The 60,948-nt window shown below is 43.1% G+C and overlaps 2 protein-coding genes across 6 annotated transcripts; both read right to left on the reverse strand.

The window, feature by feature from the left end:
- Positions 1 to 22,441: 22,441 nt before the first annotated feature.
- LOC120022442 (CCR4-NOT transcription complex subunit 3-like) lies at positions 22,442 to 38,604 on the reverse strand. Of its 5 annotated transcripts, none has more exons than XM_038966342.1 (18): positions 38,469 to 38,604; positions 35,461 to 35,527; positions 34,752 to 34,819; positions 34,072 to 34,146; positions 33,621 to 33,710; positions 30,329 to 30,457; positions 29,683 to 29,778; positions 28,134 to 28,347; positions 27,505 to 27,677; positions 27,104 to 27,160; positions 25,992 to 26,952; positions 25,673 to 25,778; positions 25,408 to 25,549; positions 25,139 to 25,235; positions 24,588 to 24,780; positions 24,225 to 24,357; positions 23,904 to 24,029; positions 22,442 to 23,656 (listed from the first exon to the last, which is right to left on the reverse strand). In XM_038966342.1, exons 2-18 carry the CDS (start codon positions 35,483 to 35,485, stop codon positions 23,558 to 23,560), a joined length of 2,784 nt encoding a protein of 927 aa, XP_038822270.1. In that variant the 5' UTR covers positions 35,486 to 35,527; positions 38,469 to 38,604; the 3' UTR covers positions 22,442 to 23,557. The 5 variants fall into 5 exon arrangements, with proteins under 5 accessions (XP_038822270.1, XP_038822269.1, XP_038822271.1 ...); XM_038966341.1 differs by having other exon boundaries at positions 28,134 to 28,353; XM_038966343.1 differs by lacking the exon at positions 34,072 to 34,146 and having other exon boundaries at positions 28,134 to 28,353.
- Positions 38,605 to 42,442: 3,838 nt separating this feature from the next.
- On the reverse strand, positions 42,443 to 54,935 carry LOC120022349 (splicing factor U2AF 65 kDa subunit-like). The gene is made up of 11 exons (XM_038966242.1): positions 54,887 to 54,935; positions 54,075 to 54,210; positions 53,347 to 53,453; positions 46,484 to 46,638; positions 46,132 to 46,248; positions 45,802 to 45,940; positions 45,620 to 45,699; positions 45,327 to 45,449; positions 43,756 to 43,846; positions 43,037 to 43,284; positions 42,443 to 42,653 (listed from the first exon to the last, which is right to left on the reverse strand). Exons 1-11 carry the CDS (start codon positions 54,933 to 54,935, stop codon positions 42,519 to 42,521), a joined length of 1,380 nt encoding a protein of 459 aa, XP_038822170.1. The 3' UTR covers positions 42,443 to 42,518.
- Between the last annotated feature and the right edge of the window lie 6,013 nt (positions 54,936 to 60,948).

Consider the following 60,948-nt stretch of genomic DNA (forward strand, 5'->3'; position numbering starts at 1 on the left):
AATTATAGCCTGTTTGGAAATGACTGACAATTAAAATATTTTCTACACACATCTGGAACAACTGTCCGCTACAGCCATGTGCTTCAGTGTCACAATACGTTTCCATAGTATCTAAGTTAACATTCTCTTGAAAAAAACGTTACTAATGAGGAATTTGTCCTCAGCGGTGGAAATGACACCTCTACCAAAGGACAGGTATATTTTGTGTAAAAAACAATATAAAGGGCATACTCACAATAAATATTGATATGGACTTTATTTCATTGACTCTTTCTCTAGTAGATAACACTATACAATGTGTAATTATTCATGTTTCTCACAGAAAAACAGTAAAATCTCAAAAGTCTAGGTCAGGGACAAGGGAAAAACAGTGAAATTGAAGTATAAAATGCATCTGAAAAGTAGCTAAAACACAGTGGTGGAAAAAGTACTCAAACGTCATACTTGAGGAAAAGTCTAAAAGTTTTTGTTTTTAAATATACTTAAGTATCAAAAGTAAATGCAACTGCTAAAATATACTTAAGTATCAAAAGTAAAAGTATAAATAATTTCAAAATCCTTATATTAAGCAAAGCAGACGGCACATTTGATTTGTTTTAAATAGCCAGGGGCTATTTAAAACAACACATACAGTGCCTTTGGAAAGTATTCAAACCACTTGACTTAATTTTTTTGTTACGTTACAGCCTTATTCTAAAATGGATTAAATAAAATATTTTCCTCATCAATCTACACACAATACCCCATAATGAAAAAGCGAAAACAGTTTTTTTGCATTTTTTAACAAATGTTTTAAAATAAAAAACTGAAATAACTTATTTACATAAGTATTCAGACCCTGAAATTGAACTCAGGTGCATCCTGTTTCCATTGATCATCCTTGAGATGTTTCTAAAACTTTATTGGAGTCCACCTGTGGTAAATTCAATTGATTGGACATGATTTTGAAAGGCACACACATGTCTATTTAAGGTCCAACAGTGCATGTCAGAGCAAAAACCAAGCCATGAACCAAGCCGAGCAAAAACCAAGCCATGAAGTTGAAGGAATTATACGTAGAGTTCCGAGACAGGATTGTGTCGAGGCACAGATCTCTGGAAGGGTAACAAAAAATGTCTGCAGCATTGAAGGTCCCTAAGAACACAGTCGTCTCCATCATTCTTAAATGGAAGAAGTTTGAAACCACCAAAACTTTTCCTAGAGCTGGCCACCTGCACAAACTGAGCAATCGGGGGAGAAGGGCCTTGGTCAGGGAGGTGACCAAGAACCTGATGCTCACTCTGACATAGGTCCAGAGTTCCTCTGTGGAGATGGGAGAACCGTCCAGAAGGACAACCACCTCTGCAGCATTCCACCAATCAGGCCTTTATGGTAGTGGCCAGACGGAAGCCACTCCTCAATAAAAGGCACATGACAGCCCACTTGCAGTTGGCCAAAAGGCACCTAAAGACTCTAAAAACACGAGAAACAAGAATCTCTGGTCTGATGAAACCAAGATTGTCCTGAATGCCAAGCGTCACATCTGGAGGAAACCTGGCACCATCCCTACGGTGAAGCATGGTGGTGGCAGCATCCTGCTGTGGGGATGTTTTTCAGAGGCAGTGAGACTATTCAGGATCGAGGGGAAAGATAAACAGAGCAGTGTACAGAGAGATCCTTGTTGAAAACCTGCTCCAGAGCGCTCAGGAGCTCAGACTGGGGGCAAAGGTTCACCTTACAACAGGACAACGACCCTAGGCACACAGCCAAGACAAGGCAGGAGTGGCTTCGGGACAAGTCTCTGAATGTGCTTGAGTGGCCCAGCCAGAGCACAGACTTGAACTCGATCGAACATCTCTGGAGATACCTGAAAATAGCTGTGCCGCAACGCTCCCCATCCAACCTAACAGAGCTTGAGAGGATCTACAGAGAATAATGGGAGAAACTCCCCAAATACAGGTGTGCCAAGTTTGTAGCTTCACACCCAAGGAGACTCGAGGTTGTAATCGCTGCCAAAGGTGCTTCAACAAAGTACTGAGCAAAGGGTCTGAAAACTTGTGTAAATGTGATATTTTGAGTTTAAATTTTTTATAAATTTGCAAAAATGTATAAAAAACTGTTTTTCTTTGACATTATGGGGTATTGTGTGTAGATTGATGAGGGAAAAAAACTATTTAATCCATTTTAGGATAAGGCTGTAACATGTCAAAATGTGTAAAAAGTCAAGGGGTCTGAATACTTTTCGAATGCACTGTAATGCACTGATCTGAGTCCGCCAGATCAGCGGCAGTAGGGATGACCAGGGATGTTCTCTTGATAAGTGTGTGAATTTGACCATTTTCCTGTCGAAATGTAACGAGTACTTTTGGGTGTCAGAGAAAATGTATGGAGAAAAAAGTACCTTATTTTCTTTAGGAATGTAAAAGTAAAAGTAGTCAAAAATATAAATAGTAAAATACAGATACCCCAGAAAACTACTTAAGTAGTACATTAAAGTATTTTTACTTAAGTACTTTACACCACTGCATAACATATAGGTTTTTCCATCAGCAGACTACGATGGATAATGTCAAAAGCCACACTGAAGTCTAACAAAAAAGCTCCCACAATCTTTTTATCATCAATTTCTCTCAGCCAATCATCAGTCATTTGTGTAAGTGCCATGCTTGTTGAATGTCCTTCCCTATAAGCGTGCTGAAAGTCTCTGGTTAATTTGTTTACAGTGAAATAGCATTGTATCTGGTCAAACACAATTTTTGCCAAAAGTTTACTAAGGGTTGGTAACAGGCCGATTGGTTGGCTATTTGAGCCAGTAAAGGGGGCTTTACTATTCTTGGGTAGTAAAATTACTTTTGCTTCCCTCCAGGCCTGAGGGCACACACTTTCTAGTAGGCTTTTGATTGAAGATATGGCAAATAGGAGTGGCAATATCGTCCACTATTATCCTCAGTCATTTTCCATCCAAGTTGTCAGACCTCAGTGGCTTGTCATTATTGATAGACAACAATCATTTTTTCACCTCATCCACTCTCTTTTTACAGAATTCAAAATCACAATGTTTGTCTTTCATAATTTGATCAGTTATGCTTGGATGTTTAGTGTCAGCGTTTGCTGCTGTCATGTCATGCCTAAATTTGCTAATCTTGCCAATGAAGAAATCATTAAAGTAATTGGCAATATCAGTGGGTTTTGTGATGAATGAGCCATCTGATTCAATGAATGATAGAGCTGAGTTAACCTTTTTGCACCAAATTTCATTTAAGGTGCTCCAAAGCTTTTTACTATCATTCTTCATGTAATTTCTCTTTGTTCCATAGTATAGCTTCTTCTTCTTTTTATTCAGTTTAGTCACATGATTTCTCAATTTGCAGTACGTTTGCCAATGGGTTGTGCAGCCAGACTTATTTGCCATTCCTTTTGCCTCCCCTCTCCTCATCAATCCACGGGGATTTAACAGTTTTTGCAGACATTTTCTTCATGGGTGCATGCTTATTAGTAACTGGAATAAGCAATTTCATTAATGTGTCAAGTGCAGCGTCTGATTGAACCTCATTACACACCACAGGCCAAAAACTATTCTTTACATCAACAACATAGGAATCACTACAAAACATACTTCTTGTATGACCACTAAATTAGGCACAGGCTTTGGAACTTTGGTTTTCCTAGATATGGCTACTATATTGTGATCACTACAGCCGATGGATTTGGAAACTGCTTTAAAGAACATTTCTGCAGCATTAGTAAAGATTTGACCAATACATGTTGATGATATCATTCCTGTTCTGTTTGTAACTACCCTGGTAGGTTGACTGATAACCTCAGCCAGGTTGCAGGCACTAGTTACAGTTTGAAGCTTTTTCTTGAGTGGGCAGCTTGATGAAAGCCAGTCAATATTTAAATCACCCAGAAAATATACCTCTCTGTTGATATCACATACATTATCAAGCATTTCACACATTATCCAGATACTGACTGTTAGCACTTGCTGGTCTATAGCAGCTTCCCACAAGAAAAGGCTTTAGGTGAGGCAGAGGAACCTGTAGCCATATTACTTCAAAGGTATTTAACATGAGATCGTCTCTAAGCTTTACAGGAATGTGGTTCTTAATATAAAAGGAAACACCTCCACCATTGGCATTTCTGTATTTTCGGTATATTTTATAACCATGTATTGCTACCACTGTATCATCAAAGGTATTATCTAAGTGAGTTCAAAAGCACAATACATTTTTCATCCAAATGGCAGCCCCGCCACTTGATTTGCTATAATGCTGAGGGATGGGGCTGGAGAAGTGTAACCACTGTCAAATTCATGGAGATATGGATGCAAACTTTTACAGTCCATGAAATCAACATATTTTTAAGCAATACATGCTTGTTTAAAAAAAGGGCATTGATACAAACCACAGAGTACAACATTTGTATTTTTGGTTATGATGGGGTAAGTCAATTGTTGGCTGCTCAATTCATCTGATAAATTGTATTATTTAAGAATCAATAGATACATAAAATTTATAAAAATTATGTTAAAAATGCATTCTCTCACGTGATTTCTGACCTAAATTTTGGACTGGTGAATGACAGTGCTCAGCACCGCCACATAGTTGCAGCATCTTCTGTCTTTCATGTCTGTTTCCTATCCATAATTGATCAGTCAGTCCACCCATAAAACAATGAGCCAAAGTGATTTACATAGAATAATCACAATCATAATTTGTGTTGATCTGATGAACACCAATAACCCAGTGGAAGAAAAAAAAAAATTGTTGGGATTTTTTTTAATTGTTATTATCAATTGAACAGTATGATTCTACAAATGCGAGAATTCACCAATAACCAAAATAAGGGTTGCACGCTTGTGAGATCTTCACTTAATATTCTTGGAAACAGACATGGGGTTTATCTATTAGATTAATCCCTATACATTTTTCTGAGGTAATACAGTACACCCCTGCCTCATCGTCCCGCAATACAATTAGGGGCCAATAAAGCTATCTCATGTTTACTTACAGTTCTTTCTATCTGGAAAACCTCACGCCACTAAATGTCACCCCATGAGCCACACACCAAAACAACCATTTTATACCACAACCTCCCTCTTACCTCCACCCACACACACCTTCTGGAATCATTTCCTCAGACCACACACACGCATGCAGGCACGCACACACGCACACATTAATCAACAGTACATTTACAGGCACACAGATTAATGAGGGCGTACTCAACAAAAACATAATCACAACATCAGTATACCTCCAAAAGTACAATAAAAACATACATTTAAAATAACTGAATCTTCGTGTGACATAAATATATTTTGCCTCTCTTCGTTTTAGTTTAACAAGATTCCAATTACGGAATCTGAAGTTCTTACTGTGAAAAACATTGGGCCATTCTAGTCCTATAATTGGTGATCCATAATCATGTTAGACAACAAGGCAAGTCACAATACATTCTCCAAACTATTCTAGCAAAATCCTCATTCTTTACAATAAATAGTAAAGTTCTTGAAAAGAGCGAGATTCCGGTCACATAAATGTAATCTTATAACGAAATGCACAAATTTTCACAAAAAAATGTCAACAATGGAATTGTATAGCTTTTGCTCTACACCTTGAAATGTGAGAAAAGTAGATTTTGTTACATTTGCTTTGATGAATGTCACTTTACAAGGACAGCTTTGATTGATGTCTTTTCTGATACTAGGCTTTTGAATCCAAAAAGTCATTATGAATAATAATATCATAGCTTTGGGTTTGAAATAGTTTGTGGATTCTCTGAGAAACACAATTGTCTTACTTGTCATATCCCATATCAGATCAAATGTGAGATTCAGCATTCCTGAAAATAAATTAAAATACACACACGGGCACACAAATACAGACGCATGTACATTACACATACACGCCATGACATCATAAGTCAGCACTATGACATCGCAAACACTGGCTTTGACATCTTCATGCGGTTTGTCTTTTCACTTTGATTGCATCTGCTTTTTTAAATCAAGAATACAAAAGGTTAAAATCCACTAGAAAGATGAATATTCAAAATCCAGGAAACATTGAGCTTCACAGAGAGAAAAAAAAATAGGGGAACTAATAATCATGGTGATGATAATAATAATCAAAGAGTAAATCTATAGTAATCATAACCATGACCATAAACACAAACACATATCATAGAGTTTTAAAAACATTGTCTGGCTGAAAGTAATATATTTTTGTCTTTATCCAGTCACAGTTAAAGGGGAGAGCCGAAATACTATACAAAGATTTTGTAAATACTATGGTCTCATTATCCCTTCAGTCAAAGTTGAGAGTTCAACCCTTTCAAAATTGGCCAAAAATGACCACATCTTCCATTTTATAATCCGTCAAACCCACAAAAAAATAAACTTTTGTAAATGTACAAAATACGACATTAGGTCCACCCCCACCCCTGCAATGTAAAAAAACAATAATATGATGGCTTTTTGTCACACTCAATGTCAACCTCACGAGGGCACAAAGTAGCTTTGCAGCATTGACTCTGTTTTCTTCACACTTACAAAATGTGTCAGTCATTTCTGCAGTGTTGCACAAACCTTCTCCAACATTGACACAGAATAAGGAAAAAGCCAACATAGTACAGACCACAGACACACATAAAGAGTTTTCAGAATAGCCCTTGGTGTTAAGTGTCCATTGTCTTCTGTTCTCCCTTTTCCCACCTTCCTCCAAATATTGTGAACGGTTTGAGTTTCAGAAACAGTCATGTGGAATTCAGAGAAGTCTGAGTAGTGATTGGTATATTAACTACTAACAAATCAATGTTTTACCTCACAATCCTGGTAAACAGCTCAGAAAGGATTATCAATGGAGCAGGTGCTTGGCTGGTTTTGGGGATTGTTTGAAGGGACAGACCCATGGGCAGGTATGGCTAAACAAAGCCGTTGCATTAGCCAATAGGTAAATCCTCTGTATGGCAGTGTCCCTCAAAATTAACACATCTTCACTGAGCTTTCATTCTCATGTGGTCAACAATTTTGTTTAGTTTTTTTTCCTTTCAGGTGGTCTTTAACTCCTTAAAAACATGACTGACATTGTGTATCGAATAACAGTGTCAAAGCATCTCTGTGTGACTATAAACATAACTGGAATCAGCTCCACAGTTTGGAAACTGACCTCATTTGAGACTTGGGTCTCTATGGGAATGACAGCCATCACATCGACCAGCCAGCCAATCAGGCGAGGGTGCAAAGGTCATGCAGCAAAGTTATATTTGTGTCAAATCATGCTAATAATAACTGAAGAAATCCAGCCATAATCAAGAGGTTCAACCCTTACATGACCTTATACAAAACGTCTGCAGACTGAGTTATGGCTGTAGTGTGAGATTGTGGTAGCTAGCAACAGTACTCCAAATATGTCTATTTTCAAGTTGTCCAATCAAAAATTAGGAAAGTGACAATGGGCAACTCAAATGTCCACTCAGTGTCAGCCATTAAGTCATCAGGCTATAGCTGTGTGATACCCACCCCCAGAATACACCTACTGTCTAACAGGGCTTTATTCCTTTACAAAAACCAACAATTTACAGTCTTGTATTTTTTTTTTTTACAAAACTCAAACCACCATCACATTGTTCTGCATTCCATTGACATCTCAGTGTCTGTTCAGATTCAAAGACAGTTTAGTTCTCTCTGTTAGAGCAACAAGAAACTCAATAACCATTTATTCATTTCATCCACTAGTAAAAGTCATCATGTCCTCGGATAATGTTTCAATTGCACGAAAAACTTTTTGAAATTGTTCCTTTTTTGCTCTATACATGGCCCTTTTTCTTTCTTCCTCCTCAACAATATGGTTGAATATTCTCTTCCCCAAGACTCACAATAACATGAATCAAATCAATAGGCTTCATTCAACATTTCCTCTAATAATTCAATTTTCTCAGTGGTTTCTTTCTATCATTGCCCTTTTCTGTGTTTCCTGGCAACAGGTAACAATGGCATCCACTCTTCTCTCACGTCTTTCATTCTTGTTGGGACGTAGTATCCCCGTCATATCCTTCTCTCTCATCAGCTTTCCCATGTCTCTTGTTTCTTCTTCTACTCATCTATCTTTCCATCATGCCCCAATTGACCTTCTCTTCCTCTCCCTTTCCTTTCTGTGTGAACACTTTCAGCTTGAACATTCTCAACACGACCTTCATCTCTCCTTCACCGTTGGCTTTAGTCTCTCACACAGTCACCTCGTTCTTACTAGCCGTCCTCAATGTCTGGCCCCCTCCTCCGCCACCGGGGATGTATTGGAGCTGTTCGATGGTGTTCTGCCTCTTGGTGGCGAATGCCATCCTCCGCACGTTGTGGCCCCCGATGGTCCCCGCCCCGCTTCCTTGCCCTACCCCGGCCCCTGGTCCGTGCCCATGAGGGTCCCCCCAGCTTCCTACCGGGTGGCCCGCCACACTCATCTCCAGCTCGTGGCCCGATGTGGGGTGGGAGTTCATCTTGATCATGTGATGGCGGTCCAGCGAGGGTGTGACGCAGATGTTCTGCTGTGATTGGGCCTTGTGGCTTAGGCATCCCATTGTCGGGACCCCCATCCCCCCAAATTCCCCCATCCCGCTCATACCCACCATACCGCCCAATCCTGGCATGCCCATGCCCACCATCCTCTCCTCCAGACGGTCTGGCGAGACTAGGAGTCTCTCGTGGGACTTGCGAAGCGTCTGTGAGGTGGAGCTCTTGCTGGTGGTCATAGCCTTGTAGTACTGGTGCTGCTGGTTCTTGGAGAGTCTGGAGAGGGTGTTGCCCTCGCCAAGTGCTAGGAGCTGGTCCTGGGACATGACCCTCCGCGGGGCCTTGTCGAAGGCAGCCTGGTACCCCGACGACTGGGCTGGCAGAGGGTAGGGGTTTGGGGTGGATGTGGGCACGTGGATATGTGTCCGGGAGGAGTGGAGGGGGAGGGTACCCCTGGCTCCGAGAGTGTAGTCACCGCCCCAGTGGAGGTGGTGCTGGGAGGAGTGGAACGACAGAGGGGCGTTGTTAGGTCGTCGCTTCGATGAGTAGTAGCCAGAGTAGTCCTCCAGATCTTTCTCTGTTTTTTTGGGGGGGGGGGGTTGAGTTTTTAAAGAAAGACGATGAAAGAAACAAATGTATAAATAACAGTTAGTGAAATTCATTCATTATTAGGTGAAACAAAGTGTTCCAACATTTCTCGTCCTAAGTCTTTAATCTTTAAAGACTTTCCCTGGACTGAGCTCCCTGAAAGCAAACTGAAATGTGACCATTAGCCAACCGTTGGTTCCTCTCTCTCCGTTTATTCTACAACCCCCCTATACATCCTCCCTATTACATAGTTTTCTGGGGCACCTACTCTAGACAAACAAGTCTTTATCAACGCCCATTCTATAGACTATAACAGCCTACATTAAAGGCACAACAAAAGAGAATACGTCTGACACACACCGCTGGCCGCTGCTTCTCGCCTGTTATTGCTTCTTCCACACACATATCTCTGGAGCTCTCTCTCTAACAACCCCCCCCCCCTCCCTCCCCACTAGCGGCTGCCACCTAGACACTCAGCCCTCACTCCGGCCCCTCCCCCACCGCCCCCCTCCTCACCGAGCCTCTTCAGGGAGCTGTAGCGGCTGATCTCAGGTTTCATGGCCGCCTCGTAGGAGGGGGGAAGCTGGGCCAGGTTGTGGAAGGAGTGCGAGAAAGGGGGTTGCGGGTGCATGCCGGAGTTGTTGTGCTTGCCGGTGAGGAGGGTCCCCGTGGAGGCCAGCTGGGCGTTGTTCATGCGGGGCACGCGCTCTGGAGGAGCAAGAGGAGGAAGAGGAAGACATTTTCAAAGACCCGACACACACGGGAGCATTATCCATGTCCCTAACACACAGGGATACATTTAGAATGACCTAACATGTTTATTAACATAATATATACAGTATGAGTACGTTTATAAGGACCTAATATACACACACACACACACACACACACACACACATACATTTACAAGGACCTAACACATATATGGTGGGTAGCTACATTTATAACGTGCCAACATGTACTTAAAATGACCTTCAAGGTACATATACATTGACGAAACGTGCCAATTCATCACAAATTACTAGTCTTAGAGAATTGCTGCCATTTGTAATTTGTACATTTTCAAGTCATTCTAAGGCGACTAGTATGAGGTAACATATAAAACAAGCCAAGATGATTGTCTGACACTTTGGCCATTGACCATGTACAATAATGGGCAATAACAGCCAAGAATATCTTTATAACCACTGAGGGAGCACACGGGAGACATTGACCACTGTGGAGTAACACGGGAGACATTGACCACTGTGGAGTAACACGTGCAGGCTTCGGGTCACTGACTTCACTCACGCCAAGGCCCATAGTGTAAGTAAGCACACTTACACCACAAACGGATACAGTGCATAGCGCATACTGAGACACTTACGAGGGAGACGCACACACAGAGTGAGTGGGAGCACTGAAACAGCGACAGTGTTAAGGAAACAGCGACTGTGCTGAGGGGGAAAACACCCGATGGTACATGTACAACACCAGACAGACGTGTCACGAGGCCAACTCACACACCCGCCGCCTGTGTCAGCCAGTTAGGCTTACCCTTAGCAGCTGAGTGTTTGGGACTGGAACCAGACACCTGGATAAAATTGTGGTGCAAGTTGCCAACTGCAAGAGAGCACAGCGAACACTGACGGTACAGCCACTTGTGCGTGTACGCGTGAAGCATGAGCATTGTTTGCGTGTGTGGTGGAGTGTGTGCGGTGGGATTACGTGAGCGTGTTCAGAGTGCAAGCATTGTTGAGCGTGACTCCATACAGTCAGCGTTACCAGGCTACTGCGTCCACCACCGCTGTCCGCGGTCATCACTGTAAGGGTTCGTATACATCTGAAAACAGGCTATTACTGTGTCATTACAATGCAATAACAGCGTTAGTGTTCTGACACTAACAGTGTTATGACATTGTTATTACAGTGTTGTCACTCACTGCGGTTGTCTTTGCTCTGGAGCACCGGGGTGTAGAGGTTCTTGGGGGGACGACCGAGGCCGTCTCCTACGGTGGCGCTGGCCAGGACGCTGCTGTCGTTCCTCTCCCCCTGTTGGACTGGGCTGGCCTGGCTGCGTAGGATGTCCACCAGGGCTCTGGGAGAAGGAAAAGAGAAGAGGAGGGGAGCGGAAAGAATCATGGACAAGGGCGAGAGTAGAACAAACTACTTTCCGTTCAAAAGTAGAGCATTCAACTTAGCTGGCCACAAATGTAAAATGTGCTACTTGTTCATTGATTGTGGTTCAGTTTCATCACCCCTGTGGCTTGTGACCTCAATGGATTTAAAAGACTAAAACCCACTGACAGACCCACATACACCCATACGGCCGTTTTTCAGACAGTGGTTACTGATCGTCTGCTCAAAGACAATTCTCCATTCTTTTCTCACCTGGGCATGTTGATGTCTCTGTTCCGGGGTCGTCGGGATATCTTGTGGAAGGCCACCTTGATGCCCACTGCCACCACTAGGGTGAAGGAGATCACCCCTCCGATCACGTACGCCGTGCTGTTGCTCTGCTGCTGCAGCTGCTCCGAGTCTGGGTCACCCCGGTTCCCCGACAGTGGGGGGTTCGTCTGCGGTGTGTCAAGCCACCCGGGCGAGTTGTAGTTGTTGCACGACTCCTGGTCCAGGCGGCTACGCTGGTGATCACAACAGTAACGGTAGTGGCAGGTGCCGCAGCAGTAGATGTAGGTGCCCTTGGAGCAGTTGAAAGTGCTGTCTAACTGGCCCATGACATCGTAGTAGGCCCGACACACGTCCACATCCACCAGGCGCCGGGGGGGTGGAGCCACCTGGGCAGCACCCAGAGGGGGCTTGAGGGCGTCAGCTGCCGTCATGTTCTGAGGGAGCTTGATCTGGGGGAGGGGCTTGGGGAGCGTTTCGGGTTCTTTCGGCTCGCCGTCGTGAGCGTCCTCCATCTCAGCCGCTTTAGGCGCCACCTTCGCCCCCCCCGGGGGCGGCGGCATCGGTTTGTTCCCAAAGCCGGTGAGGAGGAACAGGGTGGTGCCGCTGGGGCTGCCATTGGATGAGCGGCGCTCTGTGGTGATGGTGACGGCGGAAAGGACGAGGCCGGACACAAGGAAAAATATGAGGGAGTTGCTAAACATCCTTCTGTAGGTTCTTGGCCTCATTTTTCAACGTTTCAGCGTTTCTGAGCCAAAGTTTTTTTTTCTTAAGGCCCGCCGGGTGTTCAAATATCAAGGTCCTCTTCCAAGAAGGAAAGTGTCTTCTTTGAATTTCACTGGAGTGTAAGTCTAAAAATATAAAAAGCTTCTACTCAAGGTTTCAATTGGAATACGATGAACTAATCCTTCGTTAGTGCTTCCGTGTACAGAACACACACTAGTGTGGGTGTTTTTACGTTGTTTAAAAGTGATTTTTTTGTTTGTTCAAGCAATGCGTGTGGCGTGTAACTTGTATGTATTTATGTAAACATATCTCTCAAGCTCTCAATACAAATCTATTCTCGTTCGTAAGCAGCTTATGTAAAAGTTGAGGTTTTATATATTCCTATATTTCTACGTTCTAGACCTTAGCATGTACTGGCCTATATTATGGCTATACTTGTGAAAGGACCATTTGAAGTTTGTCTCGACAACTTCAACTTAGTACACAAAAACAAAATAGATGATGAGGAGGCTGGAAAATGTATATATTGTAAACATCAGTCAATAAAGTGTTATTTTATGGAATGGTAAGAGTAATGATAATGTTTGTGGCCTCTACTGTGCAGACCTCACTCAAATGGCAAGTGTGGGTTGTCTTTCTTTATGAGAGGCAGTATTATCTTGTAAACAAAATCAATGTGTAAACATTTCGTACCCTTCGGAGTCTTTTGAACTATCCCACAAAGTTATGAATAAGGTAGCAAGCAAATCCTATTTGAAGGGCAGGTGTAGTCTGTAAACATTAAGGGTTGTACGTAAACTTCATTTTCTTTATTTGAGTACTTTTCACCTATGCTTAATTGTATATTTTCACTTGGAATTGGCACTTCAGTTTTCCGTTGTAGGTATTTGACCCGCAAACCTTAATGTAAAACTTTGTGTGAATTGTAAACAATGGTGTTGGCAGCTTTAGGTGTCTCTAATTCATCATGTCCATACATGTGCTAGAACAGATTGGTTTATTATCAGTATTAGCTTGATAGTGTCATTTCTTCTGCACTGAGCTTTCTATTTGTTCACAAATCAACTTTTTGAATATTGAGAGAAGGGAAATAGAGGTGGGGTGGTTAATTGAGGAAATATCATTCAGAGAGACTTGGGATTCTAAATTCGTACTTAAATACAGTGGTTGAAAGCCTAAAAAAGGTTTGCACTATGAGAAAAGGACCAATCGCAAAAGCTTGTCACAAGGTCCGGTGAAAATGGGTACTGAAGAAATGTACCAAGCAGCATATATAGTTGAGACAAACTGGGACCACACAATTTACAACTAACTTAGTGAGAAAGGGAAAACTAAGATATAACACAGCGAGTGATGGACAAAATGAATAAAGGCAGTCGGAGATAGTAATTTCTGTTTGTTGGTGAATTAGGAAAAGGTGAGAGAGGGAAGGAGGGACTGGTGATGGGAGATGGAGAGACGAAAGGAGGCTAAGGATCTATGTGCGTTTGATCCCCTTGCGGGAGTGTCTCTGCTCTGAGTTTAACTCGGCCCAACAGAATAGAACAAAGGTGGGCTTGGGCCCGGTTCTGGCAGGACAGCGCGGCTCCGCCCACAGAACAGACATGAAAATGTCTGGATTCATTCGTTCAATGCAGAATATGTGGAGAAAATGTACACTATGATATGGTCACTTTCCAGCCTAACCTAACCTGGGCTGATGACTACAGATACATGGTAATGGTGACCTAAACGAGAAAAGTAGAACAATCTAATATGAAAAGCTTTCTAAGCTATTTTCTTCTGAAAAACAAATGCAGGAAATGGTATCCTAGTGTCATATAAGCTCTTCACTGTATCCCTGAATGTATGAGCGCGTCTATATTTGAAGGTTACTATGTGAGATGTTGTTGATGCAAAGAAATCTTAAACATAGTAAGATGATAGTTCTAAATATTGGGTCATAGTATGGCTGGTGTAATATGGCTTATGTGTTAAAGTGTATCTCCTTTGACAGACAACATCAATACGCTGAGGGGCTGTGTTGCATGTTTTGAGAGGAAGAAAAGAAGAACAAGTGTTTGAATATCATTCGGGTTAAAAGGAAACGGGGGCTTTTCAGATTGTTAAATGTGGTGTGCCTACATGTACTGTATGGGAGAATGCTGGAGAGATGCTGACAGAGAGAGAAAAAAAAAGTGAGGTATATATTGAGGGAGATAAGCAAAGTAGCGACAGAATAGCAGCAAGGTCAATGGATCACGTTATATGTGACTTGTCTTGCCCTTCAGTCAGTCAAAGCCTAGTTCGATTGATCGATCTGGGGCCGAGCTATCAGAGCCTGAGCAAGTTTGTGAGTTATCACTGCTTACCATTCTCCAACTAATGTATTCATCCAAATCTGAAAGATTTTAGGAGCAGAAAAGTATTATTTTTAAACTGACGGACAATAAATGTACATTTAACTACAGGCGTTAGGCTAACTCTCCACAATGTGGTTATAACTACTTTTTATTTGATAGAATGTTATAAGTTTAATGAACACTTTGAGCTTCAATGCTATTTTTAAGTAATAAGGATATGAAATGTGCATTTTATGTGTTAGGGAGACTAATGAAAAATGACTATTTTGATATCGAATCTGAACGCTGTGTGAACTCAAGCTAACACTAAGTGAAACATGAGGTATGAATGATAAACGTGACTTTGGTAGTTTCGTTGTTGTCGTTATTTTTCTTTTTTCTTGCACAGTTCGTACGGCACCGGTTTTGGTCCGGTTTTGGTCTCGCTCTAAACAAAACAGGGGGAAGAAAGAAAAACAGTCAGTGCAAATAAAGGTCCAAAATCACCCCCCCCCCCACCAAAAAAATAAAAAAATAAAAAAGGGATGTAGAAGGTCCGTTGTAATTAGCAAACAGCCTCTGGATCTAAAGCAGGGGGAGAACGTCCCCTTAGTTGTTCCACCTGGCCAAGACTGTGATGATGCCGTAATCCAGCTTTGAGGTTCTTTCAGTTCTTTGCTTTTTTTTCTTCTTCAAACTTCTTCTACGTCTTTACTTATTCTAAATTGACACTGCAAAAAGAAGAAGACAGCAAGCGGATCAACGGATGACCTTTTCTTCATCCACAGTTTAGCCATCGCGTTTCTATTCTAGGAGAGTTTAGGTACAAGACATAAACTGAGTGTGCAAAACATTAAGGAACACCTGCTCTTTCCATGACATAGACTGACCGGGTGAATCCAGGTGAACGCTATGATCCCTTGTTGATGTCACTTGTTAAATCCACTTTAAAATCAGTGTAGATGAAGGGGAGGAGACAGGTTAAAGAAGGATTTTTAAGTCTTGAGACAATTGAGACATGGATTGTGTACGTGTGCCATTCAGAGGGTGAATGAGCAAGACAAAATATTTAAGTGCCTTTGAAAGGGGTATGGTAGTAGGTGCCAGGCGCTGCTGGGTTTTTCATGTTCAACAGTTTCCGGTGTGTATCAAAAATGGTCCACCACCCAAAGGACATCCAGCCAACTTGACACAACTGTGGGAACCATTGGAGTCAACATGGGCCAGCATCCCTGTGGAACGCTTTTGACACCTTGTAGAGTCCATGCCCTGACGAAATTAGGCTGTTCTGAGGGCAAAAGTGGGGGGGAGTAAAACTCAATATTAGGAAGATGTCCTTAATGTTTTGTACACTCAGTGTACTAAAAGCACTGGTAATACCAACACTGAACAAGCATGCATGATTACTCCTACAAAAACAGTTGGCTAATAACTGGTATAAGCAGTAATTAACAAGTGCTAACATTCACTCTGTTTGGCTAAATCGATTCATATTTCAGATTGCGCGATATCCACGGTGTAAAAATGACAATGCATGTTGCATTATTGCATTAATTTAAAAGCAACGATTTAATTTATTCAAATCATCATACTGTCAGCAAATCTGTAACATAATACAATTCGGAAAAGCTAATCCTTTCACACCAGACCTTGAATATCACAGTCATAGACTCCTGAGGACTACAGTCTCCTACAGTCCTTCGTTAGGTAAGGACCTGCGAGATCACACTACATTAACATCAACTTCGAGAGAATAGACATGTTGTGACTTCAACAAAAAAAAACAGCTAGGGACATGATGATGAGACACACCATATGGAGAGCACTGACACCGAGAGACGAGTGTCAGGGGAGAAGAGTAGGTCTCATAGTGAAGACTGGGCCTCAAGAGGAGACAAAAGGAGGGGAGAAGCCACAGATGTGAGCAGAGTGGGGGGTTGCCCGGAATGGGAGTATCCTTTCGAAATGGGAGGAGGAAAAAAGGAGGCAAAGCTGGGTTGGAGGCCCTAACAGTGGAGTCTCTTGTCCTGAAAAGTTAAGAGTGCCTTTAAAATCACTGACTGCCCTGGGGGGCCATTTGCATTCCGTTTCCTGGATGCAGCAATTAAGAAGGTATTGACAACAGCTGATCTCCTCTAATGTGATGCTTTCTAGGCACAACCATCGGTTTCGACAGACACACCACTCGCCCTGGCCACAAATAGGGAGATGTTATGAGTCTGTTCGGTTCCATATGGAACAGAGAATTCCGAACATGTACGCTGCTTGAGCATCTGCATATGCCTGGCCCCTACCGCGAGCACACAGGTCTTAAAGAGACAGCGCACATGCTGGCACACAGCGTGTTAGCGTTACACCGAACCCCCCCTCGCTCCCACCTCCCTCCCTCCCTCCCGCTCTCTCTCTGCCAGTGAGTGGGCTGGAGCAGGCTCTCTCAGAATAGCACTGCAGCATTGAACGATAGGAAGAGTGAGAAAGGGAACGAAAGGGAAGGAGCAACACTGTCCTCCACTTTCTCTCTATATCAACACATATCCGTCTATACATTGTCTTATCGATGCCCTCTGTTGTACAATGGGCTTTGCTTCACCTCTCCTCCTTTCCCAAGGATCTCTCCATCTCGCCCTCCTCCCAGGCTGCTCAGTGTCAGATGTTTGTCCACCCCACCGCTCCTCTTGTTCGTCCACCCTACCCCACCTTTTCTCCCCATCTCTCTCTGGACTGAGGCATGCTGGTTCAAAAGGCAGTGCATTAGGATAGTGAGCAACAGCATCCTTTGTAATTAGGTGTCAGCGTGCATAGGCCTCCGAAGACAAGGCATCATGAATTATGGAAGAAACTTAATTACCGTAGACCCATTACTGACTCCCTTGATAGTTAACGATAATTACCTTTAATACTGGGAAATGCTGTAGTATTTTTGACCATAATTGAAATATTGTGGCCGTTTCTAAATGTGCCATATCATGTAGCATTCATTGAGTTTAGTCTATAGGCTCTTTGTGGGAGATTATATATCGATAAACCTCCCACAGCTGAGGTTTTGGGCAGCAAACAGGTGCCTCTATGTGACAATGTTATCAAAGTAAAACCATATCCATACACATTAAAGTTAGGCAGGCTTGCTGACCATGAGCATGATGGTACGGTTGGTGTGTCGACATTTGCATTCATGTGGCGTTGCTCATGTCGGGAACAAGTCATACTGTCATTGTGTGTCTAGGCAAATTCACACACTTCCATTTTCTATTGCTGCTAGATGACTTCGTTTATGGGGGGAAACGGACAAGATAGACACAAAATGGGAGGGTAGTTATGGTGGTCGAGGCGCAAAGAGCGAGACCTGTTCACGTGCGCGTTTCATTAGGCAATGTTGCAGCACTAAACAGAAACAAAATGAAGGAACGACTTACCTGCGTGTCGCTGGTTGTATTCAAAGGGCAATAAGATGATGATCCATTTTTAGATGCGGTCGTCAGGCCCGTCACCATGTTTCTTTGAAATTAAACAAGGGAAAAAAATATTGTAGCACATCAATTGTTGCCAATACAATAATTCCAATATAAATTGAGCAAAAATGGCCCTACACTATGCCACATCAAAATAAAAGCCCATAGATTGGAGTTCACACGCGGATGCGCTGGTCTCTTCCAAATATTAAATAACTACACCAAAACTGTATGTGTGTCATATGGTCAAAAATAATTGTTATAAAAATAGAAAACTCAGCACTCAATTAATAATTAACTTCCATCCTGATTTGCGAGAGTCGTGTTTATCTATCCACTCGAATGAGGCTGTGGAAATCCGTTTCATGCTTTTGAAGTTATGCAAACAGGAGAACATTAATCAGATTTTGTTCATTAAAAAGTGTTCAAAAGGTAGCTTTACCGGATGTCTAGTAGTCCATTCACCAACATTGGATCTTAATTGTGATTCCCGGAAAATAATTGATCATGCCTACATTTTCCATTGTAATTCCAGGTGAGGATGAAATTAATTTGTCTCGAAGGACATGCTTCTCTCCGAATAGACAGAAAATTGCACAATAATAAAAAAAAACGAGAGGGAGGTCGTCTGAAAATATATTTTCTGATATCATTTAGTTAATCACATATTGCTATTTCCTTTTAGCGGTGACTATAATCCTCAATGCGCTCCCCCTTTGCTATAGAGGTTCCACGGCGTTGATAAAATTCATAAAAAGTGATTGCTTTCACAAAGGTCCGCCACACTCGATGCTCATTCATTGATAGGACAATATGGTAGGCCTACTTGTCCACGTTTCCATTTGTTAAGTGAGCAAAAGTATCTACCAATCGGTGACACGCTTTATTCCCAATGAGATATTTCTTTCGCGGAACCATTGGTTTACAAACGGGGATGGAATGGAATGGTTTAAACGCATGCACCAGGAGCGAACACGCACACGCCTTCAAAAAGCTAAAGATTTCTGTTCTATGTGCACAACAAAGCTCACTGCAAATAACAGTGGAATGCAAAAATCTAAAACACTAGCAAAGTGATGGGGGGAAATTGACACTGCTTTACAGCGTTTCATAGGGAAATAGATAGAGAGGGAAGAGTCTAGGATAATGCAGTGTCATTAGTTGCCTTGACAACCATGTCCATATATTTCAGCTAATTATGAATTTGATGGAAATTAGTAGATGCTTGTTTCCTTCTTCCCAGTCATTGCCCCATTCACTAAATGACGTCATCATAAGAAAAAAGGAAATATGCAAATATAAAAATAAACTTCAATTCGTTGCACAATCTGTTCCCAAATTCTCTCAGGCGTGCCTTCCCTCAGTGACAGATAAATTACAGTACCCTGTAGGCTACATAAAATAGAACCGAACAGAGCAGAGTAGAAAAGAATATGCATCAAAGTCTACCATAAAGTCCACCATTGGTGGAAGCATTATTATGTGACAGAGGCAGCAATATTGATCAGTGTAGCAGAACAGGAGCACACTGAAGGACTGTATGGGGTCTGTGGCCCCACAGATCGTCTTCTATAACATGGTACACGGTGGCTCTTAGAGCCAAGGTTAGGCAACTGTCCAAATCATCACTTCTCACCAGTGATTACTCTGAACGTCAATATATCAATGAATTAACCAAACACATGATCAATATTGCCTCCAGGAGGCTAACAAATGAGGCAATAGTCATTTTAACAACAAAGGTAAGTGCTGACCGGACGCTTGGCAAATGAAAACTCTGGAATTGCATCTGAATGAAATGTCCAGAGACTCACGTTTCACTCCATAATAGCCTTTTGAGGACAGGCTAAAAGAGAACCCTTGTGAACCAGCCACAGGACATACTCCCCCCTGAACAGGAAATTGAGAATTCTCAGCGGTATCTACAGTCAATGGGTAAGTCCACCCATATGAAGTAGACAGGGTGTCCGGTGTTGAGGGACTGCACCTCACAATGACAATGTGTAGACTTTGGGAAATGTCTTACTTTGTGTTGTCTTGTAGTCTTCGATCAAAAGAAAGAGAAATGTTCGGCAAGTCCTTGAGGGCATTACAAGCCTGTTGGTGGCTACGCCAAAACATACTGATATAATGAGTACGTTGGTCAAAAAGGTACTGTAATGGAAAATAGTAATGGCTGACCTATTATTCACGGGGCTTTGGCCCCGTCCCCTTTTTTGGCATAACTACAAAGCATATGGATGTATACAGTATATTTTTTGTATCTTTATTTCACTAGGCAAGTCAGTTAAGAACACATTCTTATTTACAATGACGGCCTAGGAACAGTGGGTTCAGGGGCAGAACAACAGATTTTTTTACCTCGTCAGCTCGGGGATTCGATCGAGGAACTATTTCGGTTACAGGTCCAACGCTCTAACCACTAGGCTACCTGCAGCCCCAATATGAACCTTTTAACAAATTAGCATTCAAGGATCAAATCTGGGTCACATGACGACAGCGATAACGACAAGCTCCCAGATGTGACGTGCGTGTGTGTGTGCACGTGGGAGAAAGTTAAGGCATAAGGAGCCTTTCCTCACCATTTACGTCACTTCCTCCATTCCATGTCTTGAGGGGCAAAAGAGAAGCGTTGTCGCCATCGCTATGCAGGCCTCTCAGTAGTAGACCTGCCAGACCTCTACTCAGTAAACAGTGCAGGATGACTCAAAGTGTCCTCTGGCCAGGATGGAGTCGGTGTGCGTCACAAACACACACACACACACACTTTGACACACAGCACCTTCAGATACACAGGGCCACTGGCTCCCAAACATCTCCAGGCGGTAGTCCATGACCAGGTGAAATCATTTCATCAAGTAGCATATGCAGAGCCAGTCTCCCGAGAGAGCCTCAGCAGCCATGTTGTTGTTGAACACATTAGCAACCATGTGTTGTGTTGTGCTGCATATATCATAAGGTATGTAGAGACAGGGAGAGGAAAACGTAGGCACTCAACGGTGCAACGTAAACACAATGAAAGGGAGGGGCCAGACAAAATTGTATGGTCAAAGTGGTAACATTTGACTTAAAACCAGCAGGTATGATGCATTATGGTGCAGTTATAATGCATTGAAAGACTTATAAGCGTGCATGGACCCCCCCCCCCCCCTTATGATATAGCAATACACATTATGTGGTCACACCTTAAAAAGGACTACACCTCTACGACCCAATGCAATATTCATGGGTAGTTCTACCATCTGATTGAAGTGGCTGGTGCATTTTGCATAACTTTATTCTTTACTTGAGTAGGGTACTCTATTTTACAGAGTACTAGGTCACTGCCTGGAATAGGTCTTCTACTGAGGTGACAATAGAAGCAGTTACCTGCTGTTCCAGACTTAGGGACACTACATGCTAATGCTAGGCTCATGCAGTTAACTCACACTACCTTGTAAGAACAAGCTCTTTAAATGGGGCAAACTGCAGTTTCGCCATTCGTTTTTGTACTTATCTACCCATTGCATATGAATGTAATTTATGACTCATGAGTTTAGTTCGGTCCTACTCCACCAGAACCCAAAATACAAGCTTGTTTTACTCCAATGTTTGTGAACAATGTAATTGTAAACAAACATGGTTAAAACTATACATTTGATCTCATGGCTCGTCAGTCCTTTCATCAATTGCTCTAGGAATTTGAGTGGGGCTAAACCTTTCCAGCCCCACCCCTCAGCTGTGGGGCAAAAAGTGGCATGTAAACCGCTTTGTTATTGTTTGCAGATTGCCCCTTTAATATTTGCATGTGGTTAATGTAAATCCCATGTAGTGTTCAGTGTACAGTACACTTATACTGTGCGGTCCTAAAAAGGAACTGTATTACTGTAGTAAAACTGTACTGTTATAACAAGTAATAACGCATTATACTTGTCTGCTAGCCAAATTTAAGGCGCTCAAAAGGTTTGTGAATATGATTAAACAAAACAATACTTCTGAAAAGTAATTATTTTATTAATATTTTACAATCCTTTATTCATGGTTATGCTTCATATTTACTTAATTTCTCATCTCCACTTTGCAAGTGTCATTGATCATGCTGTCCAGAAGACAGCGACAAACGGAAAGGATGAAAGTGACAGTCTATACAACACCCTTTCAGAGGGGGAGAGATTTACATTTCACCTCTAGATGACTTCCCCTCTGCTCGCCAAATAGGTAAAGATAACATTAAAAACAGCAGGCTTGTCAGTGAATGGTACCCCGACAAGTTATTTTCTTAAAAAAAAAAAAAAAAAAACTGGGTCTCAACTCCTTAGAATTTAAACGCTTTCCATCTCTGAGATGGCAAATGAAAATGACAAACTTAAGATTGCACTCCAAACATTGGAGGATACTATTTAAAAAAAGCCTTATAGAAATGAAACAAATGGCCATTAAATGGGAATAGAAAGCCTTATTGGGGCAGACAAAACAAAATTACCCGGACGTGTCAGTGATTTGTGTTTTTTTTTGTGCTACAATGATGGAGCTTCTGACGTGGTATATTTCCTCACATAATGATCCATCAAAAACTTCCTGAGAAGAAAGGAAATATCTACCTGGTGATTGAAGTGAATTTGGAAGTGCAATCACAATTGATTTGTACATTATCATCAAAGTGACAGGAACAAAAATAATGAATTGTTATTACTAGGGCAGTCTTGAGTTTTATTGTAAAAGCCCGCCTCTGGGGTGAAAAACACCTGTAAACTTTCTCTACAGACGAGACGCTTCAGTGCTGGTGTGGTTTCTGTTGCCGTTGACCACAGCAATATAAACGTAATGTTGTAACGTGGGACAAGAATTAATTGGTTACCATGTTGTACTACAGCAGTCTTAATGGCAGTGCGGTCAATGCTGGGTGTACCAAAGAGGCAGCTATTAGTTTAGTATTAGGGTGGGGCTGGTGACCCTGAAGAGAGTATTCATTAGGGCTAAAAACATGGCGTCACCCCAAAAAGCCCTTACTGTAGCATGGACATGCTACCGTTTCCCCCCATCTAGTCTTTAGCTTGTGTACAACCCAGCGATGACCTGACTGCTGCGAAACGCTTTGGGACCACCCCGGACCCAACATCCCCCAAGAGCTCATTTGATTGGCTTTTCTCTGTGCCTTGTCACTTTTTTTGTATTTTTTTTTTTTCTTCAATTGGACTGCCATACTGCTGGGAATTAAGATGGATTTGACCAATCATCTTTGGTTGTCAATAAGTGGTAGGTGAGTTTTTTTTTTAAAAGAAAAAAAAAGAAAAGAAAAAGAATACAGAGTGCGTTATCAACCAAACATTATATGAAATCATGATTCTTATCTGCAAAAGAAAAAAAAGGGATCCAGTTCAGGTAAGAGATTAAAAGCTTCAATCTAAATCAAAACAGCCTGATGGGAAAAGAGGGAGGGGTTTATCACTGTAGGAGTGTGGCGTCGCAGGGCAAAGAGGGAGGAGCTCCAAATGCATTATGTTGTTCTCAGACTGGCTCAGTCTGGCGTCTGCATCCGTCCCTCTTCCCAGTGTGTTGAGTTCAATCCAGGAATGTCAACAGTAGTCCACCCTTCTTTTATTCGCCTTCTCTGCCTTATGTCACTGGAGGTCTCGGTCTTCAAGGTACCTGTACTCAAACGTGAATCCTTCCTTCTTCCGTTGTCCCCACTTCTCGTAGTCAAAGTAAATATACGTCCCCTTTAAAAGACATTGGAAAAAGCACAGCAATGTTAATGAAAATCCTTAATTTGACAAATCTTCATCTTTAAATATGGGTTATATTTCAACGGAGCATGCAATGGAAAACGCAAGTGAGTGTTTATTATTGGACAAGTCAAGGTAGTCCCTTCCTGTTTCAATCTGTTTCCTTCCGTTTGGTGCCCAATGAACACAACCGAGGTTGCGATCCAAGGAGTCTGCAGTGTGTGGAGGTGAGTGAGTTCACCTGCTCAAACTCATCTGTGATGGTCTTGGGCTCTTCGTGCCTCTGGAACCACATCATGTACTTGGTGTGGAACCGCCACGACTGCTTCTTCAAGGCCTTGGCTGCCAGATACTGGGCCTTAGTGCCCTGTGGAGAGACCACAGAAGGGAATATGCTACGATTATGTACACAACCATGTCCAAAACATGACAAGGCCTGAAGATTGAAACTACACACACCGCCATCTTTCTCATCAAAAGTAAAACCATGAAAATAATCAGCGTCTCAGTCACACAGTAAAAGCTTGTTTTGTCACATGTACACACACACACACACACACACCTCTAGGTAGTAGAAGATGAAGAACAGTGTCTCTGTGGACAGTCTCTGGTAGAACTCTACAGAGTCGGAGTGGGGGGGTGGCACCTGGTGGTGGAAAGGCAGGGTGGGACACGGGTTCCTCATCAGGTACTGCCTGGAGGACCAAAACAGTCACAATAGGGGATTAAATACATGCCTTTGGTCTCCAAAGCAACAGTGCAGAGAAGTGATACAGATATCCCCCAAAATGTAAGCCTGGGGTGAATCTCAAAAGTATTTTCCTTGAGTACTCATGTCCTCTCCAAAATGTGAGGGGGAAGCGAGAAGACTTGAGATTCAACCCTGGAGAATCTTTGTGGCTTCAGATTGCCTTCATGTTCGTACCTGATCCGCTCTGAGTCGGAGGGGTGAGGCATGTGCGTCCAGGCCGACTCCTGCATGGCCTGCTGGTACAGCTGGTCTTTGGACAGGGGTACGGGCCCTAGCGGGCACACACCCAGCGATGGGGGGATGCTGACCTCTGAGAGCGAGGGCTGCTGGGGGGCCGAGGGAGGCCCTGTAGTGCTGGGGAAAATGTCTGAAGCCACAGAGAGAGAAAAGAGAATTAGAAAAAAATGAACAGTCTGGTCTGAAAGCCCAGAAAAAAAACAAATTAGGGTTAAGTGCATTGCTCAAGGGCAGACAGATTTTTCACCTTGTCGGCTCGGGTATTTGAACCAGCGAGCGTTCGGTTACTGGCCCAACGCTCTAACCACTAGGCTACCTGCCGCCCAGTAACAATACCATAAATAATTGAAAGGTGTTTAGAAAGTTTTCCAGTTAGCAACACTTGACACACTACATGATGTTCTTGTTGTAAACTGGAAGATATATCAACACATTCCAAGACTGAATCAATGGACCAATTGAGTCTTTACGTCCAGTTGGTTGCTCACCTGTGGTGAGGTGCAGAGGGGGCAACTCTCCATCCATTGCTGAGCCCAGTGTCACTTGTTCGGCAATGGACTTCACAGTGCTCAGAGGCTCCTGGGGCTGAAAGTGCGAAAGGGGTTAAACCAACTGGGTGAGAGATCAGGAAATCTGACTTCGGGTGAGTCCCAAGAAGTCCTCCCCGTTACGGCTCAGGTTAGTATTTGGGGTTGATCCTAGATCAATGTCTACGGCCAGGGTCATTTTTACATGAAGCTCCTTGTGTTTTTCTCACCTTCATGCTTTCAGAGGCCTGAGTGTAGGAGAGCGGCCCGTTGAGCATACTGCTGCCTAAAGGTTTACTCTCAATGTAGGATGGCGAGGGAGTGCTGGTGGGAAGGGTCATGGACCCTAAAAGGCTGGGGCCACTGTCTTTACTGGGTGGGTAAGAGAGACATTGGTTGATTTGGTTTTAAGTGAGTTTGAATAATTATGACCATACAGTGAGATTCACAATACAAGATAACAACGGATTTAAAAATAATACATGTTTTACTCACAGCTGATTGGTGGTGGAGGTCAAAGACAAGGGTTGGCTGCTTTGTAATTGGCTGGCACTGTTGAGGGCAGAATCTGGTGTGCTGTCTGCTACTACAGCACTGTAACCTGGGACAGAGGAGATTGAGAGGGAGGTTTACAAACTAAAACAGAACTCTGATAATACTGTACATAGGTGATATTCATTTGGTTTGGTCTACCTTACCTGTACAACCCATTTCTGGGTTGAACAACTACTATAAACAAACATTTCACAAAAAAATGCCATGGATGGATATAACCGATCAACAACAATATAAGCGGATGGTAATTCAAGCTTACTAGTGCTACCATTCTGCTTCTGTCCACTGGGCGGCCTTCCGATCGCCGCGCTTCCTCCTCCGATGCCCACGCTGTTACTTGGCGCTCCTGATCCAGAGATCCCTTCAATGCTTCCTATAGCTCCCAGGCTGCTTCCAGTGGCCAGGCCTCCTCCTATGGGACTGGGGGACACCAGTGGAGGGCCCTGGACTGTCGACTGTCCCGAGCCAAGGCCCAGTATCCCACCACTGACACCAACTGCACCGGGCACAGAGCCCAACAGGCCAGTGGATCTGTCGCTGACGCTGTGTCCGCTCACCGGTCCCATTGAGCTGGAGTTAGTGCTGCTAGTGCTCAGGCTGCTGATTTTCCCTGCAAGGGGGCTTCCTATGGTCCCGGAGCCTGCTGCTGCCGTGGCGTAGGGGGCCGAAGTGGAGCCCGCCAGGAGACCGGCCATGGTGTTTAAGGACGCCGGCATCCCTGACAGGCCAAGGCCTGACATCTGGCTGACGGCCGGTGACCCACTCATCCCGCCTTTACCAAGGCCCAAGCCCAACCCGAGCCCCAAGGTGGAGCCCGGAGAGGGCCTTGACGGAGCCTGCGGCTGGGTGTTGGGTGTGAGGGCTGTGCTAGAGATGGCGGGCGAGGAGGGGCTGGGGAGGAGGATGTTGTTCGACGGGCTGGAGGGGGCGTTGGAGGAGAGGACTGAGTTTCTGGCCTGATGCGTTTGGTGGTGATGCTGCTGCAGTTGCTGCTGGGTAGCGTCGCTGTAGCTGCCAGAGTTGGAGAGGAGACCCCCCATGTTGCCCAGAAGGCTGTTGTTGTTGCCCCCAGCGATGGCCTGGCCGCCTCCGGCGATGTTCACCATAGAGGCCAGCGAGGAAGAGGCTCCCGAGGAGGCGCCAGAGGCAGATGATGAAGAGGAGGACGACGAGGACGAGGAAGACAACGACGAAGAGGGGTTGCCGTTCTTGACAGGCGACTGAAATGGAATAAAATACATACTTCAAAACCACTTCTGGTGCAGCACAGCTGAAGGAATATAGATGGATAGGCGCAAAGTTTTGAAGACCATAGACCCAACAAAAAGCAAGTGACTCAGACAGCACGGTCTACTTTGCAATGCATCTTACCTGACTGATTTCACTGTCTGTCGAACGTCCCCTTTTCTTGTCATCGTCAGAATTCTCCTGAAAAAAAAAAAGATCTCCCAATCAGCACCGAGCCATGACCACCGGTTCAAATTCAACGCAAAACATGTTTTGTACCTAAATTAAATCAAGTACCGTTCATATTGAGGCTCAATACAAACTTCATCATCTGCTCGCTTTCATCCTTGTTCCTCTAAACCCCCTCTGATCTGAGAGCGAGGGAGCACCCACTCCAACCCAGGAACAAGTCAACATTCACAACACCTAATTACTATACTCTAACAGTACAGCATGAGAGTGGGCGGTTCGAAAGAATGGGAGAGCAAGTAGGGGACACAACGGAGACTGATGCGAGACGGAGACAGAACCAGGGGTTTCCTCACCGTAGTGTACGTGGTGGGGATGGGCGAGGAGGAAGTGGTGGAGGTAGGCGTGCCGCTGGAGATCTGATGGAAGAGATCGTCGTCCAGGAGCGATTGGCCCGGCGGGGACGTGGCCACCAGCGACCCGGCTAGAGAGACAAGAGATGGATGGGGGGAGACAGAGGGAGAGGTAGCTACATAAAAACAAAAAAAAGTTGCACAAGGAAAAACGTTAAATGGGCAGTTATACAGAGACAACAGGATCAGAAATGATAGAACGTACAGTATTGCAATAACCAAGCCTTCATAAATTATACACACACGGGTCTAAGATATGCAGTACACATGCACATTCAGGAATAAACGCATACATGGAATAGCGATGTCTCGACACAGTATCGATACTCTTTCCATGGCTTTTGCCATGGAAATACTCTATGGTCCTTTAAGAAACGGCTTAGGTAAAATAGTGTGTGCTACAGATTTTATTTTTCTACAAAATGTGACTTTGGGGTGGCCGTTTCCAACATCAGGACTGTTTCCTCAGGAAATTGCTCGCTTCCTGTTTCGTTTCCTTGCCGTGATTACCGTCCTTTGTCGCATCAGTAGCGTGAGTATCGCGACGAACACCACGGTGAAGCAGCACTTACGGAGCTCCTCGAGATCCAGGTCGTCGTAGAGGAACTCGTTCTCCTCGAAGTCGGGGTCCTGCGACGAGTCCATGTAGTACTCCACGTCATCCTTGATCTTGCGGATGGAGTCCACCGGCAAGGTGTCGTTGTCCAGCATGCGCAGGATGGTCTCCAGCATCCTGATGTGGTACCGGTGCTTCTCGATGAAGCGCTTCAGCTCTTCGATGCGGTCCTGTTTCTATAGCAGAGATGCGCGTGTAAGTTTATGCCTAAAACTCAGTGTACGCATTCAGCGCAGAATGTGCTATATGCATGTGTGGAGGCATGGAAGTGGAAAACAGATGGTACCTACTTTACGTCAGGTGCATTGGGTAATGCGGCGTGCCGAGAAAATAAAGAGACATATAGGATGAGAGATGAATTTAGAGTTAGAATGACATCATCTAACGAGAAAAGACTTTCGTATGGAAGAAAACAGAGAGATGGAGGGGAAGATATGGAGGAGAAGATGCACTATAGACACACAAAAGTACGTGGACACCCCTTCAAATTAGTGGAGTCGGGCTATTTCAGCCACACCTGTTGCTGACAGGTGTAGAACATTGAAAGCCATGCAATCTCCATAGACAAATGTTGGCAGTAGAATGGCCTTACTGAAGAGCTCGGTGACTTTCAACATGGCACCGTCATGGGATGCCACCTTTCCAACAAGTCAGTACGTCAAACTTCTGCCCTGCTAGAGCTGCCCCGGTCAACTTTAAGTGCTGTTATTGTGAAGTGGAAACGTCTAGGAGCAACAACGACTCAGCTGCTAAGTGGTAGGCCACACAAGCTCACAGAACGGGACTGCCGATTCCAAGCGTTAGCTGGAGTGGTATAAAACTCGCAGCAATTGGAGCAGTAGAAACGTGTTCTCTCTGGGTGATGAATCACGCTTCACCATCTGGCAGTCTGACAGACAAATCTAGGTTTGCCAGGAGAACGCTACCTGCCCCAATGAATAGTGCCAACTGTAAAGTTTGGTGGAGGAGGAACAATGGTCTGGGCTGTTTTCATGGTTCGGGCTAGGCCCTTAGTTCCAGTGAAGAGGAATCTTAACGCTACAGCATACAATGACATTCTAGTCAATTCTGTGCTTCCAACTTTGTGAAAGGCTTTTTCCTGTTTCAGAATGACAATGCCCCCATGCACAAAGTGAGGTCCATACAGAAATGGTTTGTCGAGATCGGTGTGGAAGGAACTTGACTGGCCTGCACAGAGCCCTGACCTCAACCCCATTGAACACCTTTGGAATGAATTGGAACGCCAACTGCAAGCCAGGCCTAATCGCCCAACATCAGTTCCTGACCTCACTAATGCTGTTGTGGCTGAATGGAAGCAAGCCCCTGCAGCAATGTTTCAACATCTAGTGGAAAGCCTTCCCAGAAGAGTGGAGGCTGTTATAGCAGCAAAAGGGGGACCAATTCCATATTAAATATCCCATGATTTTGGAATGAGATGTTTGACGAGCAGGTGTCCACATACTTTTGGTCATGTAGTGTAGATAACATATGGTGCGACTACTGACCTCTTTGTCTCCTTTCTTCTTTCGAGTCTGGACTGAGAGGGACTCCACTTCGCTCTCAAACTGATCCACCTGCATGTTCAGAGTGTCTATCGTATTCTGATGGACGACAGGCGAGACATTCAATGATTTAAACCAACACAACTGCCATGATCACACCAGAACCAGTCATTATGCAGTGGGGTCTATACAAACACTTCAAAACCTATTTCATAGGTGAAACTATTAGGGCTGGGACGATACCAGTATCGTGGCAAGGAAACAAAACACGAAGCGGACTTAAGTTCTTTAGGAAAACAGCCCTAATGTTGGAAACAAACATTTTCCAAGCTAAAGTACACTATTTTACATACAGCAGGTTTTAAAGGACTATAGAGTTTGGTCTGCTTGGTGTTTTCATTTTTGCCATGGAGAAAATATTACAATACTGGTACTGTCCTGGCCCTAGAAATTACGCAGTAAAGCAAATTCAGATTTGGACATTTAAGTCTTATGTACTTTGAAATCCAAGTGGACTGCAATGAATAGGCATAGCTTGCATGATGAAATCCCCAAGTCATTAATGTCATGTCATCAGACCATATTAATTCCAATAGAAATGAGCTCATGTTGTGTGAAACAAAGGTTTTCAATCAAAAGTAGTGCTCACCGTTAGCCAATTGCCGACCTCCTCCTTCTCCCTTTGGGCCGGGTCCACCTTCTGTGCCAGGCCCAGCCCCTCTTTCGAGTAAGCCTTTGTCTTGGTCTCTCGTTCCACGATCTTGAAACGCTCCATTTGCTAAAGGGGGAGATAGCAGGAAATGGTTTATAAATCACTACAGGTGATAAGTTCTCTTTGAGAGTCCATTAGCTGACCACATGCTAGCTATGCCAGAGATAAAAAAAAAAAAAAAAAAAATTTGGCTTGTGAAAGCAGACATTTCCAACTGCTCACGTCAAAGCATTAGACTAGTTGGCAAGCAAAATAAGGTCGTGTTAGGGCATACCGTAGCAAAACTTTTTGAAATGCTATTCAACGGAATCCCAAAGGAAGCATTTTTTTTGGGGGGGGAGGGGCAAGTTCAGATAATACCTTGCCGTTTCAGACCTACTGAACGTGTGACTGCTGGGCACTATGGGTGGAGATTAACACAGAGTCCTCACCAATTAAAGCCATCCTCCAATAGAACGGTTCAGAGTGACCGCAGCAGGTGTACAGATCTCCCAATTAGGCCAGTGATTACTAAGTTTTGACACCTGTGTGCTTCCTTGACCAGTAATGCTGGATATTCTCCACTAGGTGTTCTCAGAAGAGGCTCCACAACCTCTGACTTCCACAAGCAGAGTTCGGTGCAGAATTTGTATGACTTTTTGCTAAGGCGAATGCTTGGAGGCGCGTAAAACCCAGCCTAAGATGGAAACATTGTTTCAATGCATTTCCCTAGAAGTCAGCAGCCCCAGTAAGTGTAGTAATATGCGTCATCCACACAAGAGCATGCCAGCAGCACCTTTGTATATAAGATTGATAGTCCCCCTGTGTTAATCTGTTAACAGTATAACAAGAAGCTAAATTAAAACCCTGGCATGAAGCCTGTGAATGCTTAGCAGAGCGGTGACTATTTGCTAAATGTTATTCATGTGGCTAACTGTCCTCCTTAGGGGGGCCTGGTTGTGGATGGAGTCTCCGACTGGTTATTTAATCCACCTCAGCCCTAGAGTGGACTGACGAAGCCTTCATATAGATCAGGGTAGGGCTCTGTGGAACTGGAACCTGAAGGGTACATTCTAAATGGTACACCATTGTCATTTGGGACTGAGACAAAGGGGGCCAAACTGCCTGCCTTGAACACGTGCTGCCCCATTACAGTAAGTACCTACAGTAGGATCCTACCTCAATACTACAATACATATTGGAAGACAAGCTGGGGCTTCAATAGGTGCTCTGGGGCAACTTCCTTCGTTTATCATATCTCCGGACCATAAACTGGGATATGGTGATGACATAATTTTGACTAAGACTGATCAGTTTAGTTTTGTTAAAGCGATGTAGCAATTGTCTGAGTCTAGAAGTTGAGTGCCAGGCTGGGGGAAGCCGGCAAAAAACAGAAGCACATTATGCTTAGAGACATTTCCATCAAAGGACCCATGAGCGCCAACATGTGAAATTCATAGCAGGGTTGGAGTCAATTCCATTTCATTTGCAGTCAATTCAGGAAGTACTCTGATTTCAATTCTCTATAATTAGGAACATTTCTACCTATAATTCTAATTAGATTGACCCCAACCCTGCATAAGAGCATATCAAACGGCGTGTCAAATGAAAGCCAAGAAACTATATTTTTGTTTGGGAGAAATTGTTTACCATCTGTAAGTTTAAGAAATGTTACAAAAAATGAATTTCTTAAAGATATTTTCATGAGTGAAGATAAAGTTCACAGAAGTAACTTTTTTAATGGTAGCCCTACCAATTTTTTTATAGTGATTTTACTGATATCCCTTTTGTTTATGAATTAAGTGATTAAAACACATAATTCTGTTACCAAATTGGTAACAGAATTAACCCCCAAAAATCTGTAATGGAATTATGTTCAGCTCATAACTGTTTTCTGTCTCTGTTGGCTGGTGGTCAAACCAAGAGTGTTAAAACATTCTAAGCCTGGACAACCCCTCCCTCTCCAGGTTAATTTCACCTCTCCCAGATCTTACTGACACCTACCTATGAGCCCCCTCTTTCCATTGACTTTAACCAGCATCCTCACCCACTGAGCATCGACCAATACCGGACGTCCCATGGACGTTTAAAAAGTAGTTGAAATTTGATCAGTCCACCCTGGCCTTGATGTTAACGTCTACAGACGGACCGGACTGGACCAAATCTGAACCCATCAGACTTACGTTTAACAAGTTTGGACAGTACAGTAAAATACAGTAAAGAAAAGTAGCATGCAGTATATTGTACTGTACTGAATTCCACTCTTGTGCTGTGCTGTCCAAACTTCTAAAACATGGAGAATGACATTCATATCCATTATTATGCATTTCTGTGTAGTACAGGGACCCATGATGTAATTCTGTTACCGGGTGTAAAGGCACTTCACTTACTGTAGTTCAATGCCGTAGCTGAAACCCCATTCTTTTTGCAGACATTTTTAAATCTTAAATTTGGAGCAGGTATTTAAGAGTTTTTGGAAAATGTGGTCGCATAACCTGAGATTTTTCAGTGGAAATTGTTAAAAGTAGTCCTTGTGCATAGAGGTGTATGGTTTGTTAAATTTGGATATCATTGTTTTTTTTTAATCCCGCAAGTGATTTTATTTGGCCCCCCAAAGTAAAACTTTTTTTGGGGGGGGGGGGGGGGTGGTCTGTTCCCAAGTATTCACACGAAGAAAAGAAAAATAGATGTGACCGTGTCTCAATTGGGCTCAGTTGTGGTGAATTTGCAGTGTACAAATTATAATAATTAAGTGCCGGCCCCCTGACCACCCGCTCTGACAAATCGCCCCTCATGGCTGAATCTAGTTGCCTTCCTCTGATAAACCTTACTGCTAACAGAGATCTAGTATTCACAATGAACATGGCTTTGAATACACACACAAAGGTAATATTAAAAGTCACCATTGTTTGTCTCCGTTTGTATTGGCTGATCACCATAATACAAAAGTCACATCAAGAGTCTTGATATCCGAGTGTCCTTTTCAACATCATCGCATGTATTTTTTGGCTTAGTAGCACTGCATTTCAGGTCAACCAAAACCTCACAGATGCGCTCACACACTTAGATACAAGACCCTAGACCCAGAGGTTAAGATGACACATCGCATTGTGTTAGCAGGTGCGGTCATTGAAGCTGTCTGAATAACCTCATCAACGCTCCGTGGTTTGGTAAGCCATGCTAAGCACAGGTGTTTATACCAGGGGTTTTCTCAGTATGCGGCTAATGAACATGTGTTCCACACACTCACCGTCTCAATGAGTTTGCGATTCTCCACTAGCTGCCTTTTGTCTTTGATCTCGTTGGAGGCCACCCACGTCTTGATCTGGTCTCGAAGACGCTGGGGGGGGGGGCAGAGTGGGAGAGGAAGAGACATAAGTTATCTTATTGAAAGCATGCTGTGGCTTGCCCTGTGAGATCAAGTATGGTTGACACGCACACACATAAGTTTGGTCCACATGGACACGTTCAGAAACAAAAACACAAAGTGGACACCCAGATGCTTTCGCTTGGTTTTAAGGATAGCTGACCCTCATCAGATTTAATCAACACATGCATGTCTGCACACACACACACACACCTGTGGGCAGGCTAAACCATATAACACTAGTAAACATTGTTTTGACATTTGAGGGACATCCCAAAACCCATGTGTCCTCAAGCCACACAACAGTTGAGAACCCCAGCGGTCTGTGTCTCACCTGCAGTTTTTTAATCTCTTTCTTGAGGTCGGCTTCATACTTCTCCTTCTGGTTAGCATTGGCTGCATTGTGAAGCTGTGGTTTGGAGGGGCGTAGTCACACAGAGTACACTCAGACAAGCAGTATCTCTTCCCAAACATATTTCATATAAAGTCTTTGTAAACAATGTAGCCTATAGCTTCACAATATGTCTAAAACTAGCGTGGCAAATTCAATCTCATGGAGTGTCAAGCCTAGCATCCATAGCTTAGCCTCTGTCTATACATTTTAGTGATTAGTCTACATTCCCTCCAGTCCCATCATCCCTAAACTTTACACCAAATCAAGTGGCGGAGCTGCCATTGGGCCGAAACACCCAACTCAGGAGTGTGGCTTTAAAACGTGTTCTTCTTTGCTTTACACACTAACAAACTGTTACTTCTCTGTCCCCACGGCCGTGAATAATAATGTCTACAACCCTACCAAACAAGGCGTGATGCAGTATTTAAGACCCTGAATATACAATGGATGTTAAACGTTGAATAATTTGGTGGACCTTCGTACGGTCAGCACAAAACATTCCAACAAGCAAAGCGCTGGGGAGGTAGTGCTCAACTTCCATATCTGTGCCCAGTTAGCACATATATTCAGATCAACACACAAACATTCTTTCAAAATTAAAAATGAGATATGGCTGTTACCTTTTGCCAAATGTCTTCAAACTGTTCCACGCCTTCCGTAACTTTTTTCAAACATCGATCTATTTCACCTGGGGAAGGGCATAGAATAACAGGGAGGTTTGGGAAAGAGAGCCGCGGCTTCAAAAAAGAAATCCTTCACGACGCATCACGTCAGGATGAATAATGTAAAGTCCAAAATGCGAAGCTCTCCCTCTCCCCATAAGCAACACCGCTTGTACAACTGTGGCTGTCAGGCTCATCAATGATAGATGCAGTAAAAGCTACGTGTCACCCCAAACCTGGTTAAAAATGCAGTGCCACAGGCACTGGCCACAGTAGTCTTTATTTAAGAAGGTTGTCTTCGCAGAGTAAGTCTGACTTTGGCCTTGCGCAGCCTTGCTCCTAAACGTTGCTTCTGGCTTCTTATTTTTTTGGCGTCACAACCCTTTTCAGTAATACAGTGCAGCACTTTCCTTACTGCGATCACATCCGCGCAGGACAATTTGATCACAGTAAGCAGAGTGCACTATACTGCGTTGTAGCGTGACAGATTTAGAATGAAGAGGTAAATCTCTACCTGAATGGATAAGAGATTAAAAGTGACATTTCATCTGTTGGCTAGACATGCTTCATAGAGAAAACACACATGCCGGGAGGGAATGTAGTGATGGACTGGGTGGTGGATGATTGGCAGGTGGTACCATTCTGATCGACCATTTGGTAACCTCACCTTGAAGTTTCCTTTTATCAGCCATGACTGTTGACTAGGATGCTTTCTTCATGCCTTACTTCTTTCACTGTAGAGAAAAATAAGTCTTATGGTGTGATTACAGTCATCTCTGGCAACCCTTTTACACGACATTACTTTTTCATAGCATGTTAACTCGGCAGCGAAGTTCAGTGAAGTTAGCAGTGTGAAATCCTGGGTCGTATTCGTTAGGGCACAGGCACACCACAGTAAAACGTTTAGAAACAGAAAATTTAAAACGAGCGTTTGTTATTGGACAAGTTCAGGTAGACCCCTGCCTGTTTCAGTCCGCTTTCTACCGTTTGCTGCCTAATGAATACGACCCAGCTTTCCACCTGGGGAGAATGTTTCTCACATCTCAATGTGATGAAGATGTATAGTGAGAGCATGCACGGCGCAGGTACATGGTTTTCACATTAGGCTACCGCTTCAAAATGGCCAGCATGCAGAACAAAGTTTTGATAACTCAGATTAATTTCTAATGGTACAGCATTTGACTTTCAACTCAAGTTAAATACATTAAAAAGCATTTTGAATGAGACACTCTCTGATGTACACCCTGGGGGCATCACCATTACATTGTATCAAAGTGTCTAGTTATTAAGGATTAGTAGATCGACCATAGTTGACAGTCTGACTTGTTGACATCTTACACATTGTCATCTCCTGGTTGAATGGTGCATGCAATTGGGTTTAGACATGGGTCCTTTAACAAGGCATTTCTGACCATTCCAAGAAAGGGAACATTACTTTTCAAGGGGGGCCTCACAGAAATATATACTGAACAAAAATATAAAACGCAACATGTGAAGTGTTGGTCCCATATTTCATGAGCTGAAATAAAAGACCTCATAAATGTTCCATTCGCACAAAAATATTATTTCTCTCAAATGTCAGGTGAATGCACAAATGTTGACATCCCTGTTAGTGAGCATTTCTCAATGCCAAGATAATCCATCCACCTGAGAGTTGTGGCATATCAAGAAGCTGATTAAACAGCATGATCATTACACAGGTGCACCTTGTGCTGGGGACAATAAAAGGCCACTCTAAAATGTGCAGTTTTGTCACACAACACAATGCCACAGATGTCCCAAGTTTTGAGGGAGTGCACAATTGGCATGCTGACTGCAGGAATGTAAACCAGAGCTGTTGCCAGATAATTGAATGTTCATTTCTCTACCATAAGCCACCTCCAACGTCATTTTAGAGAATTTGGCAGTACGTCCAAACGACCTCACAACCGCAGACCACGTGTAACCACGCCAGCCCAGGACCTCCACATCCGGCTTCTTCACCTGCGGTACGGTCTGAGACCAGCCACTCGAACTGATGAAACTGTGGGTTTGCACAACTGAAGAATTTCTGTACAATCTTTCAGAACCTGTCAGGGAAGCTCATCTGCTTGCTCGTCATCCTCACCAGGGTCTTGACCTGACTGCAGTTTGGCGTCATAACAGACTTCAATGGGCAAATGCTCACCTTCGATGGCCACTGGCACGCTGGAGAAGTGTGCTCTTCACGGATGAATCCCGGTTTCAACTGTACTTGGCAGACAGCGTAGCGTGTATGGTGTCGTGTGGGCGAGCAGTTTGCTGATGTCAACGTTTTGAACAGAGTGCCCCATGGTGGAGGTGGGGTTATGGTATGGGCAGGCATAAGCTACGGACAACAAACACAATTGCATTTTATCGATGGCAATTTGAATGCACAGAGATATACCGTGATGAGATCCTGCGGCCCATTGTTGTGCCATTCATCTGCCGCCATCACCTCATGTTTCAGCATGATAATGCACAGCCCCATGTAGCAAGGACATGTACACAATTCCTGGAAGCTGAAAATGTCCCAGTACTTCCATGGCCTGCATAATCACCCATTGAGCATGTTTAGGATGTTCTGGATCAACATATGACAGCGTGTTCCAGTTTCCCCAATATCCAACAAGAAGTGGGATAACATTCCACAGGCCACTATCAACAGCCTGGTCAACTCTATCCGAAGGAGATGTGTCTCTCTGCATGAGACATGGTGGTCACACCAGATACTGACTAGTTTTGTGATTGATGCCCCTACCTTTTTATTTTAAGGTATGTGACCAAAAGATGCATATCTGTATTCCCAGTAATGTGAAATCCATAGATTAGGGCCTAATGAATTGATTTCAATTGACGGATTTCCTTGAAATTGTTGCATGTTGCGTTTATATTTTTGTTCAGTGTATGTTTTTTTAGTGTACAGTACAAGACTCGTTTTGAATGTGTCTGTCAATCAATACCATAACACAAGAGTAAATATCACAAGGGGCAGTAGATTGCAGCTAACCGATTTAGCTAGCCTAGCTACATGAATTGTAGCCACTGAGTGGCGTCTGGATACTTTGACATTCAGACAGTGCACGTGAGTTCAAAAATGTAATGGGCGAGGCAGGTTACTTTGCTGAGCATCACTTGCTACTTTTTTTGCGACAATGTTAAACGTTCATGCAGCTCGGCGCAACCACGGTTCGATAAGGCAATTTTACCATCGCTTCAGCCAGTGAGTTGAGGGTGTATTTGAAGTACATTCGTCAAAATGTTACCCACACTAGACTTTCTTAACAGATCTAGCAATTGAGCTAGGCTAGTCTCCACATCTGGCTTGGGGGCAACGATCGCTTATTTAAAAACGTGAGCATTAAAGAAACACATGTTTACAAGCAACATAGATTACTTTATAAGCTGTTTCTATTTGTTAGAGATAAGTAAACAAGTAGACCACTTCAACACATGAGTAACAAGAACTTGTCGGCTACAAAATTGCCGTGCATTATTGCAAAACTTGAATTTCATTGGAAAACATATCAGCCGAACCCATGTCAATTTGGCTCTGTAGCGGATATGATAGCCAGCTAGTGGATAACCACCGGCTAAGCTATTAGTGTAAGACAAATTGGAAGGGAGAAGAAAATGGCACATAACTAGTTCTGTTTTAGTGTACGATTCATTTACCTGGATTGTCCGATTAAGCTTTTCTTTTATTAGTTGACCCCACTCTTTTAAATCGTATTTTCCCAAGTCCTCACGCTATTTTTCTAAATTGTATTAATTATTTTCGCCAAACAATCACTCCGCACATCCAAGATGGCTACCAGGAACACCTCCTCCGCTGTTGCCCTGATGGACTGGAGGCCCGCCTCCCTTGCAAGCGATTGGATCTTCATCCGCATTTTTGCCTTCCACTGGCTAGACTGTCTGTCCGTCTAGTGGGACAGATTTACTACTTCCGCACAGGTCGCACTATGATTGGTTAACTTTGAAAGGTGAAAGGTAAACATGAGTTCTCAAACCTCGCCCCCCTTATGTTTTGATCCCTGTCACTAACCAGTAACACTGACCAGCAAATGACAAGAAAACATGATAATAAACTGAGCCGACAGATAATCTATTGATAATATGAGCTGTAATAGTCCAAGTGTAGACTGCCATGTAGATTATTAATTACAGTGCAATATGAAATCATTCAATGCTGTCTTTCATTAATCAAATGGCCTACATGACTAAAATAAAAGATGTTGCCATCAGTCTAAAGCATTATTACAATATATAGTTTTCAAAACTCACTGAATAGAACTCTGGGCTGGCATTTTCTTTTTTTCCAACCCCACTGGAAGGCACTGGGAAATTAAAGACAAATTCAAGCCTTTGCCCATTTGGGAACACTTGACAGCAATTCAGCAGTAACTTTAGCTTGGAGATTACATGAATCTAGATTTTATTTATATATATTTTTATTTATATATATTTTTTACCTTTATTTAACTAGGCAAGTCAGTTAAGAACAAATTCTTATTTACAATGATGTCCAAACCCGGACGATGCTGGGCCAAATGTGCGCCGCCCTATGTGACTCCCAATCACGGCCGGATGTGATACAGCCTGGATTTGAACTAGGGACTGTAGTGACGCCTCTTGCACTGAGATGCAGTGCCTTAGACCACTGCGCCACTCTGGAGCCTCATTGATATGCATCGGTTTTATATGGAGTCTCTGGACACTGTTCTATCACACCTTTTGATCCCCTTTTCAATTCACCATAAAAAATATTCCTTCTTGGAGCAGAACCTAAATAGTTGGCTCTATAAAATACCAAGGACGAGCCACACGCACACTAAAATTCTGATTCAATATCCTGTAGACATTAAACAGATCAGACAGGCATCAGAGTACATTAAATCTGTTTTAATGTGATCACTCAGACCTTCTGTAAATAAAAAATACAACCTTACAATGTTGAGGGAAGTGACGGAGTGCAAAAATTCCCACCTACTAACCTGTTGACAGTATAAGGACAGAGACAAATACATTTTCTTACATAATCTTTCAACCTGTTTAGGAAACCAACAAACAGTCTTAGATGTGGAAATGGTTCGGTAATGCAAATCATCGAAAGATCCTCAGGAGACTACCAGCATTTGGAGCGCAAAACCTGTCAAAAGAAATATCCATTATGTAATTCGAAGCAGCGGAAGGTCTTGGAGAAGGGGATGGGAATAGAAAGTAAAACAATGTCAGACAGGTTCCTCCAAGTGTGGTGCTTGTAGTATAGACAATGAAAACGATTAAATAGGAAAGAGGAGTGCAAGTGGAAGAAAGGGGTATGTAATTGATTCATATTGTTTCATAGAGCCTACCCACACCTACAAATTATCTACATTATCTCCACTTTGATATTGTCTCGCCTGTCATAAACCTGAATTCATGTCACCCATCAGAAAGCCTCACACGTGCAGATCCACATGCTTCTTTGGGTCCTAAAGAGATCTCACTTCGAGGCAAAGCCATGAGAGCTCAACTGGGGTAAATAGGAACTTACAATTGAAACATATAAAAACATAATACAAAAATACAGCAGATATGATTTTACAGTGAAATAATAAATAACATTACCTAGTGATTGTAAGTCAATGTCAATAATGTTTTACAAAACCAACCAAGGGTCGAGGCAGGGCAGTGATAACTCTGAAAAAGGCTTTTAGCTGTATAGCAGATTTTCTAAGGAGAGAGAGAGAGAGGGAGGGAAGCTGTGGGCGGGGAGAGTTCAGGGTCATGTTCATTAGACACCAAACTGAAGAAAACAGAGAGATCTGAACTATCTGAACTTTTCCAATAAGAAATACACATTTGTTTTCTGTTGCAAAACGTTTTGCTACGATGTGCCCTAATGAACACGACCCAGCTGTATCAATTTCAGAGGCAGTCACAGTACCTCTGATTGGGTGAGAGCCTTCTATTACAGAATCTGGCCTGGTTCATCAGATACTTCCTGTTAATATACTATATTGTTTCTTGTGGAATGGGGGTTGCCCACTGAGAATTGGTGCCAGAGCCACAAAGTCAAAACATTACATAATATTCAGACATTTTGTTATCAAAAGAGGGTGGTGATGATAAGTTAAATGTAGACACACACACTTACAGTATTTGCGTGTCCCCTCAGACATGAGTCAGACTTCACGATAAGTGGCGTTGATGTTCTGAAAATTGTATATATATATATTTAAAAGTATGTGGACACCCCTTCAAATTTGTGGATTTGGCTATTTCAGCCACACTAGTTGCTGACAAGTTTATAAAATCAAGCACACAGCCATGCAATCTCCATAGACAAACATTGGCAGAAGAATGGCCTTACTGAAGAGATCAGTGACTTTCAATGAGGCACCGTCATAGTGATGCCACCTTTCCAACAAGTCAGTTAATTAAATTTCTGCCCTGCTAGAGCTGCCCCAGGCAACTGTAAGTGCTGTTATTGTGAAGTGGAAACGTCTAGGAGCAACAACTGCTCACCCCCGAAGTGGTAGGCCACACAAGCTCACAGAATGGTACCGCCAGAGTGCTGAATCGTGTAGCGCGTAAAGATCGTCTGTCCTCGGTTGCAACACTCACTACTGAGATCCAAACTGCCTCTGGAAGCAACGTCAGAACAAGAACTGTTTGTCGGGAGCTTCATGAAATGGGTTTCCATGGCTGAGCAGTCACACACAAGCCTAAGATCACCATGCACAATGCCAAGCGTCGGCTGGAGTGGTGTAAAGATCGCCACCATTCGACTCTGGAGCAGTGGAAAGGCGTTCTCTGGAGTGATGAATCACGCTTCACCATCTGGCAGTCCGACGGACAAATCTGGGTTTGGTGGATGCCAGGAGAACGCTACCTGCCCAATGCATAATGCAAACTGCAAAGTTAGGTGGAGGAGGAATAATGATCTGGGGCTGTTTTTCATGGTTCGGGCTAGGCCCCTTAGTTCCAGTGAAGGTAAATCTTAACGCTACAGCATACAATGATATTCAAAACGATTCTGTGCTTCCAACTTTGTGGCAACAGTTTGGGGAAGGCCTTTTTCTGTTTCAGCATGACAATTCCCCTATGCACAAAGCAAGGTCCATACAGAAATGGTTTGTCGAGATCTGTGTGGAAGAACTTGACTGGCCTGCACAGAACCCTGACCTCAACCCCATTGAACACCTTTGAGATTAATTGAAATGCCGACTGCGAGCCAGGCCTAATCGCCCAACATCAGTGCCTTGACCTCACTAATGCTCTTTGGGCAAGTCCCCGCAGCAATGTTCCAACAAATAGTGGAAAGCCTTCCCAGAAGAGTGGAGGTTGTTATTGCAGCAAAGGGGGGAACAACTCCATATTAATGCCCATGATTTTGGAATGAGATGTTCGATGAGCAGGTGTTCACATACTTTTGGTCATTTGGTATAACAATAAACAACTGGTACCTGAGGCTCAGGCATGAACACAATAAAATGGTTAAAATCATGATTGAACTTGATTCATTGAATGAAATCATATAATTATAAGCGACGAGGACAAAAGTAATGCTTCAACCAATTCTGCTGATTTTACAGTGATAAGTGGCCTTAAATGAACTTTCTACGCCTCCTCTTTTAAAAAGTGCAAAAAGTTGAGTGTTGTGATGCTCATAAATATTCATATCATTACATAAATAACATGAAACTCTGCTTCTCTCCCTCTCTCTGGTTCTCAGGTCTACCAGAAGTCTCGGCGGTGGTAGGCGTCTGGGTCACAGTACTTGGTCACCACCATCCTGTTGGCAAACTTCCTGCCTGTCAGTGCCTGCATGGCCTTCTGGGAGTCAAACAGGGTCATGAACTCCACAAAGATCTGAGGGAGGGAGAGAGAGGGAAAGAAAGAAAGGATAGGAAAGTGGGTGTATGGCCATTCTGTATGGAACCAGACAACCATGTTAAATGTAATTCTACAGCAATCAACTATGATACATGTTTACACATACACACACAAAGGGATTATTGCATTGGAAACTATTACCACAAGCCTAGGCAAGAGTGATAAGTTATGAATTGCTATGCTTGTTTGATGGGAGGCGAAAGACAAATTTCCCCAAGGAGATTCAATAATTTCACCTGAACTGAACAAATTCACTTTGAAACAACAACACAAACTCTCCTCAAAACACTGCAACAAACACCCCATGCCCTATCCCATCCTAATACCCAGGTACCCCTATTCCCCTCCCCCCCCCTCACCTTCCCAGTGCCTGGGACCTCCAGGCCATCCAAAGGCCGGGGGATCTCGATGCTCTTCACCTGGCCGTACTTGCTGCACTCACCGCGGACGTCCTCCACGATCTCCTCGTACTCCTCGTCATCCAGCAGCTCCTCCACAGCCACCATGTTCATCAGGCAGAGCACCTCAGTGGGCAGGCCACCCAGCAAGGCCATGGAGGTGGGCATCAGGCCTGGCACTTGGAGGATCACCGGTGTCTGGTTCATACCTATCTGGTGAGGTGACGGGAGGGGTGGGGAGAGGTGTTGGTTATTGGGAAGGTTAAAAGAACATGAGTTACTTTTAGAAAACGTTTTAGAATGTTTATGGTGTAAAAACACAGAAGGAAATGAAAGAAAAATAAATAAATAATGAAACAGTTATTATTCAATTGCCAACTTGTTTTTGTAATAATACTGTCTACTTTGCAGTGGTGCATACGCTTAGTTAATTCCTTAATCAGCTCTGGATTGTCCTGATTAAGTTATGAAACAGCTTGATGTTTTAGGTCAGCGGAGGTAGATCGAAGAAGGCTTGTGTCCAGTAAGGCACAAAACGGGAGAGAACATTTGAAACAGAGGGGATAGTTAGGTCCTAACTTACCCCAAAATATCACACATTTTTCCCCCATCTCTGTCTTATATTGAACACCATCCATTTGTAAAGTGTGCCTCTCTCTGTAGTCTATCATCTCTGGTACTCACCAGAGCTGCGTTCTTGGCCCCAACACTGGCTCTCTGGACCAGGAGCCTCTTGTCCCCCAGCTGCATCCCATTCAACCCTGCAATGGCCTGAGTCAGCAAACAGAGTTAGAACAGTGATCAAATGTTTTTTATTTGTAATAAAGGTACACAAAACAGGTACACATGGACAGAAAAACAAGTGACAAGACCGAACAAGACAAACAGTTCCCATCCCATCCCACCCCCCACCCACAGGACTTCCCAAATCCAAAGTTAGATAGCAGTCTTTTTACAGAGCCATAACGTTGATGAAAGAGCAAATGTGTTTCTTTCACTCGCCCCATGCATGCCTACAGTCCTACAGATATTTACATGTCAATAATAGCCATGAATGACAGCAGCCACTGTTGTCTGTTTAAAGAATGAGGAGGCTGCCAACGCGAGGCTCATTTTTTGGGCTGCTGTTGATCCAGCCAGCCAAATACATTGCTGTTTGACAGATAGGTCTAGTGTCATCATTTAACAATAAAATAGTGAACATGGTACATTTCTACTCATTATGTCAGAAAGACAGGATGAAACACAACTCCAGAAATGTTAAACCACTGGGCACTCCCAAACCATATGAAACAATTTGCCAGGAGCCCCCGGAGGGCACATTGAGCAATTTGGGGTTTGTCTAGCTTTCATCTTAAATAGTTTGCATGGTGTACAGTAAGTTCTATGGGCAAAATTGTAATGTAGAATTTGGTGGTTGGGGTCTCTTGATGAAATCGATATGTTGGACCAAACTCTAGTCCAATTAGTCACAGTACTACATACGGAAAGGTCTTTCTTCCATGATGCTAGGGAAGGGATTGGTTTGTGAGTCATTTTAAGTAGCAGAGAATGTCATTTAGAGACCAGTCCCTGTGTACTAATATGAATAAATAATTTGTGAATAGGGTGGACAGACCATTCTTGCCTCCAAAAGGAACATATGCACGCAAAGCAGAACAGAGTTGTAAGTAAACGAAAAAGAATGTACCAGGTAAGTTAAATTGCTTCTGGAGGTCTTGAAATGCTGGCTATAAATCTGGGAATGTACGATATGACAGGGAGTACCCCTCCAGGTTTCCTTTATCTGGGGGGGGGACTGGAACTGTCAGCTGGGTAGTGATAAACTGTGGTCAGAATTCTAGAGAAGAAGATAGCTCTCCTAATGTTAGTGTGCATGTGTGTGCGTAGGTTAGAAGAATGTTATAAAAGGAATATCTTTGTATGGGAATGGGAGAGCTCTCGTGAATACATTTTGATTTGACTTATTGTGAGCTAGGAATTCTGTCTGTTTCATTTAAACCAGAACTTTACACACTCTGGGTTGCAGACCGATTAGAATAATACAAAATGATAGACATTGATAATAAAATTCTATATCAGATTTGCTTTCACTTGGCCAGGTATAGCAGATCAGTGCAGATGAAAGAAGAAACACAGGGTAGTCACTTTGGACTATTGACATGCAGCCCAAGAGTCTATGACCTTATGTTAACCTCAAGTCTATAACAAGATTGCACACAGCAATACAGGTACAATATCTGACACTGACTTGGTCATTCAAACTGACGTCCACATATTCACAGAAGGCGTAGCCCTTGGAGAGGCCCGTGGTGCTGTCTTTGACCAGGTTGAAGGCCTTCAGAGGGCCAAAGGAGACCAATAGCTCTTTTACCTAGGTGACGAAGGCAGGGTGTGAAGACAGGAAAACAGATTGCCCTATCAAGTAACATTGTTGGAACTGAATCAAATTCTTCTCGACCTTAAATAAAACAGTAGCATAACATTTATTGATCATGCCAGAGACTTAGAAAGAAGGTCTTCAACGAGCTAGAAAGGTCTGACCTGATCATCATTTAGATAATTTGGCAAGCCACCGATGAAGAGTTTGTGGGCTGAGTCTGGCACCACGGTCGAAACCACTCCTAATCCAAGCAACAGTGAGAAATAGGGTTAAGTACATTTGAATTGAAATCAGAGGATTCGACAGGATCAACAAGCCGTGGATGTCCTATGGAAAGACCCACCTGGTACATAGACACTGGGGCTCTCACTCATGCCGGGAAGGGGCTGGTAGTCATGAGGCCGTCTGATCTTCAGGCTCTGACCCTGGAAGATGATGCCGTCAAAGGCCATGGCCTGGGTCGTCTCGTCCACCGAGCGGAACTGGAAGAGGAACAGGTAGAGAGAAGGTCAACATTATGACGTGCTATTGCAGAAGAATGCAGAAGTCAACAAAACTTCAGCACTCAGGAAGGAAACTGTTACAGGGCAATGCAATTTAGCTAATAACTGCCGTCCATGATCTATTTCATGCTATTTTGTTTTTATATTAAATACATTTTAGTTGAGCACACCTCGAGGAAGGCAAAGTTCTTGTCCTGGTTTATCTGCACAGCTAGAACAGGGTTGCCAGGGGCCTGGGTAAGACCGCCGAGGAGCATCTGGGCATTGAAGAAATCCATCACGGCCTCCTATTGACACAACATGGACGATCACACCAAAGAGTCACTTACTATACATTTTGCAGTGGGGAAGGCAGATGTAGAAGGCTCTCGACCAGGCTGATGCTATGACACAGTAGCGATGATGAAATGCAGAGTTTTACTACCCATATCTCATAGGGTTGTGGCGTTAGTCTTTAACTGTATTTTAGGCCTTATGTACAACACAGTAGTGTGGAATGGGTAGCAGTTCTCTATTACCTACCTCTGTGATTCCGAAAGGTATGTTGCCAACGTAGAGCCTCCTGGCCTGCCTGGTCATTTGGCTGCCCACCACAGGTACAGAAGTGTGGGTGGAGGCCAGTCCCTCTGGAGTTATCTTGGTGGGCAGTAGGGCCGTGGCTGGGATCTGGCCAGCAGCTGAGAAAGGAACATGGACTCAAGTTAGATATGACTCCCAACGGAGAAGAAATACGGAACACCTGCTCTTTCCATGACGTAGACTGATCAGGTGACTCCAGGGTGAAAGCTATGAGGTATGAGGAGACAGATTAAAGAAGGATTTTTAAGCCTCGAGACATGGATTGTGTATGTGTGCCATTTAGAGGGTGAATGGCCAAGACAAAAGATTTAAGTGCCTTTGAACGGGGTATGGTAGTAGGTGCCAGGCGCACTGGTTTGTGTCAAGAACTGCAACGCTGGTGGGTTTTCATGCTCAACAGTTTCCCATGTGTATCAAGAATGGTCCACCACCCAAAGGACGTCCAGTCAACTTGACACAACTGTGGGCAAGGGCACAACTTTGGTTTTAGAAGTGGGGGGTGATATAACTTGGCGGGGGTTCTGAGGGTCCTCCTATTTTTGGGGGCATCTAAAGCTAATTTCCTGAATTTCTACACAATCTAAAATGACCCATGACCCTTCTAGCCATCTCTATTTAGAACAACAAAAAGTAAGAAAAAATGCCCAAAAAATCAACAGTTTCCCATGTGTATCAATAATGGTCCACCATCCAAAGGACATCCAGCCAACTTGACACAACTGTGGGCAAGGGCACAACTTTGGTTTTAGAAGTGGGGGGTGATATAACTTGGCGGGGGTTCTGAGGGTCCTCCTATTTTTGGGGGCATCTAAAGCTAATTTCCTGAATTTCTACACAATCTAAAATGACCCATAACCCTTCTAGCCATCTCTATTTAGAACAACAAAAAGTAAGAAAAAATGCCCACAAAATCAACAGTTTCCCATGTGTATCAATAATGGTCCACCATCCAAAGGCCATCCAGCCAACTTGACACAACTGTGGGCAAGGGCACAACTTTGGTTTTAGAAGTGGGGGGTGATATAACTTGGCGGGGGTTCTGAGGGTCCTCCTATTTTTGGGGGCATCTAAAGCTAATTTCCTGAATTTCTACACAATCTAAAATGACCCATGACCTTCTAGCCATCTCTATTTAGAACAACAAAAAGTAAGAAAAAATGCCCACAAAATCAACAGTTTCCCATGTATCAATAATGGTCCACCATCCAAAGGACATCCAGCCAACTTGACACAACTGTGGGCACAGGCACAACTTGTGACAAAACTGCACATTTTAGAGTGTCTTTTTATTGGCCCCAGTACAAGGTTCACCTGTGTAATGATCATGCTGTTTAATCAGCTTCTTGATATGCCACACCTTTCAGGTGGATTATCTTGGAAAAGTTGAAATTCTCACTAACAGGGATGTAAACAAATGTGTGCACAACATTTTAGAGAAATACGTCTTCCTTTTGGTGCGGGAATTAACTAGGGAAACTAACAGTTGAATAACGTTACATTGCTTTACTGACTAATAAAAACCCACATTACGCTGAAGAAATATATCGGCCTTCAATCGTTTGGCCGTTGGTTTAATCATTTGATTCGGGTCTAGTGTGATTGAGGCAAAAATAATAGCAAAGGTCAGTGAGCTAGCTAGCTAACGTTACCCAACTTTTGGCTAGCTCTAGCTAATGATACAATGGTTCAAATTTACTTCTGTTAAAACTGGACAAAACAAAGGCTACAAAACATTTCCATACACACAAAAGCTGTTAGATCATGCTACCTGACACATGGCTAGAGGCTAGCTAGAGCTGAACTGGCTATGGTAGGTACACTAAATGACCAAAAGTATGTGGACACCTACTCATCGAATATCTCATTCCAAAATCATGGGCATTAATATGGAGTTGGTCTGCCCTTTGCTGCAATAACAGCCGCCACCCTTCTGGGTAGGCTTTCCACTAGATGTTGGAACATTGCAGCGGGGCTTGCTTCCATTCAGCCGCAAGAGCATTAGTGAGGTCGATCACTGATGTTGGGCGATTAGGCCTGGCTCGCAGTCCAATTCATCCCAAAGGTGTTCAATGGGGTTGAGGTCAGGGCTCTGCCACAAAGTTGGAAGCACCGAATCCACTAGAATGTCATTGTATATTGTAGCCTTAAGATTTCCCTTCACTGGAACTAAGAGACCTAGCTCAAACTATGAAAAACAGCCCCAGATCATTATTTCTCCACCACCAAACTTTACAGTTCTGCTCTAGAGTCCAATGATGGAAAGCTTCACACCACACCAGCCACGCTTGGCATTGCGCATGGTGATCTTAGCGGCTCCTCAGCCATTTCGTGAAGGAACAGTTATTGTTCTGACATTGCTTCCAGAGGCAGTTTGGAATTCGGTAGTAAGTGATGCAACCCAGGACAGACGATTTTTACGCGCTTCATTAAAAAAAATATATATACAGTATATACCTTATTTACATAAGTATTCAGACCCTTTGCTATGAGTCTCGAATTTGAGCTCAGGTGCATCCTGTTTCCATTGATCATCCTTGAGATGTTTCTACAACTTAATTGGAGTCCACCTGTGGTAAATTCTATTGATTGGACATGATTTGGAAAGGCACACAACTGTCTATATAAGGTCCCACAGTTGACAGTGCATATCAGAGCAAAAACCAAGCCATGAGGTCGAAGGAAGTGTCCATAGAGCTCCGAGACAGGATTGTGTCGAGGCACAGATCTGGGGAAGGCTACCAAAGCATTTCTGCAGCATTGAAGGTCCCCAAGAACACAGTGGCCTCCATCACTCTTAAATGGAAGAAGTTTGGAACCACCAAGACTCTTCCTAGAGCTGGCCGCCCATCCAAACTGAGCAATCGGCGGAGAAGGGCCTTGGTCAGGGAGGTGACCAGGAACCCGATGGTCACTCTGACAAAGCTCCAGCGATCCTCTGTGGAGATGGGAGAACCTTCCAGAAGGACAACCATCTCTGCAGCACTCCACCAATTAGGCTTTTATGGTAGAGTGGCCAGATGGAAGCCACTCCTGGGTAAAAGGCACATGACAGCCTGTTTGGAATTTGCCAAAAGGCACCTAAAGGACTCTCAGACCATGAGAAACAATATTGTCTGGTCTGATGAAACTAAGATTGAACTCTTTTACCTGAATGCCAAGCGTCACGTCTGGAGGAAAACAGGCACCACTCATCACCTGTCCAATACCATCCCTACGGTGAAGCATGGTGGAGGCAGCATCATGCTGGGGGATGTTTTTCAGTGGCAGGGACTGGGAGGCTAGTCAGGGTTGAGGAAACTATGAACGGAGCAAAGTACAGAGAGATGCTTGATGAAAACCTGCTCCATAGCACTCAAGACCTCAGATTAGGGCGAAGGTTCACCTTCCAACATGACATAGACCCTAAGCACACAGCTAAGACATCACAGGCGTCGTTTCAGGACAAGTCTCTTAATGTCCTTGAGTGGCCCAGCCAGAGCCCAGACTTGAACCCCATCGAACATCTCTGGAGAGACCTGAAAATATCTGTGCAGCGACGCTCCCCATCCAACCTGACAGAGCTTGAGAGGATCTAAGGAGAAGAATGGGAGAAACTCCCCAAATACAGGGGTGCCAAGCTTGTAGCGTCATACCCAAGAAGACTCAAGGCTGTAATCGCTGACAAAGGTGCTCCAACAAAGTACTGAGTAAAGGGTCTGAATACTTATGTAAATGTGATAGATGTTTTATCTACACAGAATAATATATAACACATCATTGTGATCTTGTAACGGCTGATTTCCTCCTCTTCGTCTGAAGAGGAGGTGTAGGGATCGGACCAAAACGCAGCGTGTTGTGAAGACATGATGAATTTATTTAGACAAGACGAACACGAAGTACACTTGAGAAATTACAAAAAAAAACAATAAACGACGTAGACCGACCTGAACATGAGAACTTACATATAAACGAAGAACGCACGAACAGGAACAGACTAGACAAACAAAACAGTCCCGTGTGGTAACAAACACTGACACGGAAGACAATCACCCACCAACAAACGGTGTGAACAGCCTACCTTAATATGGTTCTCAATCAGAGGAAACGTCAAACACCTACCCCTAATTGAGAACCATATCAGGCAACACATTGAACCCAAATTAGAAACACATAACATAGACTACCCACCCAGCTCACGCCCTGACCATACTAAACAAATACAAATACAAAAACAACGGAAAACAGGTCAGGAACGTGACAGATCTCTACAGCGCTGTTGGCTGGCCGTCATTGTCAGGCCCTGACATTAGAGAGCCATTTTATTTCTCTATTTGGTTAGGTCAGGGTGTGATTTGGGGTGGGCATTCTATGTTGTCTATTTCTTTGTTTTTGGCCGAGTATGGTTCCCAATCAGAGGCAGCTGTCTATCATTGTCTCTGATTGGGAATCATACTTAGGCAGCCCTTTCCCACTTTCTGTTGTGGGATCTTGTTTTTGTTAGTTGCTGGTTTAGCGCTACTATACGTTGCGTGTCGTTTATCTTTCTTGTTTTTTTGGTGTTCATTTAATAAATTCCAAATGTACGCCTACCACGCTGCACCTTGGTCTCATTCCGACGACAGACGTGACAGTCATTGACCTTGCGTAGGCTTAAACACTGGTATACACTGAATTATAAGGCCATATTGGGTAAAATTCCATTTTTTCTCTTATTTTTTAGTCAGGTCGGTAAATAAATATAAATTACGGTCCCATTCTCATTTGCTTCTAACAGTACCAAAAATTAGAACAGGTCACGGTAGAAATTGTTTTAGTTACTGAGCTCCGTGGTCCTGGAATTCTCTCCTGAACATTTAAAAATTTGATGATCTAGTTTCGTTTAATCAATTTTACAATTAACTAGCTGCTAGTAGTTCATTCATTTCAGTCGAGAGGGGATGAAACATTGGTTAACGTAACATGTCAGTTACACTACTAGCTCAGCATTTGGAATAAAAATAAACTAATTCTGTCAAACAGCAGTAACCTTGCCAGCTAGATCAGTCAACTAAAGAGTAGCCAATTTATGTTCTGCTTGCTTTTACAACTCGAAGAAAAAGCAGACAGCAGCTGCCTCTGATCATCTCTCCCTTGCTGGTCCTATATGCCAGCCTTTCAGAAGCTTTGCCTTCACACAGCCTGTCTGCACGTTCTGTGGTGTCCGTGCGATCCTAAATCCAGCTGGCTGAAACCGGAAAACAGCCTACCCGACCTCTCTGAGGCGTCCACATGGTCCTAAAGCACACCGGAGCCACATTTTGTATCACAGTGTAATTATAAAACTGTTATTTCAGAATGTGTGTGGGGGGGAGGCGGGTCATGTCCCCGTCCCCAGTGAAAGTTGCTCCCCTGACTGTGGGGAAGCATTGGAGTCAACATGGGTCAGCATCCCTGTGGAATGCTTTCGACACCTTGTAGAGTCCATTCCCTGGCAAATTGAGGCTGTTCTGAGGGCATGGGGGGGGGGGGGGGGGGTGCAACTCAATATTAGGAAGCTGTTCTTAATGTTTTGTATGACTATGTATGACTATATATTTATGTACAGCACCAGTCAAAAGTTTGGACACATTTACTCATTCAAGGGTTTTTCTTTATTTTTACTATTTTCTACATTGTAGAATAATAGTGAAGACATCAAAACTATGACATAACACATATGGAATCATGTAGTAACCAAAAAAGGGTTAAACACATCAAAATATATTTTATATTTGAGATTCTTCAAAGTAGCCACCCTTTGCCTTGATGACAGCTTTGCACACTCTTGGCTTTCTCTCAACCAGCTTCATGAGGTAGTCACCTGGAATGCATTTCAATTAACAGGTGTGCTTTGATCAAAGTTATTTTGTGGCATTTCTTTCCTTCTTAATGCGTTTGAGCCAATCAGTTGTGTTGTGTCAAGATCTTTGAAAGTTTCTTCAATTGCAGTCGCAAAAAAACATCAAGTTCTATGATGAAACTGGCTCTCATGAGGACCGCCACAGGAAAGGAAGACCCAGAGTTACCAGCCTCAGAAATTGCAGCCTAAATAAATGCTTCACAGAGTTCAAGTAACAGACACATGTCAACATCAACTGTTCAGAGGAGACTGTGTGAATCAGGCCTTCGTGGTCAAATTGCTGCAAAGAAACCACTACTAAAGGACACCAATAAGAAGAAGAGACCTGCTTGGGCCAAGAAACACAAGCAATGGACATTAGACAGGTGCAAATCTGTTCTTTGGTCTGATGAGTTCAAATTTGGTGACGAGCCGTGTCTTTGTGAGATGCAGAGTAGGTGATCGGATGATCTCCACATGTGTGGTTCCCACCGTGAAGCATGGAGGAGGAGGTGTGATGGTGTTTTACTGGTGACACTGTTGGTGATTAATTTAGAATTCAAGGCACACTTAACCAGCATGGCTACCACAGCATTCTGCAGCAATATGCCATTCCATCTGGTTTGCGCTTAGGCAAAGAAAGGGTGGCTACTTTGAAGAATATAAAATACATTTTGATTTGTTTAACACTTTTTTGGTTACTACATGATTCCATATGTGTTGTTTCATAGTTTTGATGTCTTCGCTATTATTCTACAATGTAGAAAATAATAAAAATAAAGAAAAACCCTTGAATGAGTAGGTGTGTCCAAACTTTTGACTTGTACTGTATATGTATGAAGTGAGAGAGGGACTGAGTTGAATACTTTCATACAATATCACATCAACAGCCTTTGCTTTTGAGCAGACATAATACGGACTGTGATGTGACACTATTATAGTGAGAGCTGACAAGTATTGCCAAACTGACCCTGCATAGCCTTGTACTGCAGGGGGGTGATATGTTCGAAGCCTGGTGCCGGAACATCCCAGTACTTCCTCACTTTCTTCTTCTCTCTGTGCAGAGCTGGAGAGCGACTGCAGGAGAGAAACAGTAGGGGACAGGACAGGAGAGATGGACATATAGCCAGGCAATGCAGAGACTGTGTGGACAGAGGACAACGAATAGCACAAAAGTATGGGAATCAAAGGGATATCAAAAAAATAATAATTGTGGATGGATGGTTAAAACACATTCCTCTCAGAACTCTATCTTCCTGGCACCTACATGGTCACATTTGTATATGAATTAGACATCAGATATCGACCAAAATATAAGCACGGATTTCAAAGCAAGCCTCTAAGACAGTTACAGATCCAAGTCGTCTCCCCTTACCTTGACCTTGTATTAAGAAGCAATTCTAACGTTAGTACACACAACAACCACCAAGTACAGTACTTAACCAACAGATGGACAGCTAACTCATAATTAGCAGTTATACTTTGAAGGTGTCATGCAAGTCACTGTCCGCTGTATTACTATACCTCACAACAGTCTCTTGGGATTGTTTTTGAGTCTGTGTGCTGAAATGAGAGTTAAAACATGGGTATTCCGTTTACTATTGCATAAAGGTGGGGAAAGAAATAGTTGAAACAAGTCAATGGTCCACAAAGCTGACAATTATTCACAATTTCAAATACTTGAACTGCGGTATCCACCTGCGCCTGTGTTGATGGTCCTTGCTGTCGCTGCGGCTTGCCCTACTCTTCCTCCTTTCCCAGCTCCTCTTCTTCCTTTCTCGGCTGCGACTGCGGGACAGTGTGCGCCGTCCGTGCCGATTCTCCTTGTCCCGCTCTAAAAGGGGGAGGGAGGAAGAATAAGCGAGTAGGGCAGAGTCACTGACAAAGACACAGGATCCCTTAGTTGCAGCAGGAGAGAAAAGGCCTTATGCACACTACCGGGGGAAAAAACGGTCATGTGCTGCTACTCCTGTTATAGCTAACGTTAGAGGAGTTAAAAGGCAATTCTAAATTCACTCCATCAACATACAGAGAAAGCACGATATGTAGGCATATCTGTAACACTATTCCCTTATTCTACATTGCATAAATGTATAGTTATGTGTCCTGGTACAGTACCCTTTAGATACGTTATCGGATAGTCAGCGTGCTGCAGTTAATAGCAGCACAAGTCAAAAAGTAATGGACAGGTCGCAATTTAAAAAATGTGGCTCCCAAATAAAAAAAATGTCACTAGTCAATCCTGCAGATGTAGCTAGCTATTCAGGTATGGATAGCGTGTCAAACAGTACCCTTTTGTTATACACTGCCAGCAGAGGTGCAAGCAAGCATGCGAGTCTCTTGTCATAATATTGTTTTGGTAAACACCTTATAGGCCTTGTGCAAGCTAGTTAGCAGCAATGCAGTGACAGGGAGCTACCGGTATGATAGCTAGCTAAAATAATATATTGGAGCTACTGTAGATGGTCAAATTAACCATTACTGTAGGATGAATGTGCAGCAACACTCACCTTTCTTATTTTCAGTCAACAGCCTCTCGAATTCATCAAAATCCGACATTTTGGACCTAGATTTAATGACTTGATTTTGTTAGTTTAGCTACCAAGGCTACAAATAAACATCTGTTTGAATCAAGACCGGACACAAGGAATTAGGATGCCCTCTGTCGGCATGGAATAACGCTAATCTAGTGTGTGTGCTGAGCAGAGGAATTCTGGAATATTGTTCAGAGGCCAGCCAGTTAGTAATAAACACAGGCACATTTCTGATCAATTTAATATCTAGGAAGACAGATACCAACTACAAAAACCCATAACTACATTTTGCACAAATTATATTGTTTTATTGTACAGCAGATGGTTTACACTGCTTTCACTGACCTATCAAAACGTGGCAAGAAAATGAAAAGAAAAATAAACATAAAAAAATATTCAGCTATTAACAAATGGTTCAACAATGAAAACAAATGAAACATGTACAGGTGGAGTTTCTTTAAACCCACGGCTCAGAACAGTGTACCTGTCCATTAACTTTGTCTACCATCAAAACAACAATATATGCTCAAATTATTCACATTTTCTTCTCAAATGGAGGAATGCAGTGTCTGCAATATGTCAGTGCTTCTACCATCCATGAGTCATGCAGCAACACCTCAAATCATCATTCTGATGTGCCATCTGACTGAATGAAAGATAGTATTTGATTGATGGCTATCAAAACATAATCCAATTACCATAAACAGCATGCCCAAACAGTGGATGACTCAGGATGGAGCAAACACAATTTTTCTATGTAACTGCTGTAATAGGCTACATCACAAAATGTGGCTTTTAGTTAATACTGTGACAGACTACAAACCTTTCTTACACATCTCTTCTTCCTTGCAAAAAAAATTAGGTTGGGAGAACAGAAATCTCTCTGTAAACAAAAAAATAACTCCTCTCAGAGCCCCCAATGCAGTAATCCTGCAATTAGCCACTGTTAGAAAATTATTCAAACACAATCTCCACTTTGGACAATGAACAAGATACTTCAAGAGCTGATGTAGGGGGAAAAAACATTCTGAAGCTAGAGCCAAATGGCTGTGACCAAAGCTTTATAGCTTTTGGTAAGTGAATCCCCATGAAGGTCAATAACTTCTCGTCTACATTCCTTTCCCTTGATGTCTGAACTTATAGGAGGAAAGGAACCCCCATTAGTTTCTAAACCTGTAGGTGATGGCCAGAAGCAGGTGGTATGCACTGAAAAGTTATGACCTATGACACCATAATTACATTATTAATTGAGTTGATGAAGGTATCAAGAGGTGATTATGCAGAGCCCTATTCATGAGGGATGATAGTTTAATTACCTCCACCCTCCAGGTCTGTGGAATGTCTAGCCAATTAGTGACATGAGTCAATAAACTGCAGATCATGTTGCTTGTGTTCGAGTAGCCCGGAACGATCTGACATTTCATGATAAGAGAACATATTTATAAGGGGCTGCTTAACTCACTAGTATTCTGTATGTTCTCCTCAAAGGGGAAGGAGACTTCACATCCATCCACAACATTATACAGACCTTTGGGGACCACAGTCAATGGAAGTGACACGAGTGACACATAATTAACAATTATGTCATTTGATAAACCAGAAAGGGAGGAGCGGCTCTTGAAATATAAGTGCCTAGAGAGTAGGCTAACCCTGCTTTTATACATTTCTATAGTAAATGCAGTAATTTAGTAAAATAACAATTAGACCGGAGGAGGAAGACAAGTTAAAGTGCCTGTTGCATTCCTCGTGCTTGTCCGAGGATCAGTCATCTTTCATGGGCTGAGTGTTGTTTTGCAAATCTGTGATAGGCTACATATGGCAACATTGTAACATTATAATAAGCACCATCATGGATCATACATTGTACGGAAAGTGTTAAAACAGTCATTAGTCCTTCGACACGGTGATGTCACCAGCTGTAAAACAATTAACTTTAATATTCAAATGCAATTTCGCCATATGAGTTGTATCTCTAGTAAGTTCACATGCTCCTAAATTGGTTGCACAAAGCTGAAACGTAGCTAAATGAAGCCAAATGAAGATACATGTAAAAACAACTTATGTTTTCGCATGAAAGGTCATCGAATCGTTTGCATTAGTTGTTACCTCGTTCTGCAAAAAAAAAAAAAGACGCAAGTTAATAAGTAAGTTAATAACTATCCGCTCCCCATCAGGTAAATTCGTCAGCTTTTCTCCTCAAGCGCACATGCGTACGACTTGTAACGCTTCGGACTTCCTGATGGCTAATGAAAATGTATACGATTTACAGTGAAACTAACTTTATGCCTACTTCATCGTGTCTTCACATACATCAACTACTGTATTTGCATCTTCTAGCCTTATTAGCCTACCAATGATAACCATGTCTTATACAATTTTTGCATACCGTTTGTGGGCGGGGCTCAGGTGAAATTGTGGGAGGGGTAAAGTGGTCGTTGAGAAAAACACAAAAAAGTGAAAAGGTGGGATCGAATTCCGGAAGATTACACAACTTGTCCAGGTAGATAACTATTTTTTGATAATAAAAAAAAAAGACATTAAACTATGTCGGATTCGACATCAGTTTCACCAGGTCAAAGTAAAAACATGACACATTTTCCAGACAAAGGGCAACTTGTACGCTACCGACTATGGAAAGCCAATGGTTTGAAAACAATGTAGCCTCCCTAGCCTAAACTATTTTCTTTGTTCCTTTGGAGTGAAAATGTAATTAGTTAGGCTATTCTGATGTTCTAAAATAGTGCCTTCCCACTGGTGCCATCTCAGTTCAACGTTCAGTTGATTTAGGCTACATTTGGTTGAGTTTTGAGTTAACGTGAAATCATCCAAAAATGTCATCCTGGCAATGGATTTAGGTTAAAGGTTAGGTGAAAAAGAAACGAAATTCTCTTACCTTGATGACTTTTGGAAATCCAATTAGTTTTCCACGTTGATTTAAGTTCATTACATTGATTGTTTTGGTCGAAATGACGTGGAAACATCGTTGATTCAACCCGTTTTGACCAGTGGGTTCCTGTTTATCCCATACAAACATTGTTTAAATCTTTGTAACCTAATACCAACCACTTTTATATCCAACTCATGTAGATGATAAATTACTTGTAGCCTTTCATATCCCCTAGAATTTATTTGATGCACTTATTCTTTACCCAGTTTTTTTTTGTGTCAACTTGTAGCAACCCCAGGTCAGATTTCTGATTCCCTCGTTCTCTCAGGTGTGACCATGGGGCTCTGTGATGGCCTGTCCCACTGTAAACTGGCCCTGGCCTTTGCAGTGCTGATGGACTTGCTGGGTGGCACCGCCTTGCTGGTGGGAGTCTTTGTCCCTCTGAGTATCAAAGGCAGGGACTTTGGGGACCTCCTGGTGTACACAGGAGCACTGTTCGTGCTCATGTCCCTGGGGGGCTGGGTGCTGTGGTACAGCGGCAACATTGACGGCCTCGTCTCCAGCAAAGAGCTTGGCCACATCGGCACCACCGTGGACCGACTGGCCCGCACCCTCAGCCGCAAGATGCACATCCATCGCCACAGGGGGCCTTAGGGCTGTGGTGACTGGCCATAAAAGCAGGTAAGTTAAGTTACTAGGGACTTGAATAATGGGTTATAGGCCAAAACATATTCTACGTTATACTTACAGGGCTCATCTGTGAAAGAGACCTTGTTCTCAGCATGACGCTCTTAAATAAATTAAATACGCCACTGGACATGCTATTTGTGATGCATCTACTCTGCAGCGTCTAAAATAATGAATTGATTTGTAACCTCTCTCTACCTCTTCTCTCAATAGGCGTTCCATCTACACATTGGTGGGTGGATGCCAGACATGTATTGGATCAATCACCCCCAATCTCCCCTCACATTGAACGACTTCAATAGTTCTTGTGGTCGTGCAGTATTTTACATTTTCTTCTGAGACTTGAGTCCAGCAGTATTAATGTGTGATGGGTAATTAGCACTGTTTAATGCCAAGCAGTTGAAATGCACTCACCCAGCATGTTATGTCTCCTGTATATTACAAACTATTAATGTCCAAAGTAAAATACATTTTAAAAGAATAATGCAATTGCTCATCTGTTAACTGTGGCATAGTGGATGTGATTTAACATTTCTTGTGTGGTGTGATTTAATTTAGAAAAATGGCCTTACAGTCAATCATTTTAATTTCGTTATTTTGCTAATAAATGTGTCCTTGTGTGAACAGCTTCGGGCTCTTTCAATTTTGGAAATGTCTATAGGTTTACTAGTAATGTAAATTGTTTAGATGGTAGCCCTGCAGTGTGAATGTGATCCATTGTGTTTTACGTTTCTGGGAGGCGCAATTGCAGTATTTTCAGTCTCTCCAACCATTCCCTCTTATCTTGGGACAGTTCCTACTGTGAACTGTAGATGGAGACAAACAGATTTACTCTCAGGTCCCCACAAGGAGAGTACAGTATGTACGTCACAGGAGGCTACTGAGGGGAGGACAGTTCATAATAATGGCTGTAATGGAATGGTATCAAATGCATAAGAAACCGTATGTTTGATTAGCATTCTATTTAGTCCATTCCAGCCATGGCTATGAGCCCGTCCTCCCCAGTTAAGATGCCACCAACCTCCTGTGATGTACATTATGTACCAGTAGACCTGTTTGGACGGACACTCTTATTCAACCAAATCACACAGCATACAGTTAAACACACTTAAGAACCTACATGCACACAATGCATATTCCATCGTAGAGACACAGCAACGTAAGTATGTGCGATGACTACTATGCATACCACTATGCAGAGGTAGATATTCATAATTGTACTCTAGCTTCTATGTCCTGTGTATGACCACTATTTGGTTTGCCAATAAGAGAAAAATGGGAGCTTTTGTTTTATTACTTAAACAAAAACGAATTAGCTTTATATTGAGGGGGCTCAAATGAAGTTTATTGCTGTGTTATTCAGAGGATACCGTCAAACAACTGATATCCTGTAAACCTGGCAAGAAGTATTATATTATATTAAAAACAACAACAGGCTTAATGGAAGGCAGGGAAGAGAAAATGGACTCTCCTGGACACAGGAGGTTGGTGGCACCTTAATTGGGGAGGACGGGCTGGTGGTAATGGCTGGAGCAGAATAAGTGGAATGGTATCAAATACATCAAACACATGGTTTGATGCCATTCCGTTAACTCCGTTCCAGCCATTATAGTGAGCCGTTTTCCCCTCAGCAGCCTCCACCGCTCCTGGAAGAAGAGAAAATAGTTTTGTCCTGCCAAATTTAGAGGGGTCTTTAACTTGTGTTCTATAAGAGGTTGTTTCCTCATAAGCTGGGTAATGAGTTTGTGTAGCAGATAATTATCACATACTCTCCAGCATGTGCTGTACCTCATAGATGTATGCTGGGTGACCTAATATTTTTTTAATTTAACTAGGGAAGTCAGTTAAGAACAAATTCTTATTTACAATGACAGCCTAGGAACAGTTGGTTAAACTGCCTTGTTCAGGGGCAGAACAACAGATTTTTACTTTGTCAGCTCGGGAATTTGATCTAGCAACCTTGCGGTTACTGGCCCAACACTCTAACCACTAGGCTACCTATAATATAAGTACATATCTGCGCTAGTACATATATGAATGTGAGATCAGTGTTCTGGTTTGTCTGGATCCACACTTAAATGGAGAGTTCACCTAAATGACAAATCTACACAATTGTATGGGTAGATTCAACTGATCCCTAAGAGTCAGCAAGCAAAAATATACACTCACCGGCCAGATTATTAGGTACAGGAACCGGGTCGGACCCGCCCTTTGCCTCCAGAACATCCTGCATTCTTCGGGGCTTGGATTCTACAAGGTGTCAGAAACGTTTCCAAAGGGATGTGGGTCCATCCTGACGCGATGGCAACACGCAGTTGCTGCAGATCGGACAGCGGTACATTCATTCTGCGTACAGCCCATTCCATCTCATCCTAAAGATGCTCTATTGGGTTTGTTCAGCAACAATGTTCAGATACCCTGTGGTGTTCAATCGTTGCTTAATTGGTATCAAGGGACCTAACGT

Source organism: Salvelinus namaycush, chromosome 27 (assembly GCF_016432855.1).
Source record: "Salvelinus namaycush isolate Seneca chromosome 27, SaNama_1.0, whole genome shotgun sequence".
Classification (NCBI taxonomy): domain Eukaryota; kingdom Metazoa; phylum Chordata; class Actinopteri; order Salmoniformes; family Salmonidae; genus Salvelinus; species Salvelinus namaycush.

Bases quoted from the DNA above. Each gene is read 5' to 3' on its own strand.
- LOC120022442 (XM_038966341.1), bottom strand. From the start codon at position 35,485: ATGGCTGATAAAAGGAAACTTCAAG. The intron at 34,820-35,460 runs GTGAGGTTACCA...GCCCTTCCCCAG, and splicing joins TGATAAAAGGAAACTTCAAG to GTGAAATAGATCGATGTTTG. The intron at 27,161-27,504 runs GTGAGGAAACCC...TTTTTTTTTCAG, and splicing joins TCCCCACCACGTACACTACG to GAGAATTCTGACGATGACAA.
- LOC120022349 (XM_038966242.1), bottom strand. From the start codon at position 54,935: ATGTCGGATTTTGATGAATTCGAGAGGCTGTTGACTGAAAATAAGAAA. The intron at 46,249-46,483 runs GTAGGTAATAGA...TTGTGTCAATAG, and splicing joins TACCTTTCGGAATCACAGAG to GAGGCCGTGATGGATTTCTT. The intron at 42,654-43,036 runs GTGAGGGGGGGG...TCCCTCCCTCAG, and splicing joins AGGTCCCAGGCACTGGGAAG to ATCTTTGTGGAGTTCATGAC.